The sequence below is a fragment of the Uloborus diversus genome, chromosome 1 (assembly GCF_026930045.1).
Source record: "Uloborus diversus isolate 005 chromosome 1, Udiv.v.3.1, whole genome shotgun sequence".
Taxonomy (NCBI): domain Eukaryota; kingdom Metazoa; phylum Arthropoda; class Arachnida; order Araneae; family Uloboridae; genus Uloborus; species Uloborus diversus.
Window position 1 is genome coordinate 239,393,771 of NC_072731.1, and position 72,089 is coordinate 239,465,859.

Below are 72,089 nucleotides of genomic sequence, written 5' to 3' on the forward strand. Positions count from 1 at the left end.
TCACACGGCAATTTTATAGTCCAGCAGCAAATCTAAACTGAAACTTTCGAAAGCACGCAATGAAAACAAGTGCTGACTCATGTATGCGAAGTAACACTCATCAAGGGGATTAGTAGAAGTTTTGTTTCTCGCATGAATTCACTGAAGATAATTTTAAAGTCTTATATTTTCTTGCATATGTATCGTCATGAGATTGAATTTGAAGCTATGTCACTTATTTTTAAGTACGAAGTGCAAATTCTCGACGCATGCTCGCAGAAGGAATACAAACTGAAATTAAAAACCAAATAACTGCCGAGAGGACGCCATGTAATTTCATTGCGTCGCATAACTTGTGTAGGTAATTTACTTTTTTCTTGGATACTTTTCTTCTTTCTACCAAATGGGTAATTTTTGTTGGCAGAATTTTATTCTGTCATAAAAATCACCTTTTTGGTGACCAAAGCCTGCAAAAGACCACCACCGATGAATAGGTAAGTCGCTTTGCAACTCTATTACTTTAAAGAGATTTAGTTCATATAAATCTCGTCAAAAAAAACTATTTTCTTCAGTATCATTTTTTCGTTGTGAACTATTGCAATTAGAAAATATTTTACATTACAAAGAACACATATTTAAAGTGCAAGTGTGTCTAGTTTTATTCTGTAAAATTTATGAATTGAAGATTATAAAAAAAATTAAATAAGTGTTATAGTGTACTTTGTTTTTATGTGTCAATCTCAGTTAATATTTGGCTGAACATTTATGTATCAAGCATTATGAATTAAATGTTATAATATGCAAATTGTCAGGTTTGATAGTTCGTCTTTAAGGTTGCATGTTTTCATTCTCTTGTAAACAGTGTAGCTAGATTGTATGAAGTAAAAAAAAAACTATCTCTTGTAATTAGGAACATAGTGCTTCAGTATTATCTAAATGACAATATCTCTTTAAATATTTGCATTAGCGAAACGCTTTAAATTAGTTAAATGTGTATTAATTTATTTAACAAATAGATGCATATATGTATTTAAAAGTGTCTTCATTTTTTTCGTTTTACGAGCCTCAATTTTACCAAAAGCAAAAAAAAAAAAAAAAAAACTTAATAAAATAATTTTGTATTTTTACACCATATTAAAGTATTTGACTTATAATTTATATGATACTTTGATTTATAATGTATATGATACTTTGATTTATAATGTATATGATGTTGCTTTTTCAAGGGGGGGGGGGGGGGCGCTTCATAGCATTTTATGGGTGCACCATCACTCTTATGGTGGGGGGGGGGGGGTATTCTTGTATATATGAAATGGAATAATCATGTAATAGAGTTCAATGTTTTAATAAATAAAATATATAATGCATTTTGCGCACACTGTAAAAATAAAATCAGTAACCTATTTTGAATAAGTATTTATATTTGTGATGAGCTGGAAAAGGGCAAGAACAGAAGAATCAACCCGAATGGTTCCAGCAGGGGGACTTGGTGTCATATTTAAATTCATCAATTTCTCTGTTGGTACTTTTCGGTACACTTTATTCGTCAGAGAAATTGACTTGAAGTGAACGAATTCCGGAACGCGAAGGGTAGGTAAGTCCTGTCAAATTTTATCCGAAGATAAAAGCTATCAAGTTTGATACAAGATATGTTTTTAAGTTCTGCATTAAAAATACAATATGTTGATAGTTTTGTCTTGAAAATATTGAGAGAAAAACTGAAGTTTAAGATTGTTTAACAAACAATCCCCACTTTTCAGAAGGTACCCCCACTCCAATTCCCCGACGATTTTGTGATTAGGAATGAAACTACTAGATTATTTCATAATTTTTCAAAAATTTATAACTGTGCATATGTTATGCTGTTAACCATGCTATTTGTCATTAGAAATTCCAAAAAAAAAAAAAAAAATCCACGAATAATTCTAAAATTGCTTGTATTATTGCTCTTAGATATGAAAGAATTGAAACTGATATGGTATGCAATACTATAATAAAGAATTATATTTTAGAAAAAAATCACGGAAAAAGGATTCCGAAATTCTCGGAAACGTTTTTGAAAATTGTTTCTGGAAATTACGGAGAGAAGATTCCGAAATACTCAGAAACGTTTCGGAAAATTACAGAAAGAGGATTCCGAAATACTCAGACACGTTTCTGGACATTACAGAAAGAGGATTCCGAAATACTCAGAAACGTTTCTGAAAATTACAGAAAGAGTATTCCGAAATACTCAGACACTTTTCTGGACATTACAGAAAGAGGATTCCGAAATACTCAGAAACGTTTTTGAAACTTTCATGAACCACAGCTGCACGATATACTCAGAAACGTTTCCGGATTTTTTTTACAGTGTGGGTATGCTCGAATAGCGTAACCGGTTAACCAGTGACTAACCAGGCGCTTTCTAATAGAGTGGCCGGTTGAGGAAAACTCATCGTATGCTCGCTTGGAGCAACCGGTCGACCATGGTTAACAGGTGACTTACCAATAGAGCTACTGGTTAATGAAAACAAATGAGAATAGTTCTTATAAACATTCACCGCGATGTCATAAAATCTACTACTGACGCCAACAAACCAACCAACCGATGTAAACGGTTGCTCTATGTGAACATAAGGTAAGGAAAATATCCTATGGATACTCACCACATTAACCTTTGGTGTCATCAAATAAACTGACTGGTGCAACCGGTTGCTCTATGCTAACATACCCCATAAAAACATTGTATGTTTCCATTTTAAATTAAATGATATTTCTGTATTACTACTGACGCATCTTGAAAATAGTTCGAAATGCATATTTATACAATTAGAATACATTGACAAATTGCGGGGGAAAAAAAGTGACCGGAGAATCGCAACTCCAGAGCTCGAATACGCAACCTTGTAGTGATCAATGATACTAAAGAAAAAGGTAAAACATTCCATTCCAAGTGTTTTCTTTGGGGTAAATTACAGGCTTAGATAGTTTATGGTATAATGTAATTTCAGAAGAATAGATAAGAAAGCTTCCCCCAAATACGATGAAAATTTACTGCGATTCACTAAGCGTCAAAGCAAGTTACGGCATGCGTTTGTTTTACCTTTTTCAACCGCCATTAGACAGTGGCTGCAGCGCCCCCTATAGTTTATTGGAGAAGCGAATAAAAGAAAGTTTTAGGGAACAAGAGTTGAAACCAGGATTTTCGGTCTTCTTATCATAAACAGGATAATGCGACCCTAATAGAAAAAAAATATGCATCAAATGAGGCAAATATCAAACATTAAAAAATATCCCAGTCGTATCATAAATATTTATCTCAAGTATCAGCTAAATTCTTTTTGAGCGATGAGATTTAACAAAAAATACTTTAACTCCTTTCCTCTTCTCAGACGAGATTTGAAACTTTGTTTTTGTTTACTTATAATAAAATGTTCAATAAACAAGTTTAAACCATAGGATTTATAAAGATAATTAAATATTAAAAAAATGGTTAAAAGGAATAATAAAAGGTTTTTTTAAAAAAAGAAAGAAATTTATCGTTGCTAAACAAACACGTCGAAGTGAATCGACATTAACTGCGAATCGTCTGCTACTTTTGAATATAAAAGCAGCTTTTTTCCGAATTCGCGCCTTTCTGCTGTGTGAGCCGGTGAGTACAGACTGCTTTAACTGATTTTAATGTTTTATTCGTTTTTTATCTTAGAATTCTTTTGAATTTTTCAGGCATTCCCTTGCATTCATAGTTACTTAACTCATTTTATTTAACAAATAATTTTTATTGAATTGCTCAAATTTTATAGAGAAATTTTAAGCATTTTTTAAACTAATTTTTCAAATTCGAACAGTGCAATAAAAAATGATTTCAATGGAAATATAATTGCGGGAAAAAGAGTACTTAATCAACATTAAGTTAAATTAAAAATATTTAAAACTAATAACTATTTTTAAATATTTGAAAATTTAAACGTATATTTTGAATATATGGAATGGAATGTCTGGAATATTTTTTAAGTTGAATGAATTTTTTTTGTTTTTATGGGTTTTTATTCTTTGCAGTAGATGCTGTGTTTAATATAATGTTGTTAATTTATTTTAGCTGTGGACATAAATAAATAGTATAATTCTTTACTTTTTGCAGTTTAAAGCTCACATTTTGTAGTAGAAATTTTTAAGTAATTTTGAAATTAATTTTTCAAATTCTAAAATTATTTAAAATATAAAACTAAATATATAATATATTAAAAATATTAAATTAAAAATATTTAAAACTAATAAGTATTTTGAAATATTTGAAAATTGTAACGTATACTTTAAATGGAATGGAATGTCTGGAATATTTCTAAAATTGAATGATGAATATTTGTTCTTATTTTTTTATTATTTGCAGTTAATGCGGTAGTTTTTAGAATGTGATTTATCTACTTCGGTCATGCATTTAAAAAAGTATAATTCCTCAGTTTTTGTAGTTTAAAGCTTCAGTTTTGTACTGGAAATTTTAAACAATTTGACCATCAAATTTTTAAGTTCGAACAGGGTTTCTAATTTGACTATAGTAGGAATTGGTGGTGGGGGGGGGGTATATTTACTTTCATTGACAATAAGTTAAAAATACTTAAATAACTTCTGAAATAATTTGAATCTTATTTACAATAATTAATTATCATTTTGAAAACTTATTTTATGGATTAATAAAATGGAAAAAGGTATTCGAAATTACGTAATTTTTTAGACAAACTGAAATTTCTTAGAAATCTTATAAAAATTTTAATGCGAATAAGTGGGGATCGCTCTGGAAAACAAGATCATCAGGAAGTGTGAAATTTTCATTCCATTCAAACGGGGTTTATACCCATTTGTGAGCCTGCTTTAAATTAATGGGATATAACGAAAATGGCAAATCAAGTAATTTTTGGCTGACTTAAATTTTTTAACCGAATTTAATTTTTAAATCTCAAGCGGTTAAAACAAATGCTGAGGATCAACTAGTTGTTTTTAAACCTTTCTATTTTTTACAGACTGTAAACCATTGGAAAAACTTTTTGAAACTGTGTTTTGGTTTGTAAATTGTGTAACTGATTTATCTTGAAGAGTATTTTAAAACTTACTTTTTTAACTACTGGTAAACGGTATTCCAAAGATTAGATATTTATCTAATATTATAATGGTAATATCTGCATCCCCGAGTCAGACAGACGCAAGTCAAAAAATTCGATTTTCCGTTTATTAGTGCATTGTATGCAGGAAACTATTCCACATCGAGCCATGTGAACGCAATTCTTAAAAAAAAAAAAAAAAAATCTTTTCAATTGTTTACCAGGGACTCGGAGTTTTAGTGTAAATGATCCTTTTCTAACATTTTATTTTAAAAACAAAATGGAATCTTACGTAATAATAGGGGAGGAGGGGTGAAAAAGCGGACGTACCCCCAGGGGTACCCACAGGAGGGTATAATGGCGCAAGTTGCGCCATCAAAATTTTGGGGGAGGATTTTTTAATTTTTCTATTTAAATTTATTTATTGATTTATTTTTGATTCAAGTTATTTATTTTATTTTATTCTGTTTATATTTCATTTATTTATTTAGTTTGTATGTGTGTGTTTGTCATTGGCGTATCACAGAACTTTTCTAGAAAAATGATAATGATTAAAAGTAAATAAATAAACAAATAAATAAAAAATTGTTAAAAAAATAAATCAATTAATATATTTTTAAAAATTAAAAAAATAAAAAAGAGAGCTAGAAAATCAAAAAGGGATGGGGAGGTTGAGAAATTTTGGGGGGGGGGGGGGATTTGCGCCATTTAACTTGGGGGGGATGGCACCCCTGACGCACATTTACATGGGGGTAAGGGGGTGGGCGAAATTGCCAAAATCATCCTTGCATAATTACTGAATGGCTCCTAAGAGATTAATAAAGAAAACAGAATGCATCTGGCATATCTTGATTTTTCCAGGAGTAATAGCTAATGATGAATAGTTAAGAAAATGTTAATGTCATGCATGTTTGTCTGATGGATTTTTGCATAATGAGCTATCTTTATCGGGGGGGGGGGGGTATAGGTCCTCGAATCTTGAGAAATTTTCAAGTATGGCCTTTTTGCCAAAAAATTTGAAGACGTCTGATTTAAATTAATGGGACAATAAATTAGGTAGATTTTGCTGTATGAAAAATTAAATTGCATTTTAAATCTTCGACAAAACACTGAATACGGTGGAACGATAAAAAAATATATCACATTAAGCAACCGTTTACCCGCCAATGTTCCAAAAATGGAACATCATATTTAAGTGAAAATTTTCCCAAGAAATAACGTTAAAATAAACAAGTTTTTTTTAACACAGTTTAGTCTTATTTCAAAGTATTTTTTGATTTCCTGCTTGATTGTTTATATGTTTTAAATTATTTATTGCGATTTTTCAAAGATGAGTGTTTTTTTTAGCTTTTTGCAACTTTTTCTTATAAAATTTACCAAAAATTGGCTTTTTCAGAAAACGTGATGATATTTATTATAGTTGTGAAAAATACTTCAATGTATGATTTTAAAATTCTTATAGAAATGTACAATGATATTTCCGAAAGGTGTACCCCTTCAAAATAGCATGTTCCACTTTTGGAACACTAGCGTTTTAGGGAGTCAAATTTCCAAGAAGTAAATCGTTCGACTTCAAAGGGGAAATTTCATTTTTTGTAATCTGTTTCTTTTTTTTTTTTCTAATTTTGAATGTACTCTGATGTAGATGTTGGCAAAACCAAGTAAGTTTATATTTTGAAAGGATATGACGTTTCGTTAGCAAAGAAAATAATAACAGTCTTCTGTTTGACGGACTATATGGCGACGAATCCACACCTGCTCGGAAAGCTACATTGTTACGTGATAATAAAAAATATTAGTGAGCGTTTTGTTCTTCATATTTTAAATGCAGTTCAATAATTTGCTTGCTTTGTTTTCGAGCGAAACGAAATTCTGTTTGATGTATACCAACTGTTCATAAATGTTAAAAAGTGTCTACAAGATTTCTTACTGTAGAACAAGCTGTGGCTTATTTAGAGACATTGTCAGATTCGGATTTGCCAGATGTAGATATATGCCAATTACCTCCTGATGAACCAGGAAATATCGCTGAGGAAGAATAGATGTTGACAGAGATGAAATCCTACAATTTTTTGGTTTGCTGCTATTGAGTGGGTACCATTCTGTACCTTCTGAAGATATGTATTGGAGCAGTGCAGAAGATACATCTGTGCCAATTGTACCAACAGTTATGCCTCAAAATCGTTTTCAAAAAATAAAAAACAACTTTCATTTGATGGACAACCATGAATTAAAACAAAATGACAAACTAAGAAAAGTATACCCTATTTACGAAGAATTGTGTAAAAACCTTCAACAATTTGGTGTATTTCATAAAAAATTGAGCATAGATGAATCTACGGTTCCCTACTACGGTCGGCATTCATGTAAAATGTTTATTAGATGAAAAGCAATAAGATTCGGCTTCAAAATTTTTTATGTTGTGCTCTTCAAGTGGATACCCATATTCGATGGAGATTTATTCAGGCAAAAAAGAAGGATCCCCTGATGTGCAATTAGGATCCAGAGTTGTAAATGATCTATTATCAGTTTTGACTGACACGTCTAAGCATGAAGTATACTTTGATAACTTTTTTACATCATATGACTTAATTTCTCAGCTATCAAAAAAGGTGTACGAGCAACAGGAACAATTCGTGAAAACCGAACTGGCCATTGTCCACTGAAATCTAAAAAAGCCCTTTCTAAAGAAGATCGAGGAAATTTTGATTATCGATCTGATGGATCAGTGTACCTGTGCAGCTGGAATGATAATGCAGTGGTTACATTAGCATCTAATTTTTATACACATGAGCCACTTGCATCTGTAAAATGTTACTCAAATGTGCAGAAATGCAAGATAGATGTGCCACAACTTCATCTTATCAAGAGATACAATGAAGGAATGCAATTCTTCCTTTCATATCATGGGCACTAGATATTTCTGTATTGGATTTTCTGAATTCTGATATGTGCATAAATGCAATTTAAAATATTATTTTTAAAGTATTAATTTATTAGTTTAAAATATTAATTTATAAAGTATGCTAAGATAAAAACCGCATTCAAAACCTCTTAGTTTAAAAAAATTCTCTGAAAAAAAAAAAACTTCATGCAAAGCGCCAATGTTCCAAAAACGGAACACACTGAAAAACATAGTAAAAAATTTTTTTCTGGAAATTTTATTTTATTTCTGTATTTACTAGACATAAATAGATATAATTTCAAAAAATTACTCAAATTTGATCATCCGTCAATAGTTTGGCGGTTAAACGGTTAAGCAAAAGTCAACTTTTACAGACGTCAGTGGAAATTACATTCAACGTAAGCATTTCCACCTGGCTCGCTTAAAAAAACATTAGTCTCCGATCAAGTTAAAGAAATACTGCTATCAAATATGAGCAGATGTTTTAATCACTGCCAAAGACGAAACACTAATAAGGAAGAAAAGATTAACTGCATTACTCTTGCTGTTCGACGTACTTTGCTCATTTAGTTTGTTTAAGCAGCTCAAACGGAGACGCTTTTTGAAAAAATGGTATCCAAAAATAGTTTTGTTACTTCGTGATGAAATAATTCATCTTTACTATTAGTACTAGATAACGAATTTTGTGAACATGCTAGTTTAAAATTCTAAAGTGGTTGCTACTAAGTGTTTAGTTTTCAATCGTTAGATATAACGTTAAATTGTTTGAAAAGTGAAGAGTTCATAGAAGTACATTTAAATAATTCTTACATTTTATGAGACATTCCATTCTTTAAAAACTGAAGTCATAAATTGATAGGGAAAATTAATATGGTTGTCCCTTTTTTGTATTAACTTTATAGAGACTCATTTTTATCAATTGCAAAAAAAAAAAAAAAAAAAAAAAAGTTTAATACTGGTTCACAAAAAGTTCATTTAAACCTTTGGGCCGTTGAAATACTTCATTATTAGCGCGATAAAACATTTTTAAGGGAGTGGGAGGGGGGTGGTTTTTTTTTATAGGTTATGGCATGATTGGCGAATGTGTAAGGCCAAAAAAGCTTAGTTTACAATACTTATACCACCAAAAGTTGTCATTCATTTTTCTTAAAAGGTGGTTTCAAACTACATAACATTTAACTTTGTTTACAATGTTGGAAAGGCAGTCTGTACCTCAGAGCCAGACTGAAGCAAATCCATAAATTGCGATTTTCCATTGCATGTAGAATCCCATTGCGCATCGAGCTATCTGATCGTCATTCTTAAAAAAAATCCTTATCAATTTTTTACCAAGGTTACAAGAAATTTCGTCCCATCCTTTGCATGCACCAGGAAAAAGTTTTTTCCCCTCTCCTGTAAAATTATCATGTGACTTACGTCCTTCTGAGTCTGAGGTACAGAACTTCAAAGATAACTTCCGAACAGTTACTCCAGAATTGTTCAATGATGTTTTTGCTAAGTTGTTTACAATACCGTCAATGTTTTCGTTTCATATTACGGTGGTCGCCTGTTATATGAATTACATTTGTTCTAAACAGTTTTGATTCCATAAAGCGGCTAATTCAGTAAAGCTTGATTTTGTTCTGTTTTTTACGATTTGATTCATTAAAGCGGCTGATTCAATTAACCGGCGTCCACTGTATTACTTATCTTTTTATTGTTACTATTTTGTGTGATAAGAAGTTGAAAATGTGTTGCATAACATTTCCGGAAGAGTGCAGTACTTAGCCTTCTAGCTTTTTTCCTCCAAGTTAAATTTAATAAAGAATTTGATAGGGCGCGAAGTACAACGGTATGGTTTTAAGTTATCTTGAAAAACTGTATGTTATAGGTTTTAATGACAAAGTCCTCCTGAGGCATTTTGAAAATTCCATGACTAAATACCGCCGGTCCGCTAACACTTAGTTTCCAAGTAGAAAAAAAAAAAAAAAACACTTTTTGAGCGATCACGAATTTTTTATTATCCTCACTTAACCAAAGTTGATGTTGCTCTGATTTTTCGATTGCCATGATAAGAATAATGTAACTCGTTGTTTTTATATTTATTTAGAGAAAAAAATTTCGTCATCATGGTTACAAATAGCTTGCGCTCATTCAAGGCTTTCCTTAAACAGATTTTACTTTTAAAAGTGGGGCATGGGCGTGCACGGGGGGGGGGGGGGAGAAGGGACACTTGTTGGCCTTGTCCCGAGTCTCATGGGGTCCAATATTTTTAAAACTGGGGTGAAATACAAGGGTAAACAATACGGAGGGGGGGGGGGAACAATTTGTGACTGCCCTCCAAAATTTCTGTGCACGCCTTTGGGGGGGGGGGGGGGTTAAATTACGTCAACATAGATAAATTTAAAACAAAACGTCATCTAGATACAAAATTTCTGGATAACTAATTTCCGTTGTTTGATATTGATAAGAAATAATAATACATAACGTTAAACACTAAATCTTTATAAGTGTACCGGTTGCTATTGGCCATTAAATCTTTATTTATTTTACTGCATCCAAATCACCATTTCTTTTTTTATGTATATTCTTCTTATTACCTATTTAGTAAATCACCAATCATTATAGGTCGGCTGCAAATTTCTTAACCATTTCCCATTTTATTTCTAGAAACAAACTCAACGAGTAGGTTCTTATAGTTCATGATTGCGAAAAACAAGATTTAAATGCACGATGTCAAATTTCAAATGATTTTTTTTTTACATTGAATTTTGTTTTATTTATTTTTTTTTACAGGAACCCTGCGCTGTTATCGAATTGCCAGTAACCATTATGAAGATATGGGGTGCCATTGCCTGGAGAGTTGGACTTACTTATTGACATACTAGTGGTACCCGCACGGCTTTGCCCGTAGTAGAAAATTGAAAGGTCACCTGTATATTTACAAATGGTTCGCCTCCTATTTATTTACAAATAATGGATAATGAATATCTCGCTGATTTGCTAAATAGTAGTTTGCTCGTCCATGTTATGATAATTTGCTCGATAAAATTTTCTTAAAATTGGAAAAGAAAAAGAACAAAATGGAACATTCGAAAAATCGTTTCGAGGTGCTCACCGCTTGTGCTACGAACTAATTTTGTGCCAAATTTCATGAAAATCGGTCGAATGGTCAAGACGCCTTGCTCGTAACAGATTCAGAGACAGACTTTCAGCTTTGCTAGTATAGATGAGGCAACACAACAGACTTACTGTGCAAGGAATGGAAATAACCCCCGGGGCACCCCGATGGGAATCGAACCCACGACCTCCAGCTTTAAAGCGAAGCTTTAACCTCAGCGCCATGTAGGCCCCTACGGACTGACTCTATAGTACAATTGAGGCTTTTACGTATGGATTATATTTGCTAAGTCGTGTGGACTATCTGTGAACTCTGTTAGCTCCTTTGGATTACTTGAACTATGTACTTCAAAGACTTCCTTATGGACTCTTTATCGATGCGACTTCCTGGAAACCTTCATCGGGTGTCGTGAGTAGTTTTATTTTATGTAAAGGTCATGGTCTGAAAGGAAACAAATGTTTGAAATATCTTATTTTCAGTGTTTTCAAACGGAATCGAGAAACTATTATCGCAAAAGAAATCCCTAACTATCTTAATGATTTAGTGTACTTTGGGGTTGACTACCCCTGTTTGCCGTCACTCAGCAACCCGCCAGAATTGCAAACTGTTCCAATAGGAACGAGAATTTCCTGCCTTGCCAATCTTGCGAGATTAAAACGATAATTTTACAAAAGTTTTCGATTCTGGCAACATTTCAAGCATAAAAATTTGGCGCCTTCTTGAACTTCCAATTCTTTTGCAGGATAAATGCAAAAACATGCAGCAAATTAGTATGACAGTACTGCTGCAGTGTTTTAATTTATTGCAAACTACAGCATTTGACATATTTTAGTATTGCTTGAAATTTTAAGCACCGATAAATCAATTCTACGCTTCAAGGACTACGTTGGATGCTTCGACAGCATCATTAGATTTTAATAACATAGTAATATTTGGAGGCAATCTATTACAAAGAAAATATGCCAACCTTTCTTAATTACCTCTCCAAAATAAATATTTTTCAAAAATCAATGTTTTTTCCAAAACAGAATTTATTGGAATCTGTTAAATATGTGAAATCAATCTTCCAATTTTATATTCAACACTTTAAAGAATTTTTCCTCGGAGTTAGCTATTTCACCAATTGCTATTGCATGCGCTTACATTATTTTTAAGATGCAACTTGTCTCAGTTTTACACCATGATCTTTAGCCCACCTCTTGGGCACTTAATGAAGTCAAGGCTGTTACTGATGAATTGCATTAATGGTACTGATGAATTGAATTTGTATTGAACTGAAAAAATGTATTTAATGTCGGCTTGTAACAGCCTTAGTGAAATCTTTAGACATTGTTATTTATAGGACGTGTTATGGGATGTAATTTAAATCGTGGAAGTTTTAAAAAGCAGTTAGTGGAGTTCTATGCTAACAAAAGTTTAAAGATTTTACTTTTTGAGATTTGGTTTTCGGATACTAAATGTTATGTAATTGATATAGTAATGTGTGTTTTTATTTCACGTGTTGTATTATATAATTTTTAATTTCATGTGGTGTATAAAATGTAATGTTTTTATTTCATGCATTGTATTTATTCTAGGGCTGTGGTGAAGGTTTACAATCCCTAGTTTACTATATTTCATTGCTTTGCAAATGTTTATTCAGTAAATTGAATGATGCAAACATTTTTAAGTGTGTAATTTGAAAGCTATATTGAAATGCTATTTTTCGAGTTTTGGCATTTGATCTAAATTTGAAAAATTGTTTTTGATTTTGGTCATGGTTATATATGCAGTGAAGTCCGGTGACTCAGGGGTAGCACTTTGCGTATAAATGCTACAGGCCCAGGGTTCTATTCTCGGGTCAGACATGATTGACTCAGCTGTTCATCTCTTCAGTGGGTCGATAGAATGAGTACTAAGCGTAGTTGGGAACTAAACACTGGGGGTTCCGCGTTAGGCCGACCACCTAACCGGAACATCTGCCTTGCACCCCAGAGCCCCTGATCAGAAAAACGGAGTTGGGCACAGTAGGATTTTGCCTTCACGGTCTGTCGTGCCACATGGTTTGGTTTTATATGTGCAGTATTAAAATTAGCAAACCAATGAATATAAATTAAGCTTTTAAGAAAATAATTTGAATTTCTCAATATTAGATCTTCAGCGATACTAATTGTCATTTGTATAGTTTGAAAGATGTTTAAGTTATCAGAAACTTAATACGGTGAAGTTGGTTAATATTTAATACTAATATGATCGAATATAATGTAATGCGTTAAAGAAATTCGAAGTTTCATGATTTTAGATGATGATAAATTTTATGTCTTGAGAAACTTGTAGTAAACAGTTATGATAGGAGATAAATTTATGGTGTTGTGTTTTGTTCATAACGTGTTTTCAGGATTGAAGAGAAGCCACGTGAGCAGTCAAGACTGGAGCTCAGCGTCAAGGTATGAAAAAGGTTTAGGTCCACAACACTAGGAAACACACACTGATCTCACTCACACACAGATACATGCACAGACGCGTTGTATAGGTTTGTCTTACAGGTTGTATGGACTGGCGGTTGTGACCCGTGGCTTCAGTGGTGTAAGATCTTTCGTAGGTCGTGTTTGCTAGATGCATTTGAAGGAAAAATAAGCAGATCTTCATAATTCAAAGAATTCTTATCTTACAACAAATGTTTCGCGTTTTATTTCCTAGATTCTTTTTGCCTTAAGCTAAAATCTAGCAAACACCTCCTTCTGTTGTACAAAGCAATGAAATGTTAGATCAATTTTTAAAAATGATTTTAAGATATTTGAAGGGATTTTAAGCCATCCCATAACCCGACAAGTTAATGGACTGGCGCGAAATGTCGCGAAGACAAAAGAAAATTGTCTTATTTCAAATTTCTGTCTTGGGGGATCTTAAGTTTTACAAAATCTTGAAGGGGCGCTAATGTCCCTGTCGAATTATGGTTGATTTAGCCTGTCCACTAACTTGACCTATGTTTTTATCTTTCAGGAAATTTTAAAGTTAGTGCCACACACTTAGGTACACACACTTAACACACATGCATAAAAAACATGCACAGTTTGTAGTAATTCTTCCGAGCACGCTTTTTACTGCAGTAGACGCTACTTTGAGTACTAGCTCACTTCGTCTTGACGATATTGGGGCTTTGTGAGTCTTGGTGGGGAACCAAGCACTGTATTAGTTCGCTAAAAGAACTTGCTCTTTCTTGTATCAGATTTTAGTTGATTAACGCAGGGGTGCCTACCCTCCTAAGAGCAAGGGCCCATACCCCCTAAATATCGCGAAGACCCACCCAAAAGCAAGAGCTCCCACCCCCCAAAATGAGAAATAACCCTTAAAACACCCCTTCCCCCCAAAATGTCAATGGCGCAGTTTGCGCCATGACCGCCCCCCTCCTAGGTGGGCACCCCTAATTAATGCGCTGTTCTTTTAAAAGTGATATTCCGTCCGTAGCTGGGATTGAAGTATTGGGGGATTTTAACCTATTATTGGTTCAGTTTAATTTTAAACTAAATCCTTCTCGGTCTGATATTTCGATATGGTTTTGGTTTCTGGAGTTTCAAATGTGTAATTTGGTTCCTTATTACCAAAATGTGAATAAAAGGAGTATAACTTTAGATATATTTTTTAATATTTTGCATACGTCCAGTATTAATTGCTTGTGGGGGCAACGTTTTTCCGGTTAATTTTCCGCTTTTGTAAGCTAATCGTCTTAGTTTCGTGTTCCAGTTTTCCCAGGAGTACTCCGCGAGAGGTCGCTTTATGTATCCAGTTTTAGAGTAAGTAATTATGTTATTATTTTTTTAATGACAGACTCCACGAAAAATAACAAATAAATCAGCATTTCTTTTTGTAGGATTCTGATGCTTCAATCAACGAAGAGAAGAACCAGAACGGGACATTGGATGAAAGAGTTTGGAAGATTAGAGTTCAAATGATTCGGTCTATTTGAAGTCCCTATTTTATTTGAGGCAGTGAGAAGTAAAGGGATGGAAGTGGACATTTTCAAGTTTTAAGTAAAATGCGGGGAGGTAAAATGCCCAGGGTGGACAAGTACGGTTTGATCGTCTATTTAGACTTTGAGTTGTTGAGTTGATTCCCTTGATTGTGCGCTATGAGTTGCTTCAGTAACGGTAATATCTTTTCTTGTGTACTGCTTTACGAGTAGGTCTTTTATCTTTTTTACGACTCCCCCGTCTAATGAAGGAATTTCCTTTTTATAGATAACAATTCTTTTGCAGTTCTTTTATAAATCGACGTTTGAAGAATTATGATACCAGATTTAATCTGTAGTTATAGAAATCGTGGCTTCCATGCAACTCGGGAATAATTTTGAAGGGTGATAAAAATAAAACAGGGATAAAATACAGTGAATATTACTGTTTAATGTCGAAATATATGTAGTGCTAAATTCAATTAATTTTATAAAGCTTTGTTAAAAAAAATTTTTTTAAAATCTGATTGAATTTTTATTGGAAAATAACGACCCTTTAATTTTTTCTTCCCAAATAAGTAAGCTTTTTTCTTGAGCGAATTTTCTACAATTGTGTACTTTTGCAGATGAACACCTTTACAGTTCGTAAATTACGGAACGTGTTGTAACGCTTATCTATTGATTAGTTGAACTAATTTATGTGCATTGACATGTTGATCATACAGTTCCGGTCTTATCCGTTTTTATGCAATTTTCGTAAAAGGGAAAATTTCGTTTCTTCGATTAAAGTCATTACGGGAAACGAAGAAAAACTTGGTGTTAGATATCAAGTTTTATAAAATAGTTTCTGAAACGTCTAGTTAGGGTACTCTACAATTTTTGAGTAGTCAAACAATAAATGTTTTAGAAATATTGCATTGGATAAGAAAAAAAACGGTAATGATGAAAGCTTAATGTGGCTTAAGTACGTTATAATGTCTAGCTTACGAATACTTTTCATGATTCTGGCTTTTTTTTTTGAAAGAGGCAAGATTTTTTTCCTGTTAAATTATCCGTTGATCGCGCGAAAAAAAAAAACTATGTACACGTGAATATAACAAATTTACACTATCGTAGCGAAATGTTTAATTTTTATGAATTAGTTTTCAGATATTTCCATGCTTACAAGGAGCTTTCCCAAATGAAGGATTATTTCTCCCTCGTACATCAAAGTTTCTGTTTGGATTGAAAAAGGAAATATGAAGAGGAAAACCGACTTGTTGGTGGAAAATATTGAGCTTACCAACATTGGCTAATATACCTTTATGTTTGAGGCATTTTGGAAGACAGAATACGAAATTTTTAGCCTCCGAAGCAGAAAGATAATAAAGAGAAGGTTCGAGAAATGCTTCCTTTCTGAAAGTTCGGCAAGAATGTAGACCTCCTTCTGCACAGTCATTAACTGAATGGAGTCAAGTTTATTGTTTTATGTAATAAGTGCATTATATTATGATGCCATGCACTAAGCATTAGAAACTACTTCTTTTTCTGCTTGTTTTACTTAGGACATTATCTGAGGCGCAGAATACAAACTACAAAAGCTTAGAAGGATGTCTGATTTTCAGTGGGTATGTGCGAGTCTCTTGGACAGGATGATTTCGTTTCAGTCCAAACGAGGGCACGTTCGATGACAGGTTCCTTCTGGAAGTTCGACAAGGATGTGTACCTGCTTTTCCTATGCACTGGCATCAACTGAGAGGAGTCAAGTTTATTGTTTTTGCGTAATATGAGCATTATTTCATGATGCCATGCACTATGTATTACTACTTTTTTGTTTTTTAGGACATTCCAACCTATAAAAGGTTGGAAGGATGGCTGAAGGTGGGCTTCTTCGACAGAATGCCTTTTGTTCCAGTGCAAACGAGGGCACGTTCAATGAGATGTTTCTTTTTGGAAGTTCAGCAACGATGTGGGCCCTCCTTTTCTCTGCACAGTCATCAACTGAAAGGAGTCAAGCTTATTGTTTTTGTGTAATAAGTGCATTATTTCATGATGTCATGCGCCATGCATTAATAACTACTTATTTTTCTTTTATTTTACTTAGGACATTTCAAACTCCAAAAGGTTGGAAGGATGTCTGATTTTCCGTGGGTATGCGAGTCTCTTGGACAGGATGGTTTTCGTTTCAGTCCAAACGAGGGCACGTTCGATGACAGGTCCCTTTCTGGAAATTCGGCAAGGATGTGCACCTGCTTTTCCTATGCATTGGCATCAACTGAGAGGAGTCAAGTTTATTGTTTTTGCGTAATATGAGAATTATTTCATGATGCCATGCACTTTGTATTACAAACTACTTTTTTGTTTTATTTAGGACATTCCAACCTATAAAAGATTGGAAGGATGACCGATGTTTAGTGGGCTTCTTCGACAGAATGGCTTTTGTTCCAGTGTAAACGAGGGCAAGTTCAATGAGATGTTTCTTTTTGGAAGTTCAGCAACGATGTGGGCCCTCCTTTTCTCTGCACAGTCATCAACTGAAAGGAGTCAAGCTTATTGTTTTTGTGTAATTAATACATTATTTCATGATGGAATGCGCCATGCACTAATAACTACTTCTTTTTGTTTTATTTAGGTTGGAAGGATGTCTGATTTTCAGTGGGTATGTGAAAGTCTTTGACAGGCTGGTTTTCGTTTCAGTCCAAACGAGGAGACGTTCGATGACAGCTTCCTTTCTGGTAGTTCGGCAACGATGTGCCCCCCTCCCCCTTCCTCTGCACAATCATCAACTGAAAGGAGTCCAGCTTATTGTTTCTGTGAAATAAGTGCATTAGTTCATGATGCCATGCATTAGTAACTGCTTTTTGTTTCTTTTTTCTGTTTTTTCTTTTTTTCTGCACAATGCATTAGTATTTTTTTCTACTTTAATTTAGGTGTGTGATCGACGCTAAAAATAAACGTTCCTCAACCAGTAGAATTTTGGTGGACGGACCGATGCCAAGAGTGTATACAAAAGCGTTTCTCGTGAACAGGAACCGTACTTAAATACGCTTTCTAACCAGCTAATTGAAATCAACCCGAGAATGTTCTAAATTTTACTGAAGAACAGTGTCGGCTGAAAATGGGATGATTTTTTAAAAATTCCATGTCTTCAAGCAAGGATGAGTTCTTAACAGATCACGTGAATAGGTTGTTTTTTTTTTCTTCTATAGTATAATTCAATAAAGAGATGGATACTTGATAACTAAGAAGAGTTTGATATTTAGTATATCTCAGTTTCTGGATGAATCGAGTTTTCGAAATTTGTCAGGGTAATAATGATTGTAGCGTGATATCATGTTTTAAGAATAAGTGGATCAATGCCTTCGTTTATTTTCAGAACTTTTTCAAGCTAAAAGACATGTTTTCTGAGAAACGTATCCGCGAAAATACGTTTTGAGTTGTACCTATTTCCAGTGGGAGAATGAAAATAATCTAAGAGTAGGCCCTATTTTATTTTGACTGATGCTGATGTGCCACAATCAAGGCTATATTTATTTGTTCTACGAGTATTTGTCCTATTATGCTAAAATATTATTTAAGAAACCTTCCTATTTCAGGATTAAAGGATGCAAATTAACACTTCTTTAACTCGTGGTTTTTTAATGTAAAATATGAAAAACTGGATGCTTTTATCTTTGTAGGATTTGCTGGTCATTGAAATTCGTTCCCTGAAAGTTGTTCTTCGAACCACTTGAAGATTCAATGACAGTTTTTGTTTTTGGCTTGTGTTTTTGGAGAATAAACGAATTCGTCGAAAATTGAGGCAGGTGAAATCTGTCTTTTTACATGCTAACTATCGACTTCATTTATATACATCTGGTGATTTCATCTATTTATTTTTGATGCTTCATTATTATCATGTTTCGCTAGTAAAATATCATTTTATAAACATTTTTGCGATTTATATGTATGCTGACTGTCATTATTTCAAGCTCGTGCTATTCTCAAGAATTTGTTCCTTCGGGTTCTTTGGAAGGAACATTTGCGAATTCCCTATGGTGAAATTGGATGTAAAGTATTTATATCGTAATGTACAATTTGTACATTTAAATGTACAAATATTAAAATAATTGAGATTAATGATTTTATTAATTTACAACATTCGTGTTATAAACGCCCAAATGGTATGCACTGTATAATAACTGGTGTAACAGTTTCTTACAGGTCTCTGTTTTTTTAGAATGTTTTTGAGTCGGAGAAAACTTAATCTTTGGTGAGATGCGGTCATTTTTTGAATCAAACTTTGACTATTTCAGAGTTGTTTAACGCTATTTTACCTTACCTAAGACAAGACGCGAGTGTGTCTTAAATTAAGGTTTAAAATGTTTATGCGTGTTTTTACCATTCAGTTATGGAAGGAAGTTGTAAAAAGATACCGCCTGTATTGATGAATTTATGCTCAATCTTTCAAAAATAAGTGTTTTTCAGAATACTTTTCCTCTGACGATGCAGGGAGTCGGACTCTGCGTTCAAGAAACGTGAGGAACAAAACTGTAAGCTTTCGTTTTCTGTGTTTTCTGATTTAGTCATAAAACATGAATGTTATGGTTTGATCATCAAAATATTGTTCAATTCTGTAACTAACATTTTCATTGTGATAGTTTGTTTCCAGATTGTAGAAATTAAATTATTACAAAATATAGGATTTTATTCCATTTTTAAACAAATGTTTGGTTCAATTTTGTATGCATAAAGCTTTTCATCTGTTGATATAACTATGATTCATAATTTGAGTTTCATTGCAATATGTTTATTTGTAATTTAATCATTTCTATAACTTTTCTTCACAGAATTCTTGAGCATTTGGTATTAAATTTTTATTAAGTGTTTAAGAGCTGGTTATGTCTTAACGTTCATTCCATCCAAAAATAAGTGAATGTTCGATCGTATTTCTTTCTGTAAATTTACATGAGCATCGATTAAAATACTGCCAATTTTATAAATGTTGTAATATTTATCTGAAACTATATTAAAGGAAATATGTCCACCATTTTTCTAGTTCAACATAAATATGTATTTTCTCGTTGTGGTCATGTGTAAAGGTAATTGACTTATTAGTGTAATTATTGATTATAATGTAATGACTTGAATATTTCTGTTTATTTTACGTTTTAGAAACTCTTGCATAAAACGCAAGAATACTCCGTAGTAAGTAATTATGCATAAGCTCCGAACATTTAAAGGAAAAAATGTAGTTTTCAGTATGAACTCGATGTGTTTTGTGTTATAATTAATTTTTAATTTATGTCAGTCTTGCCTGAAATCGTGAAAATGTATTGGATTCTCAAGTTCTTCCAGGTACACATTGATTTTGTGCTACTGGTAACTAGCTTGCAGCTTAAAGTAGTTTAGATGATTTAGATTGTCAGCTGGTGTGTACTATTGCCTCCCCCCATAGTTCTATTCCAGGGAGCGCCTTTTTTACAGTTGTGCAATTTAATTTTGTGTGAGTTAAAAGGCTTGATTTCCGAGAAATGTGACCTTTTTAAGTTGTCATCAGTCTTGAGCCTGACTGACGTTCAATTAGAATATGAATATAACTAAAGTTCTCATGTGTGACATTGAGATTTTTTTTATTCAAACAGGATTTTTGGAGATTTTCGACATTCAGAGCTGGTTCGCACTTGTTTCTTTCCGTAATACTTGCTGAGGACCACTATGGAGATTCTTTGGAGATACTTTTGAAAGTTGAATTCATCTGGAAGGTTCAGTTTTTCCTGTCAAGTTCATTCTTGAAGCATTGAGATTAAGAGTAAAATCTTATTCAGTTACATTATTCAATAAACTGCTCTCTTCAATCAAAATATAATTAAGTACCGTTTATTATTCTAAGCATTTTTAGTTGTGAAACTGATTAGTTTTGTTTTGCTTTTAAAAATATTACTTTTTGAAATTTCATGGTTAAATAATGTATACCAGCTTTCTATTTAGTTAAAAGCTCTGTGCTGTTGTACATTTTGTTTCTTCAAAATAGGGCTCAAAGGAGGCATTTGGGAGTTTTTGAGAATATTAGTAATCTAATTTTGTTTACGATTGCATTCGTTTGCAGCATCTGATTCAGTTTTCAGAAAACACAACGAAACAAAAGGTACATTTTTGGTCTCTATGTGTTTTGAATTCTTCTAAACGGGAGGCTTGAGCATGGGTTTAATTTCTAAAAAGCTTTGCTATTTTATACTTGTCGTTGTTACTAATGACATTTTCATTATTTAATTTATAGCTTTTCTCTTGTTTCGTAAATCACTCAATGTAATGACTTATCAGATTCTATCCTATTCCAGAGAAATGTTCATTAAAACTTTATTGCAGGTAACTTTTTGTATTGAAATGTAAATTTGTTACTTAAGTTATTTTATCACTGTATGTTTTTATTTGTAATGCATTTTATCACCATACATTTTATAAGTAATATGTATCGTATCACTATACATTTTATATGAATTTTATCACTTTACGGTTTTGTTTGTAATCTGCATTATTTCTGCAATTTTGTTTCCAGAAATATTACCTATTTTAACGGCAGTTTAAAAAGTGGATAGGTTTTGCATAGTATTGTTTATTCCATTCCAGGTGACAGTGAATTTTCGAGAATTTTGAAGTTAAACAGTTTTTCTCGATTTTTGCATGTTTTTGTTTCAGAAATGCTGTAATATTTATGTGAAGCAAAGTTAAAATTAATGTACCTCTAACTTTTTTTTCAGTTCCATGTAGTTATGTAAGATACGTATGTAGTTACGCTTCTTGTTGTGGTTGTTTTATGTATTGGTTTTTTAATGCTAAATTTTGCGGTTAAATCATCTTTTCAGAAACTCAAAACATAAGAGCAAAGTGCTCTTTTGTTCTACCGTTTGAAGCTCCAAAGAATCGTGAAATAAGCATTATGTTGTGTTATGTATTTGAATGTAATTCAATCGTCTATAATTGGCCCGTTCATTTTATTTCACATAATCCTTGTCAGAAATACTGGCGTCAAACGGTGTTTATAATTAAACCACGGATTTGTTTAGATGCCCATCAATTTCATTAAATTGACAGCTTCTTTTACTTGTAACAATTTTTTACGCTTGTAAAACTTAATATGCGTGTTGAATGTGCAAATTGTTTATATAAGTGGTAGACGTGATTTACATTACCCAACATATGTTTCTGTGCGCAATTTCTTTAAGTGTAAACGTTATTCTGGTTAAAGTGGTACTTGGGTATGATTTTTAAAACTTCTTTGTTACCACAACAGGCTTTGACTGTACCGCCTATCAAAAACAATTCTCCAACATTAATTTTTTAGAATGTTTAAGTTAATGTCAATTTCCTCCAGCCATCTAGTTTGTGGTCTTCCTTTAGCAAAATGTGGTGTCTCTAAAAGTTCTCTAATCGTAATCTAGTTATTGTAATGTAGTGCTACTACAGATGGCTTGCGTTTATTTGTGGTTTCATGTAAAGCCTTAACAGTTCAAAGTGTAGTGTTTGTCCAATGTCTTAAAGCCTGGACCGGGGCAAAGATTGCTCCGACGTTTCCTTCGCTAATATTTTTTTAGAAACTGTACTTCTCCCTTGAGGTTTATGAAGACTAAATGAAGTTACATACAAATTCAAACAGCCAAACGTCGTAACGAATGAAGTTACGGTTGTTGGCACCCTGATGAGTGATAATTGATTAAAAAAAAGTTTTTTTTAAATGGTAATCACTGACCCAGTGAAAGGGGCTTTCGGGGGTAAAAACACCCTCAGAGACCTTGGTTTTAACATTGTTACCAATCCTAATACAGTAGCTTATGCACAAGTAGGACAGTTTCAGTCCAAAAATCCATCAGTCTATCTACGCTGTTAATGGTAATATTCCTGTGTTTGAAATCGTAGAATAGATTTTGTGCAAAAAATCCCTTACGTTACTTTAATGTTTCCTTTTCAGATGCACTTATGCTTTTAACTTACGTATAAAGGCAGCATGAGATATAAATTCTATTTTTATAGAGGTGTTTGTAATTTTTTAAATTTAATTAAGGAGTTTTATGTGTGAACTCCTGTTTGAAATTTATTTTGTGAGTTTGGAATGATACTATATTAAGTTGGTAAACTTTTTAAAATCTCGAAACTCTGAATTTGTTATTCATCCAATTATTGAAGTGAATTTTAAAAACTGGTTAAGAGTTGTCGTTTGCCTACTAATGTAATTAATTTTCCATCGTACATTTTTGTGAGACATATAAGAGGTATATTTTTTTAAATTTTTTGTTTTGATGGAAAAAGTAGGTAAGATGATGAAATAATTAGATGAAAATAATGTTCATTTTTACGTAGCACTGACAATTCGACATAGAAGGTTACTTTTGTAGCATTATTTATGCATGTGTTTAAATTTGATGCGGACATTTTTATCGCCAATGAGTATCGAAGTTTTACTCATTTTTACAATTGAAGAAATGTTTTTATTTTTTTTACTGTGTATGAATAAAACAGCAAATTTGTGTAAGCGAAAGAATTACACGGATGGTTGTATAACTTTAAATGAAACTCAATCGAGGGAAGTCATTTTTTGCACTTTGATTTACTTGTTTAAAAGTAATGAAATTTGTTTAAAGTTGTTCAATTTACATGTATAAGGTTTTGATATGAACGAGTTCGGCGAAACTTTTCGATGTTTTATTCATAATGTAGTTTTATTTCAGAGTTTATCCTATTTCACAACTTATGAGTAGTTTGCTCCTTGTCTCACGTCAATGGCTTGTAATTAAATGGTGGTCGAAAATATACTCAGTGGTAACGCTGACGTTTTTTCTACTCTATAATCTGAACCACTGTTGCCTAAAATGTAATTTTAGTGTTTTTGAGTCGTTTGCTAAAAGGTAGTTTGTGATGCCTTTGCCTGTGTAATCAAATTTTGATATGTGCATAACGAGAGGAAATCCCCCCCCCCCCCGCCTTCCCCATTCGGTTTATAAATTGAATTTATTTTTCAGATTTCAAATGCGGTTTTGTTTTTTAAATTAAACATTAAATGATTAACTCTTTCACTGTGCATACGTATTTGTAATCCAAGATTTTACATTACCCTTTCTGGTATTACTCATTTCGATAATATGCTGGCACTTAATTCGAACTGGATTGCGAAAACCTTTTTTTTTTCCATTTCGTAGAGGATAAAGATTTATATAAGAGATATACAAGAGATTTATATAAAGATTTATATATAAGTATTTCTCATAAACTAACATCTTACAAACGCGGAAGTAACCCTAGAATGCGTTTATAATGGTGATATTTGATGATGCGATAAAAAAAAGTGACTGTGCGAAAAAAGTACAGGTTTTTGATGGTGTGCCAATTTTTGTATAATAGCAATTTGACTTGTATGATGTAAAAAACTATTCAATCCAAACGTAAATTTATTTTGCGCCTCTTTATACGTGTGGTAACTTTTGGTCTATTGGGATTTTTAATACATTCAAAAATTAAAACTAAGGTTTGAGATGTTACAATTGATTTTTTGACTTTCCGCTTACTAATTTGTTCAGTATTTAGGTTTTGATGCTTGTTGTGGTTGTTACAATCCTCATGAGTTTAAGTTATACTTATTGATAAAAAATGTTCCAGTGGTGATATATTCCTGAACTTGATTTTTGGAATCGTAGAATAGATTGTGTACAAAAAAGTCTATTACGTTTTCGTAACATGTTTCCTTTTCAGATGTACTGCTATTATCTTGCACAAAAATGCAGCATGCGATGCAAATTATCCTTTTGTGTAATTCGCTTTATGGTTCTAAATTCCTTGATGTTGGAAGTGTGAACTCAAAGTTTTAGTTCAAATCCTGTGTTGCGTTTGAAATGATATATTAGTTCAGTTAGTATGCGTTTTAAAATCTTGAATCACTGAATTTATATTTTTGATCGGAAAAGTGGAAGGAGTTATAAAAACGGGTCGAAAGTTTTGATTCACGCAAATTAAATGGCAAGTCTGTCGTTTGTCAACTAATGTAATTAAGTTATAATCGTGCATTTTTCTTTCACGATGTGAGGCATAAAAGGGGTATATTTTAAAGTAACATTTTTAATGGAAATTATGTAAGTGTTTGATATTTAAGTAGAACTGATAATTCAACTTAAAATGTGTTATACATGTGTTTGAATTTGATGTGAACATTTTATCGACTATCAGTTAGCATTTTATTGATTTTCACAGTTGGAAGAAATGTTTTTTTGCTGTGTGTGAATAAAACGAAGTTTGTGTGAGCGAAAGGATTATAAATTTGTGAACCTTTTCATAAAATTAAATTGAAGGAAATCATGTCTCGTATTTTGATTTACATGCTTAAAAATGGAGAAATTTGTTTTAAGATGTTGTAAACCAACCAAACTAAATAAGGTTTTGATATGAAAGTGTTCGGTGAAACTTTTAGAATTATTGTTTTGTTTCAGAGTTTATTCTAATTCAGATTTTTGAGTATCGTTCTCATTGTCTAATGGGGGGGGGGGGGGGGCAATCGTTTGAAATTGGATGATGGTCAAATACATGCTCAGCGGTAAAACTGGTTTCTCTACTTTTTAGTTTGGACTCTCGCTTTAGATGCCTAAAATGTCATTTTAGTATTTTTAAATCGTTTGCTTATAAGGTAGTTTGTGTTGTATCTGTACCTTTGCCTAAATTCTGTGTACTCTACTTTTCGCACGTGCCCGACGAGAGGAAATCCCCCCTTCCCCTCCCCTACGACTATGGTTCATGGATTGCATTACGTTTTTGTATTTCGAATAAGGTTTTATTATTTTTCAAAATATAAAATGATTTGTTCTTTTATAGTGCATACTTATCTGTTATCTTATATTTTGCATTATTCATTTTGGTATTATGTTGGCCTTATTGGTACTTTAATTGGTTCAAACTGGAATTTGAATTTTTTTTTCGTTTTGTAGACGTTAAGAAGATTTATTTTGACAAGTATTTCTCGTAAGATTGTAACATTACCTAACAAGGAAAGAATTAATCCTTAAATGTGTCTTTAGATCGGTTATATTAGCGATTTTTGATGTTATAAAAAGTGGTTGTGCAAAAATGTTATAGAAGTACAGGTTTTGATTTTATGCCAATATTTGAAAAACTACTAATCGACTTGTTGATGTGGAAAACTACTTAATCAATATTTGAATTCCTTCAGTTCCTATTTTTGTTTATAGGGGTTTTCAAGATGCAATTTTAAAAATTTTAAAACTAAGGTTTGAGCTGTTTTACCCGATTTGTTTCACATGCCATTTTATATTGTTTTTCAGTATTAATGTTTTGATGATACTGCATGAAATGAATTTAGATTACGTGTAATAATATAAGATGTTTGTGTTTGGCGCTCTTCCCGAGAAAGCGATACGGCCTTAAACTATGAAATTTGATATACAAATGTAATTTTTGACGACGGTGTGTGCACCTTCGAGTCGTATTTTCGCTAAATTAATTTTTAAAAAAGTTAAATAATGTTTTATGGTGATATTTTTACCTCTTTTTATCCAATCGAACCCGAACTAACTATTATGTTAATGTGTTATAGCAAATTGTGAAACTCAATTTAACTGTCTTCTAATTTTAAGTACAAATAAAATGCTAAATAAGCTTTCTTCTGTTTTCAGATATTATATGGACATAATTTTGTGTAACTATGTCGTTCCTTTGTTTCTGCTGGATCTTTAAAATCGTATGTTGTTCTTTGTTTTGTATTGTAATCCGAATATACCAGTCATTTATATAATTTTTCCCCTTTCAGTAATAGGGATAAAGTATTTGTGCATTTGAAATACACGATTTCTATCAACAGCCGAGAACAGGGTTGAATTCGTTAGACATAGCAATGAATTTCAGTACTTTTGCATCTTACGATACTCTGTGGCGTGACTTGTATAAAGTTTTTTAAATGTTTTTAAGTTCTTCAGTAGCATAAATACTGAAGAAAAATAGATTTCGTTTTTATTGAAGTAGTCATACTAATGTTTCTTATATTTTTGTAAATTTTCTTTTATTGTACGATTCAAATAACTTATTGTTTTTAGCTATCTACAAAGAGGTAAGTAAAACTACTTAATTTTGAAGAACATTATTTTGAAGCGTTAAAACTTTTAAAATTCTGTATTCATTCCAATTTCAAAAACTATATTAAGTATTGCTCTTACTTTAAAAATTTGTTTTTGGTGTGCTGAATTTTTCCGATCATTATTTATTAGTTATATTATGTTTTTATTGTATATTTATCCTTTTCTTTCTTTATAACTGAAAAACCTAACATAACAATGACTGTTCCCCTTTTCAGGCAACATTAACAGGTAAGAAACCACTCTATTTTTTTTACAAAATAAGCATTTTCTTACGCTTGATAGATTATTTGCAAAATTTCTGAAGGGAAAAAACTTAGAAAGCTTTATTTTTTTTTTTTAATTTATATTTCTGCAAATTATATTATTATTGCATCTTCATTACCAGTTTTTATCAAGCACTAAATATTCCCTTTTTAGAGCGAGACTACAATAATCTTTTGTTTTCAGATAAAACTCATGTAAAGGAGTGTGAAACTCGTTGCTCCTTCAAGACTAATTTTGCGATACTAATGCAATACTTTTTTGCAATACTAATGTTCTCGACATTTCAATAAATTTTTGCAGTGTCAAACTTTGTTTCCAGACATCTTGCTCATTATTTTATGTTTTCCAGGATCATGGTTCGTCAACGGTTTCTTCAACGGTGTCGACTCAATTCTAAGCGTTTATCCTAAAACCCGGAACGGGTTGATCTTACGGGTGTCTCTGCGATCCACAGCTTGGATTATGGAATTGCAAAAGTTAAAGCAACTATATTTTTATTGACTTTTGAAAAAAGGAAACTTTATTGTATAAAACTAAACGGCTATTTGTAAAAAAAATTGAAGCAACTGTTTCTAGTTCGGCAAAATCTCATTTCCATTTGTAAACTAGCTTGAAATAAAAGCTCTAAAACTAACTTGCTTCGAAATAGTTTTGTCTTAGTTCTGACTTCAATAGTATCAATATCCTTTTTCTTACTACAGGAATAAGAAACAATAATATAGCCGAAAAAACTTTTCTAAAAAGCTTTTAAGGTAGGTAAAACCCTAATTTTAGAGAAAAATCGATGTTGAGAAATTTAGAGAACCTCAGTGTTCTTTCTAAATCCGCAATTTTTTTTTAATCTATGAAATATTGAGAAACCTAAAAGAAATTTACTTAACTGAAATGCACTGCTTATAATTGAAATTTACTTTTTCTTTTTTGATTGTCTCATAAACACGCTTTCAAAGTTTTTATTGTCGCCAACATCTTTAGCGAAAAAAGTATTAACTCTAAAAATATGAAACTTGGCAAAAATGGTAATGGAAGATATTACTGGGATATAAACCTCGAATAAATTATGCACATGCAATATGTGGTTTTGAAATAATGATAAATTATACTTAAAGGGCGAAAAGCACGTTTTTCCGGGGAATTTTTTAATTTACCTATAAAACCTGTTTTTAGTCACTTACTAGCAGTACCCGCACAGCGATGCCTGTGATAAAAATTTAAAGAAAATCCGTTGAATTATTGAAGACAAATTACGTCAAAATTACATTTGCAGTAGCTTTCAAATGTAAAAAACTCCATAATTTATCGCCAAATTCTCCAAGCGACTTCCTAATTAAAAAGAAAATCAATTAACATACGCACAATGAATTTAAAATAACGTAATAACACTGAAATATTCATAAGCAACAAAGGCAAATTCCTCTAAAATGTTTAAAAAGAAAGTAATTGAAAAATTGTCTGGAAAATGGACCTAGTGTTACAGCAATTTCTCGAAAGAGAAGCCCTTCGCTTATATCTCCTGTTCTAATTAATTGAGAAAAATGGAACAAACATCCTCTTGTTTGGGAAGGAAAACCCTTTCCAACGATATATAATGTTTGGGGGTTGGGAATTTTTTACCCCATAATTAGTCGAAATTTAGCTTAATTCTAATTAGAAAAGAGAAATTCGAAATTTAGAACTCGGGCTTCGAGGTACACCGGCCCGGGGTACGTTCGAATTTTTGTGCCAAGTTTCAGGGCTGTAGGTGCTATGGGGTCTTCAGGACATCGGGTACAAACAAAGAAAAACCGTCACCTTTCAGGGTGGCGACAGGAATTGTGAAAAAAAGTTCCCTGACTTTTCCCTGATTAAGTTCACCAAATTTCCCTGATTTACGTTACCAATGATAATGGTTTTCTTTCTTTGCTCTACTTGAAATCCATTGTATATCTGTATAAAATGCAGTATTTTTAACGTTTTAAGCTGTGTAACGTTGTTGAACTAAAGATATATTTTCAAAAGATGTTACTTTTTTTTAATAAAATGGTTAAAAAAATATATCAAGTCAATCCTTGGGGGGGGGGGGACCTACAAAACAGTACATTAAATTTTTCTACAATGGAAAGATTATAGAAAATTAAAAAAAAAATACTTCACTTCCAGAAACCACTTAGCATGAGAATTTTAAGAAACTATTAAAATTACTCTTAAAAACATATGTGTATTTAAGATAGAACTAAAAAGTAATTAAAGTCATTTTGAACTAAGTTGTATAATAATTGTTGCAAGAATAACAAGTAATAGTGAAAGAATAGAATATTTATGCAAAACAGATGAAACCATTTGACATCCATTCATAGGGAGCTTTTCCCTAATCAAGAACATAGGTTTTAATGAATGAATACAGAATTTTAACAATAAAAAAAAAATTACTTAAGTACACAAGTTAACTCTATTTAAAATCATTTCAGTATGTAATGAAAAAAAAAAATCTTGGATTGCTTTTGTAACAAAAAACTTTGAAATGCAAGGAAAAAAAAAGAAAACAAAAGCAATTAGTTAATTTCAAAACATATAAAAGAATACAACTTGGTTATAAAATTAAAGAATCACTTAAGTCTGAAGAAAAGAAAACCTTCATAATCTGCGGTGGCAACAAATAGTATAACGGCAAAAAACAAAGTTTTTTTAATTGAAAGTTCAGGTTTAGCAATTAAATTGAAAATGCAAAGAAGTGATAACTTTTAAGCTTTTATAGTATTAATTCAAAAACCAAAGATTTCTTCTTGAGATCGTGATTACAATACGCTAATCACTTCAAGACAATGGAATAAAGGCAAAGAAGCTAAGGCATTAATGAAGGCTTCCTCTTTGCCTGTATGGTTGTTTATTTTGAGTAGCATTGAAAGCGTAAAAGGAAATTTCAAGCTAGGTAAAATAAACAACCTAACAGACACAGAAGCAATCTTAGGAAGTTCATCCTTTGGTTAATAAGTAAGATTCAATACTTTGACGTTGAGGAAAAAAGATGCACAAATATGCGGCAGTGTATAATCACATCTCATTAATTTTACTTTTTTTTTAACAGATCATTGGCAGAAAATGCGTAAGGAATTAGAGTACTTAATTTTGTAAAGGAAAAAAAAATTTTTTTTTCTTCATAAAATAAATTTACCCTGATTTTTTGTTATTCTTTCAAAATTCCCTGATATTTCCCTGACTTTTCCCCGATTTCCCTGATCTGTCGCCACCCTGCCTTTATATATTTAGATGTACAAATTGGAGGGTCATATTACTCTCTAGTATCTAGCGGAGAGATATACACAATTTTTTAAGAATTAAAAGGGGGGGGGGGCAGTAGAAGTGTTAAGGAAATAGTAGGTATTTTTGCTAAAAATATGGCTTTTTTATTGGAAAAACACTGTAGAAATTTTTTTTCAACAAAGTAGTCAAAATGTGTTAATGCCAATATTAAATATGATATAAATAAGTTTCAGAAAGGTGCAATGAATATTGAAGAAAAAAAAAATAGGGTGTTCGTCTACCATAAATTGTTGACTATAATTAATGAGGGCCTCGTCAATCTTTATTTGAAAACTTTCAAAGGCTCAAAAGAATTTTATGCTCATTTTAATGCAGCCTTGAAATTAATTTTTTAACTTCACTGAGAATTAATTAACTTCGTAATTATTGAGTCGATGAGTTCGAAAACCGTTTATCTCCGTAGAAACTAATTTTACAGGAGTGTCAAAAAACTAAAGTATTTAGCATTAATCTGACATACATTCGGCTGGAAAATGGTTGCTTACTCCAGATTTCATCACTTTTATAGGATTACTAGTGGTACCCGTACGGCTTTGCCAGTAATAGAAAATTAAAAGGCCTTTTGGTTCGCCTGCATATTTACAAATGTATGGTGAATTTTCTCGCCAACTGGCTTGTATTTATGTTACGGTTCAACGATATGATAATTTCGTAATTTACTCGTTCATGTTATGATAGTTTTGTTCTTAAAATTAGATTGGAAAAAGAACCACATCGAAAATCACTTCAAGGTGCACACCCCCATGGTACAAACTAACTTTGTGCCAAATTTCATGAAAATCGGCCGAACGGTCTAGGCGTTATGCGCGTCACAGAGATCCTGACAGACAGAGATCCGGACAGACAGAGGGACATTCAGCTTTATTTTTAGTAAAGATAAAGAAGATAACATTTCTTGTTAAATTTCAAAAATAAAAATTGGAAATGACATATTTTTGGACAAAAACGTCAAAAAATACTTTTCATTACGTTAATAAGGGAAAATGATGATAGTTCTTAATTGAAAACATGAAATGAAATTTACTTGATATACTGCACAACTTAAACGGACATACAGTGGCTCCCAAAAGTGTTCGTATACCTACGACTTTCAATGAAATAAGACTCCATCCATTGGTTAGAATTAATATTTCGGAATTGGTATTTAATTATAAGATCTATGATCAGTTTTCAACAAAACTGCATGAAATTTTTTAAAAATATTAAAACTTGATTTTTTAAAAATCAAAAACCAAAAAGTACCGGAAATTTTATCTCGCAAGTCTACGTACACTTTATTCAATAATGTATAGACATTTTTTAATCTAACTTCTTATTAAGTAATTATTTAGTTGAACACTGTTAAAAATGTTCCGGAAAATTTACGGTAATTGTTACTGGCATTCATGTTGCCAGTAACTATTACCGTAAAAGTCAAATGTTACTGTAAAATTTTAAGGTTTCCTCGGTATTCCACAGCAACCAATTGGAGCTGGGATCGCTTATTTTTAACCGACTTCAAAAAGGAGGCGGTTATCAATTCATACCGTATGTATGTTTTTTTTTTTGTTTGTCCACTCATAGCGTCTCACCTAGTGAACCGATTTTGATGATTATTTTTTTAGTGGATAGGGGATGGCTCAACTTAGGTCCCATTACTTTGTTTGGCCATATTTGTTCTTTAGAAAAAAAGTTATGGACAAAAAAACAGTAAATTTCATGCAATTTCCCTATTAAATGATTTTGTAGCGAAGTTCGCACTTTTCATCCGTGGATAACGGTGGCTCAGTGGTAGAATTCTCGCCTCCCACACGAGCGACCCGGGTTCAAATCCCGTCTAGGACAAAGTGAATTTTACTAAAATTTCGTTTCTACTGTTTCCCGTATTTTCTCGAATCTTCTATTAATTTCTGTATCTTTCCAAGTCTGGAAAGTTCCAGCACTTTCTCAAGTTGTATATAAGGAGATGTAACGTTCATTCGTGGCTCTGAATAAAGATCTCGAGTTGAGACTAACGAGTATTCGCTTCATTTGGCTTTCACATTGTCTTCGCTATCTTCATCTACGCGACAATAGGAAACTCATTGTTATAAAAGTTTGGTGCCATATAACAGTAACATTAATAGTAATTGTAATGATAATTTTGAATGAAGGCTTCTCTGAAACAAGAATCAAATTTCTTCAAAGGATATTTCGATAATGGGGAATCTGGCGCTGTCGTCTCATTTTTGGCGTAAATAATTTTATTTTAGTAACCCTATGTGAATTATCAAAATCTTCCTTTCTTCAGTGCTATTGCTCCATAGTAGGGTTAAACCTAACCTGGAAGCGAGGTGATGCAGTGATTAGGATCTGCTTATCCTTCACAATGCTACCATTAGGTTTGACTCAACTACTCTGTAGTATTTTTATCGTTATCATCTATGCCGATAACAGATGATCGGGACTGAGTAAGAAAATACAGGATTGCATCATGAACAACTTAGATGCTGTGGAACGTAAATTAGTTAGGAAAAACGTAATACTTAAATGGTTATAATTAAATTAACTACGCATGATTTCCAGAGAGGAACAAAGATAAGTTTTTAGTGCCAATCGCTTAAAGTTTAACGCGTGTCAATAGTTTTTTTTTTTTAGTATGGAGCATTTTTAAGAAAAAAATGTGTAGTTTCGTGATGGTAACGTCTTATTATTTCTGAAATACATACATTTACACTAAAAAGAATGAAATAAAAAAATTTTGAAAAAAAAAATAGAACCGACTTCAAAATTGCTCTAAAAAGTAAAAAATAATTTTATTCTTTAAACACCATCGATAATGCTTTTAAACATATTTTTTGAAGTTGGCGCAAAAACGATAGATAAAATCATTCACAGCCATAACTCAAATACAACTATAAATTTAACCAGGACCAGTTTCTTCACTATCACATACGTTATGCATTGATGACAGCATATTTGAATAGCGATATAAATGTTTCGTTCGTAACTTTCGATGCTTTTCTGAAAAAAAAATATGAACGAAGCATGGTTACACTGGATTTTACGTTTTCTTTTTGCGCCAACTTCAAAAATTATGTTTAAAAGCATTATCGATGGTGTTTAAAGAATAAAATTATTTTTTACTTTTTAGAGCAATTTTGAAGTCGGTTCTATTTTTTTTTTCAAAATTTTTTCCGGTATAAATTACCGTAAAAATCAGCGATGCGTTAAGTCCGCCATTTTACAGTAACAATTACCAAAAAATCTTTCTGAATTTTTAACAGTGAATATCATGCAGTATCAACAACACCTTTTAAACGTCTGGGAATAAATTTCATTTTTTTTTTTTTTTGCGTAATTTCTGAGGAAGTGTTCATCAACACTCCGAGTCTTAATGTTTCTAGCTCTATTTTCGTTTCAAAGCCGTATTTTTGTAAGCTAGCCTCCAAATATCTCTAAATATGTTACATTAAATTCAAATCTGGAGATTGAAGGGTTATTTTCTAAACTTTAGGACAACTTTTAAAGCACTAGATGCAAACGTTGAAAACCGAGTGCTTCTTATCGTTATCTTGATAAAAAACAAAGTTGTTTCCGATAACCAATTTTTTAGCTAAGAGTTTAAAATTAGTTTTTAAAATATTTAAAGGAACAGCATGATTCATTATTTCATCAAAATATTCCCGATGCTGATATGCACCCTCACACAAAAACACCTTCACCGTCCTGATTAACTGTTCCAACTAAGTTCTTAAGATTAAATTTTTAATTTTTTCTTCTATTTACAATTATACAACAATTTAAACAAATGTTGAATTCATTTTCATCTGTAAAACGTAATTTCAAAACGTTTTGAGATCATTTATCATTGATTTTGCGACGAAAAGCGTAAGCTTTCTGTTTAACACACGGCCAAGAAAATTTCTGCGAGAAGAGGTCCCATTTAATCCAGCTAATCAGAGAATTTGGTGAAAAATTGTCGGTGAAAATTAAATGTTAAAATCCTCATTTAACTCTGCAGAAACTTTTACAGCACTCAAATGTGTATTTTCCATACATTTTTTAACTGTAAATCTCCGATCACGCTTTATCAACTTTGCCGGTTGACCTTTTGAGCAATCACGATTGCTTATTGTTCTCACTTGACAGTCCTTGAAGTTCCGGTTCCTTTTTCAGCTTGGACCAGGGCTGCAGCACCACCGTCCACCGGCGGCGGAGCGGCTGGTCCTGAACACTGTCCCCCGGAATCCACTTTTGCTGGGCGGTGGCGTCCATGTCCTACACACGCATGCTCATATACACTCCCCTAGGTGCGCACGCCTTTACACACATACACACGCCTACGTGCACACACGTAAGCCTACACACACAACTATACACACGTAACCACCCAGGAGCAGGGACATGCTTGGGGGGGGGGGGAGCCGTTTCTAGAAACAATAACTCTAATCAGTAGGGTCTTGTCGCAACTCGTGATTGCGAAAAACATAATTTGAATTCAAAGTTTCGGAATTCAAATTAGAATTAATTGGGGGAAGTAGGTCACAGATTTTACTTTTTTTTTCTTACCTTGTTTTCTGTCCGATTCTTTTCTTTAAATCATATTATCAAGCATTTTACCATAGAATAGAATAAATTAACTGATTTAGAGACGTTTCAAATCAGTTTACCGCTACTGTGAGGAAAAAAATTCAAATTTCGAATGGTTTTAGTGGTTTTTTTCGAATACCAGCCATTTTAAAGTAATACGCACAATATTAAGGAATGAATAAACAAAAAATTCAAGCCTCTCAAGACTTTTAAGGACCAACACAATGCAAAAATAATAAAAAAACGAAATATGATAATTTTAATCATGAATTTATTCGAAAATATTTGAGTGTACGATGACGTTTGTGGTGTATTATTTCTGTCTCTTTGTTTTTTGACCCATTTGAAAAAGATCCGACAATATTTTGAAAAAACTACAGGGTTTTATTTAGAATGACATAGGAATGATGTGAAAAAATATTGGACTTCATGTTCGAATTCAGTTTCGTGTTATTTTGGTTTTACTAAAAAAATCTAAGTGTACGAACACTTTTTGGGAGCTACTGTATATATTTCTGCCCCAGGAATAATATTAACAGTTTACGAAGGTCATTTAATAGCTGAACTGAATCTTTAAATCCAGAAATCCTTTTCTGGATTATTAAAATGTGTGCCGGGAACAGATTTTTTCATAAAAAGGAAAAAATGTACTTAATGTATTTTAACACTTAATGTCTAATAATTTAGCGACTTACCGCAACTTTACCAAAACATGCTTCCTTTACTGGTAATGGAACCACATTTAAAGAACTTTTTTTTAAAACAGTCAACCGTCAGTTTTGCTTCGATCACCGATGCATTGAAATACTTTAACTTCATCAGGTGTCCTGTGCGTTTATAAGTAAAGCTGTAGAAATTAGATATTGTCCTTTTTTCACGAGAAGACACTTCGTTCTGCCTCCTTGAACGTGCAGGGCTGCCACTGCAGACTAAAAAAGCGACTATTTTGAAGAGTTGCAGACTTTGACGACTATTTTAGCCTAAAATAAGACAAAAACGACTTTTTTGTAAGAAAAACTGATACTATTTCAGTTAAAAAGTGACTAAAATGTAAAAAATGTCACGGATGTAAAAGAGAATTTAAAAAAAAAATGTAAAAAAAAAAACACTTCAACTTCAAATATAATCGGTCGAACTTTTAAATCACTCTGGTCTGCCGAAATTCGCGAAAAGTCCCTTTGTTTATCGCTGAACATAAATATATAACAGCCCTTCCACCTTTTTTTTTCTCCTAGCGAAGCAAAGTTTAAAGGGGTCAAAGGCGACTTTTTAAAATATTTTAGTTACTCTGGATCATTCTGGAAACCCTGCCATTTTTCTTTGCAGCTGCAATTATCGGATGATGTTATTTAATGAACACAGAGTATTCAGCTTTTTTTGAGCAATCACGATTGCTTATTTGACCGTCTTTGAGGTCCGGTTCCTTTTTTTCAGCTTGGACCAGGGGCCTCTGCAGCACCGCCATCCACCGTCCTTTGCACGTGCGCCTTCTCCGGTCTTGAGCACTGTCCCCCAGAACCCGCTGCTCCTGGTCGGTAGCGTCCATGTCCTACACACACGCACGCTCGCACACTCACACACGCCTTCAAACATGCCTTCACACACACAGGTCTACGCATACACACAACTATACACATGTAACAGCTTAGGAGGAGGGGCAGGCTTGGGTTACAGGAGCCGTTTCTAGAAATAGTAACTCCTATGAGTAGGGTCTTGTCGCAACTTGTGATTGAGAAAAACATAATTAGAATTCAAAATTTCAGAATTCAGTTTAATTTTTTTTTTAATTATTATTTTCATTTTTCTGCAAATGTAAAAATAAAAGCTTTACCTGAAAAAAGTAAAACGGAATTTAAGAGCAGTGTTCAGCATTTTTCCTTTGACTGAAAAAGCAAAAAATAAATAAATAAATAAAAATTTGAATTTTGACATCTGAAATTCAAATTATGTTTTTCGCAATCACGAGGATGTGTGTGTATGTAGTCGTGTGCTTTCGCGTCTGTGTGCAGGCATGAGTGTGTGGGGGCACGTGTGTGTGTGTGTCACATCAGTTATTTGTGGCTGCTCTACAGCAAAAACTACCGCATGAAATCGAACGAAATTCGGTACAGATATGTGCCCCTATGTGAACTTGTGCCTATTGGTTTTTGGCGCGAATTCCTCCAAAGGGGGTAGAGCAATGGGACGTTTTTTTGAGCTATGTGTGCCTGCTATTCCTCAGGAAGTAACTGGTGGAGTCAAACAAAATTTGGTGAACACGTTACACTTAGCAGGTTTTGAAGCTGGTTAAATTTTGGTGTCAATAGCTGAAACGGGGGTTGAGCTATAGAACGTTTTTTGTCGTCAATCTTGACTGCTGTATCTCAAGAAATAATGAACGGAATCGAACAAAAATTTATCGACAAGTAGCTCTTAGAGGGTATAAGAGCTGATTCTATTTTGGCGTCAACAGCTGAAAAGTGGGTGGCGCAATCGAACGTTCTTTTTTTTTTCCATTGTGAGTGCAATATCTCAAGAAGTAATGCTACGTTCTGGATGAAATTTGGAATAAATGTGAATCCATATGTAAATAGGCGTTGGTTCAATTTTGGGGCCAATCACTCCTAGGGGGGGGGCTGATTTTTTTGAGAATAAAAATAGCTTTATAATATCAACAATAAGAAAGATAAATCGTAATAGACTGTCGTCTGCGTATTTCGCGTGATTTTAATTGTCGGAAAATAATCAGAAAATCGCGATGATTTAAACTTTTTAACTGTTGTCATCTTGTGTTTGTTAACAAATAGATGTTTGTAATTATTTTAATCAAGGTTTTTAAAATGATTTTCAATTCTCATTCTTTGCTTTCTTTTGAGATAAATCAGGAATTTGGATGGTTTTCAAGTTTTGGCGTGTGTAATTTTGTTTTTGTTGGGATATTGTTTCCTCGTCAAGCATGGCGAGGGATCAGAAATATAAGAAAGATATAAAAGAAATTTTCGTGATAGCCACAATATAGTGTGTATTGTAGTGTTATTGTTGACTTGATACAACTAATTGTATCAAGAACCCATTGGCGAGTATACCACAAACTTAAAATTATCGTTATTACCACTTAGGTGATAGAAAGTTAGAAAGAATTCAACGATAATGCGTTATGCTTCCGAAAAAGGCTCGAATTTTACCGAGAGTGGTTTTATACAAGCACTTAGGACCTTTAGTGCAGCAGAATTTACCTTCTGGTTGAAAAAGTGGGAGGGGGGTGCGATGACTTTTTTTTTATATTAATAAACTACCGTATCAGAACTTCCAATATGTGTTAAAACCAAGGGTGCTGGGATTAGGGGGGGGGGGGTTCTATTCCCATCCCTCGCTTTGGATCAGTCGGAATACGTCAAGATGTGTTATCAATGATATCTAAAAAAAACTGGGGGAGTCGAAAACAAGAAGTTAAGATATGAAGTAAATCATTTCTATCTAAAAGATTACTATATAAATCTGACAGAAAACATTTACCTTTACTAAAAAAACTGATCTCATTTTTGTAAAAATCGTGCACATTATTACATGAAATGCAAAAATAAGTGCAAAACTAACTCATCGAATATGGAATGTTAAACTATTTTTGCCTCCTAAATGAAAATTTCAAACATTTAAACTAACTAAATATGACAAATCAGAACATGTAACTCATAAAAATGCAGGCATGACCTTCTTATTTCTACTTATCCTTAATCAACAGCAATATAAATGTATTGTCAAAACTCTAATCTCACGAAATCCCTGAAGTCTTTCGGTGACGAGAAGATTAAGAAGTGTCTGCTTTCCGTGATAATATATTCCCGTATAGAAATCTTTCTCAGCTTTGCTTATCAGATGAAGGAATCGTTGATGTACTAAACGAATTAAGAGAAAAGTAAGCAATAGCAGATTGTAAAGTGTGTTTTCGAGTGATTTAACTTTTCTGCTACCTAACTTTTTGTGGGAACTTTAAAAAAAAGGGGGAATTAACCCGCAATCCTAATTTTCAGTTGGGCATCTCATTTAAGAAGTTAAATTCTTTTCATTCAGGTTTTCTTATCTATACTAATAATATAAAGCAGTAGAGTTTGTTTGAACGCGCTAATCTCAGGAGCTACTGGCTCGAATTGAAGAATTACTTTTGTGTTGAATAGTCCATTCATCGATTAAGGCTATAGGCTTTTTTTTTAAAATCAGATTGACCGAAATGTTTATAATTGCAAATAAAATGTTTAATTAATTGTTTAGTTCTATGAATTCCTAACAGATTGTGGGGTTAGTTAACTCTTCGAGAGGGCGCTGGCCGACAGAGTCGATAGCTGCGAGGATCCATGGCCATGCTTCGCTGTTGTGATCAACGAACAGATTTTTTAATGCGTTTTATTTTTGATTTTCAGGTACATAATTTGATTTTGTAGAATTTTTTCTATTGAGGTTTGTTTTTCTTATTTCTTCAACGTTTGTTTTTGTTCTTATAGTTGAAGATAGTTACTTATCTAAGTAAATCATTTGGTTTGTAAGATTATTCAATATGATTGTTCTTTATAACGTTTTTATTATAGCATTGTTTATGTTACGAAACACTTTAAATTGAAGGAAAAAACCGCTTCACTCGCTAAAGGGCAGGGTTACGGTAGCGGGGTTGCTTCGTGCATTAAGTGGTGAACTATGTAGTTGAAGGATTATTTTGAGTTTTAAAGCTACTGTTAATATTTTAATTTCGGCGACTAGTTTTAAATTCCAGAGACTTTAATTGGTCTTTTTAAAAGGTGTGTACGCATTTTAGTTGAAGAAAAATGATCATTTCGCATCGGAAGGGGCGGGGGCGTGGAGTTTTTTTTTTTTTTTTTCAACAGAATTTCTTTATTTTATTAGCTCGGGCATCGTCGTGCGGGTACTGCTAGTATCATATAAGACAAGAAAAATAAATCTACTTCCACTTAAATGCATATGAAATATTTTTCAACATGCATTTTTGAGTAATACTTTATAAAAAGTTATTATTGAAATATTCAAAGCAGCAACTGCTTTTTACTGTAAGAAGTAACCCGATTTTTAAATTACGAAAAACGGCTTTTTTTGAAAATAAACGAAATTTAAAAACACACACCATTTATTTTAATTTTCAAATGATGTAAATGCTCTTACCATATTGGTTGGAATAACAGCTGTAATTCTTTTTCTACGAGGTTGGTGGTGCTTCCACTGTCCTCAGTCAGACACCTGACTTTTGCCTAGTTGATTTTTATATAGTCACTTAATTTTATTTCCATTTTCAACAAGTAATCTCTACGCTTTTATTTCATTTTTCAAACTACCAAACAAGTCCAGTAAGCATCTAGTTTATTATATCAGCTCTTTGACACGAGGTAGGTCTACCAACTACATTTTCTCAGAAGTTCTTGCTGTTGACGGGGGCCACAGTTAAAAATCACTTCTTTATTAACATACTAGTGGTACCCGCACGGCTTTGCCCGTAATAGAAAAATTAAAAGGTCTTTTGGTTCGCCTGTATAATTACAAACAATGTATGGTGAATTTTCTCGCCAATTGGCTTGTGCCCATGTTACGGTTCCACGTTATGATAATTTGGTAATTTACTCGTCCATCTTACGATAATTTTGCTCGGGAAAATATTCTTAAAATTGGAATAGAAAAAGAACAAAATCGAATTTTCGAAAAATCACTTCGAGGTGCACACCCCCATGCTACAAACTAATTCTGTGCCAAATTTCATGAAAATCGGCCAAACGGTCTAGGTGCTATGCGCGTCACAGAGATCCTGACAGACAGAAAGAGATCCGGACAGAGAGACTTTCAGCTTTATTATTAGTAACTAGTGGTACCCGCACGGCTTTGCCCGTAGTAGACAATTAAAAGATTATTTCATTCGCCTGTATATTTACAAACAATGGATGATGAATCTCTCGTCAATTGGCTGCGTTCATTCGCTCTCCCATTCCACGTCATGATAATTCCGTAATTTACTCGTCCATCGCATGATAATTTTGCTCCGGAAAATGTTCTTAAAATTGATGTAGAAAAAGAACCACATCGAATTTTTGAAAAATCGCTTCGAGGTGCACACCCTTGCTACAAACTAACTTTGTGCCATATTTCATGAAAATCGGCCGAACGGTCTTGGCGCTATTCGAGTCACAAAGATCCAGACATCCTCCAGACAGAGAGACTTTCAGCTTCATTATTAGTAAAGAAGATTAGACAACACAAGGACGAATTACAGCACCCAGAGAGGAAATAACACCCCGGGCTCCGGCAGGAACTGAACCAGGACCGGAGGGGAAACAGAGGCATGCACAGAAGTTCTTACTTTTTAATTAATTAATTAATTTGATGTCATTTTGATCTTGCGTATAGTCTGATCCTCATTCATACGTCTACTAACTCGCAATGAACTATTTCACATATGAACTAATTTTCTGATAAACTCAAGTCCATTAATAATACTGTTTATGTAGACTCGAGTAAAAGTCGTTATGATTTCTCAGATTTCAGGACTAATATGAGCGCAAATTGTGCCACACAAATACTTGATTTAATAGCATATTACACTATTTAGTGATTTAAAATTGAATGTTTTTTCGTGAATCATTGTAAGCTATTTATATATTCTAAATTATTATCTGTTTTATCCTGTCCTAGACAGTGAACTGGCCTACCCAATTGCTGGGGCAGGTTGGTAAACTCTCGCGTACTTTCAAAAAATTAATTGCAGAAATTGATCTTCGTAATTAATGAAAATATCAAATATACCGTTGAAACTCAGCTGTCAATCATCTAGTAAGCTAAAATAAACTTTTCTTCGCAAAACATTGTAAGCGTTTTATATTCCCCAAAATATCATCTGTTTTAGACATCCCTAGACCGAGAGCCGACTTACTAAACTACTTGGGGAGGTCGGCAATTTCGACCGATTGTTTTAAAAATAAAATTTAAAAAACTGATCTCCGTAATTAAAGAAAATAAAAAATATACAATGAAGCTCAAACACCAAATAATGCATGCTATTATGATTTCAATTGTCAAAGTCTAGGTTTACTTTTTGAGGAAAGAAAAAACCACTGCTTACACGTTATCTTCGGTCTCCAACAACCATATCCATTGCCTTGTTGTCAAATGTTTGCCATAAACATCGTGACGAAGAAGTAAACAGGTAAATAAATTATATATATATATATATATATATATATATAAAGAAACTCTTAATCTTAATAAAATAATTTAAATATAGTAGGAATATCGTACCAATATTTCATTCTAGTGGATTATTAGTTTTTATGCACAATTTTGTAGGAATTCATCAACATATGTACAAATAGGTTAGCATTTCAACAAGAACACTAAACTAGATAAATAGAGATAATGGATAACTATAAGATCCCGTAACAATAGGACAAAGTAACCCTAATGTTTATGCCTAGAATATTTGCATTTTGTCTGAAGCTTTAATTTGCTTTATGACGTTAAACGCAATAAGAAATTTACAAAATGGTATGAAATGTACTTAAAAATATTTGTGGTTCCCAGGAGTGAAGAATGTTTTGCATAAATGTGGTAGAAAAATATAGGATAATGTAAATTAAAATTCTTTAGGAGTAAACACATATGAGGCAGTGAGAAGCAAAGAGGGGTAAGTGCCAAAATTAAAAATTTGGAGATAATGGGTACGTATAGTAGGAGAAGCTCTCCTCTGTTTTAGGGCAAAATTTGTTTTTAGTAGCTCTGGTAAGTGCTGTTATACAGCATGATTTGGAAAAAAAAAATCAATGAAAGCCCACCTATTAGGACCGCAACTTTAAATTCGTTTTCAAAAGTCTACTTACACCCGTTTGCTTCTCACTGCTTTATATATGAAAATGGGGAATGTATCACAAAGTGTTAAATTTTGTTGCATATTTATGCATGTTTAGAACTTAGAATGATATTTCAAATTAAATTAATTTCTTCAAAATTCTATTACAAAATTATTTCTGCCGCAGAAATATCTCCTACGCCGATATTTCTATGCTGGATTTTATAATGCAAACCTTTTTCCCTTTTTTTTGTGAACGGTTTAATATGGTTTTATTACAAAATAAAAAATAAAGAAACGAGTTTGTAATGTGAAGCTTTCCTTAAGTCTATACCTTGAATGAGCTTCATCGACGAAATATATAATGTTTTTGCTAAACTAATAAGATTAAAGACCCCCTTAGCTGCGATTGCATGTCATTATTTTGTAAAATGAAATATTTGCGAAAATTATACAAAATCCTATGTTTCCTACAATTAAATTGTATGTATAAAAACATGAAAATTTTATTTATTTCTACACTGTAAAAAAAATGTTAAACGTAAAACGTAAATACGAAGGCAGCATTTTGCACTTTGTGTAAACGTATTCCGGCGGCTAGCTTCATTTATCATTTAAGTTGCTCCATATCAATGGAGTAATTTAACTGATAAAACTGGTGTAACGTATTAGCGTTACACCAGTTTTATCAGTTTAGTTACTTCATTGCCATGAAGACACCTAAGCTGCCACCGCTTTTACAATTACACTTTTTTTTTACAGTGTACAGATTTTATATAAAAAAAGAAGAGCTAGAGACCCGAGAACAATGTTTTTTTACTTTCAAGTTTTTCAAAAAAAAAAAAAAAAAAGAAAAAAGAAATAGATCAGTTCATTATATCAAAGGTCTTTAACTTGGGTTTTGCGGAACCCTAAGGCACCCTGGAACTTTTTCAGAGGCTTAGCAAGAGAAACCTATTTGCTCAATGCTGAACTAATTGTAAAATTTTTAATTTTATAAAAGGTCGATGCCTGTATAAAACTCTTTATAAGGCTGCTTTCTCGTGAAAGTAAATAAAGACAAATGTTTTATTTGGTACTTCTGCTAATAATTGAATATATTTCAGAAAATTAAAGAAAGTTCATTAGCTGCTTCACTGTTTATTATTTTATTAAGATGTTTGTATTGTGATAACATAAGGATGGAAAAATAATTTCGCAATTTTGAGTAGGGTAAAGGTTTGGTATCTAGTTTTTCTGCTCTAAGTGTAAGAGGTTCAATAATTTTACTTTAACTTGCATCACTTTTTATAAGATTTTGCAGATTTTGATTTTGTGTTTCTCATTCAAAAAACCATGAAAGAATACAAGAGCAAAAATATTTCATAGCTAGAATGAGAATAATTAAACTGAACCCATCCAGAACCACCTCCAAATCAAAAACTAATGTGAGATAAATGGTAAACTATGAACCCAACAAAAATAAGTCCAAACGTACGACTAAATTCGAGTCAAGTGCATAAACGTGCGACAATATATTTTACTTTTATTTTAAGAAAAGAGACAAAGACCCAAAAACATTTTTTTTAAGTTAAATGCTTTTCCAACAAACATTAGGATCACTAGCTTATGCGATTTTTACTTTTATTTATTTATTTTTTTTTTGAGAAACGACGTTCGATCGCCTGTTTAAATTTGAAAATTTTGTATTTTTTATTTTAAAAAATCATGAAAGAAATAAGAGGAAAATATTTCACTGCTAGAATGAAAAGAATTAAACTAAACCGATCTAGAACCGTTTCCTAATTAAGCACTAATGTCAAATTAACGGAAATTTGTGAGCCGAACGAAAAGAAGAGTAAAACGATTGATTGGTTTTCTTAATGAGAATTCTCTGTATGGAGACACATCGCGAACAGAGAGGGCAAGAGGAAAAATCTTTACACGATGTCGTCTGGATTCGCTTATCTGTGGCATTTTAAATTAGTTTCGTTAGCGTGTATAATTTTTCATTTGGAGTTGTTAACCATGGCGAGAAAAGTGTTGTTTCAACAAACGAGCAAGTTTCAAAAAACCCTAAACACATTCAGCACTATTGATTTTTAGAACATTGATTTCGCTTTTTTTTGTATTTTGTGATTAGTTGTTCCGGATTGAGAGTTAGTTTTGAGAACCGAATTCAATTCCCATGGCTGAATTATGGAGTTATATTTGTTTATTTACTAGGTTTAATATAAGCAGCAGCATTGTGGCAAACAGCTACTCTAATAATAGGCTTTTCAACAAAATAAGTTGATGTGATGACACGACTCTAAGTTCTTATGCTAAGTATTTAAGTAGCACAATAAAATAGCTGTAATGGAATAATCTATGCTTTGTTTGTACCGTCATGTTTATTACCTCAATAACTAATATTAATGTAATAGTTAATTTTGCAGTTTCCTATTCCTTTGTTGTTCCTCCAAAACATATTTTCGGATGGTTTGAACACGTTGGTTTTAAAATAATGCTTCTTTCTTCACCAGTTTTGCTATCGCTGGTATTATTATGACAAAGCTTTATCCTTTAAGAAATATTTCAAAGTCTTTACTTGCTAGTTTCAAAAACTACTGTTGTTGTTGTTGTCGTGTCCAAAGAAGTGCAGAGTGCGAAAGGTTTAAATGGCTCCAAAAGTCTTAAAAACAAGATCCGATAATTCTGGAGCCCGATGACTGTACAGAATTTCATGTGGTGGTGCTCCAAGTTGGAGGAGGGAGCGAATAATTGCCTGGCAATTAAAGACATGGTCCGGGGTTAGTTGTGAATAGGGACAGTGCTTGCAGATGGGATAGGATTTAATATTATTTGGTAGAATCTTCGTGCCCTTGAAATGTCCAGTACGTAACCTAGTTATTGTAGAAGAGAGGTTTCTTGGGCAGTGGAGGTTAGGAATTGTTGCCTTACTGAAAAGCTGATTATAGATCCTTCGCCTGGCTACAGCATTAACGTCTTTGAAGGTGGCTGTTAGTGGTTGGTCTTGGTCACGTGCCTCCTTTGCAAGGGCATCTGCACACTCATTTCCCTCGATTCCGACATGAGCTGGGATCCACTGGAGAATGCAGGTTGTCTTGAGTGAGTGGAGAAAAAAATTAATTTCTTGTGTCAGTCTTGTCATACCGTTACGTATGGCTTCAAGTGCTGATTTTGAGTCGGAAAAAATCACGATTTCTTCTATTAGGTCTTCAGGAGTAGGGGAAGAAAGACAATGAGCAAGAGCCTCTTTAATAGCAACAAGTTCGCTAGTAAAGTTTGAGGCGATTTGGCCAGTGGGTATTTTAAGCTTGACATTATTTCCTGAGGGATAAATGATGGAGATTCCTGCGCCACCTCTATTACAGTCAATGTCAGAAGAACCATCTGTGTAGATTAATACACTGTTTCCTTTTGCAAGTGAACGAATAGTGTCTTCGCCTTTCTGTTATAACAGTTGATTTGGTTCCTTCTTAGAGCATGGTTCAAGTAGGTAGGTATTGATTTTAGTACTCTTAGGAGGTCTAAAAGTAGAGAGTGGTTCTTGAGTTATGTCCAGGGAGGAATGGGCAAGACCAATGGCTCTTCTGATATCCCTGTCGAACTGCAGCGTTGATGATCTCTGAAGCCTTGATGTGCCTGTCCAAGCGTTGAAGGCTCTGTGGGCAATGTGGTCTTTATTGTGGCTTCTGATTTTATTTGTGAACATAACAGTAGCAAGATTCCGTCTGTTCTCGAGGGAAACAAGACCACTTTCGATCAAGAACTACTGCAGTGGAACAAGTCAATGAAGTCTCCTAAAGTTAGCTTCGGTAAAGGTCGCTGAAAAGTAAAAGCACAAGTGAGAGGTAGGTCACTGGGTTTAACACACGTACGCGTGCCATATCTTTTTCTAAAATTGGATCTGGATTCGTCGCTGAAGAGAATCTAGTAGTTACCGTCGAACGATCTGGCATACGGTAACTGGTTCCATTCATTAACAGTAACCGTGTCCGTGAAGCGAGATGACGTCGTAGGACGTCGTACGAGATTGCTATGCTTCAATTCTCGACTGTATCGCCTCGTACATTCACGCTAGAAGTGGCAAAAAGGGGTACTCAAAGTATCATACTTTTGGGATTTTCCTATAATGAATGATCTTTTTGTTTCCGTTTTGTCATCAATTTCCTATACTAATGTTGACCTTAAATATAAAATTTCGTTTCATTCTGACACCTCTTCCTTGGCACGCAACTTTTTATGTTATGACGACAAATGAAAACAATTTTAGTGATTCTAGTATAGACGAGCTGCAGTCTGAATTGATGATTCTTCCTTTTAAAGTCATTAAAAAAAGTCTCGTTTTAAGCACTATCACGTATTTGAGATTTAAATTGGCTTATGATTTTTTTTCTTATGTAGTTTTATTGTTTGGCACATACTAAGATGGCTTAGTGGTTAGGACATCTCCATTGAGATCTAGAGGTCGCGGGTTGAATGTATGAGGCTATAAAGACTCACCTAGTGAATACGGGGAATGTATTCGCCAAATCTGGTAGCCCGAGAGTGCTGCGATTGATCGTTAAGCAGTTTACCAGGAGTACAGTAGACTAGAGAAAAATTCCTTTCCTCGTATCTCACATCCAAACTGCGGAAGTGGATATCTCCAGATTCGCCATCTCTTGATTCTCAAACCATCTATTCTACATCTATGACAGTGACGGCCGAGTTACCTAAATACCATTTAATAAAACGTCGTCAAATTTTAGTACATATTGAAAGGGCGCGCGTGACAAACCCAAAAAACCCTCTACATTTGAAAAAAAAAATGGATGCAATGCATGTTTATTGTTGTTCCTTGAAATACGATCACTACCGTCCTGAAGTACGAGGTTAATAAGCGAGAAATCAGTGATATATAAAATTTACTTTCATAGAAAGTGTTCAATGAATGAAAATTTACTATAAATGCTGCCAATAGAAATGTCAAAGTTCTTAAATATTACTCATTTAAGCATCCACAAAATGTTCTAAAGGAGTTCCGAAGCGAGGGAAAAACTGTCTGAAAAATCTCTTTCCTTATCTGCCACTATCTTTGAAACAATGGCACTCCCTATTTCCTCCCTTTTTCTTCCCTGCTGCCATCGCGAATTCAACAACTTTTTATCAGCGAGGCATTGCTCTTTCCGGTGATTCTTTCTTTTCTTTTGCCTTCCGATAAGGTAAATCCAATAAATAAAGTTGTCTGGTATCCGATTTAAGCTTTAACCAGGTTTGTTGGAAAGATCTGTAACGGGGAAAGAAGTGAGGTTAAAAGGTGTCAAATGGATGTTATCTCACTCTTTTTCCCCCTTGAAGTGTAAAAGAAGGAAAAAGATATTGTTCAAGTATTCATTTTTGTATCAATTTAGCATTAGAAATAAAGATCAAACCACATCCGCAGCTATTTTGATACAGTAACTTCCGTAGAGTTGAAAAATATTTATTAGTGTACTAGTTCATACTTACATTCAGTATTTGTATCGTTCAAAATATATATATATATATATATATATAACTAGCTGTGTCGCACAGCTTTGCACGGTCTTCCTCTAAAATAAAAGTTCTGTCAAGTGACGCGTGTTCAACAATCAGGCTTGGGGGAAAAATCAGTAAAATTTTGCGGCAGATCGCGGAAAAATAACCAAAAAAGAAACATTTTAAATCCCCTAATTACAGGAAAAGCCTCAAAACAAAAACCAGAATGTTATTTATTCATATTTGAGATTTTCTCAAATCAGGTTTTTAACAAAAAAAAAAAAAAAAACAGTAAAATTTTTCCGCAGATTAAAATAGGGATTTTTTGTCGCAATCTAAGTATTATAATTAATAGTTTTTAATTGATATCTTCGCTAATTATTATCAGCAGATTATGTTTAATAGCCAATCATAAAGACGGGAAAAATACGAATCTCTCGATACCTGGTTCGATGGTCAGTTCACTGGCGTTCGGGAGAAGTATCTTGGACATAAATGACTACATAGATACGTAGGTACATACATAGATACATACGATCAGTTTTTAATTATATAAGGTATTTTCAAATATCGTAGTAAAATGAGTGACATAAGTCTTTCAAACGTAGTTTGAAGGAAATGATGACTTTGTAATAGCATTAAAAAAGTCTGAACTGCGCAAAGTTTAATTTCAAGAATAAAATTTGTATTTAATGGACCTTTTTCATTATTAAGTGACACTTCTGTCATTCTAAAATTTACAATGAGTTTACTGAAAGAAAGTTAAGTAAATACAAGAACTATTGAGTGAATGCTGCTACTATGTATTAGCATAAAAATCTGGTTGCTAGTCCTATCCGCAGTCAGAGGAGTCCGGATTTAGCTTGGAAACCAGAAATACTAGCTTAGTAAAACGTTAAGTCTATGGGATGATCTAGAGTCACTCTAGTACGGTGATGAGCTGACCCGGTCACGCGTTGCTGTGGCAAAGGTTTTTGTTGTATTTCATTGTAGTAATTATTTAAGGGGCAGCGATAGGAGAACACCGGTAATGGGTACTCTTTTTTTTTTCTTTTTAACATAGATGCTAGTTGTAAAAGAACATGATGACTCCCTCCATGACTGAAGTTATACTTCTGTAACCCCTTATTACAATGAAATTATTATTCACGAACGAAGATGGGAACATTTAAGCGGATATTCTGTAATGAACGCGATACAGTAAAATTATTCCTGCTTTTCAATTTTTAGTGCTTCATTGTTCAAAATTCTTTAATTAAAAGAAATACATGTAAGTATTATTATATCATGTGACATAATTACATTATTAAGGGTTTTTAAAGGAGATGCAGTCCTGTTGGCACAGTAATCCAATGATACCGTCAGAATCTACGATACCCTTAAGAAGGTTACAGTTTCCAATTAGTTTAGCTTTCGCCATAACTATGAAAGTAGTCTCAAGTCCAAACAATGTCCATTAAATGTTTAGATTTGAAAAATTCTTGTTTTTCTCGTGCGCAACTATATGTTGCGTATTCACGTGTAGGAAAACCGTCGAATGTATTTGTGTTAGCTAAAGACGTTTGTAAGACGACGTATTTTGGCTCTCCTCGCCATGGACAAATATTTCATAAGCTGAGATTTTCCTCTTTTACGCACAGTTACAAAATAAGCACACAAATGTTGCCAAATTACAAAAAAAAAAAAAAAAAAAAAAAAAAAAAACGTAGGCTAATAATAAAAGTAATTATTAGTCTCTGGTTTTAAACAAACCTTTAATGTGTTGTCCTTCAGAAAAATAAATACAATTGTTACCAAACAACTATTTAAAATTAAAACAAATTCCAAAATTAAACCCATGAGAAAATGCAAAATAAAAGTTTTTCAAAATTTCATAAAAAATACAAAAATCGCTCTATCTGCAAAATTGTTTTTTTCATCATAGTTAAAACAAAATTTCATACATTTTAGTACAAAATTTTTTTATCTGGCGTAATCAGTAGGAGTCTGTTGGGTAAAAAGCACTAAAAATCACATAAAACATTATATAACTTTTTTAAACTAATTGTTTTTGAAATAAATTATACCCTATTATAATTCCTGATAATGTAGCTTTCTAATGGTGAAAAAATGGTTAAAATCGGTTCAGTAGTTTTAGAGCCTATACGATACAAACACACAAACAAATCTTTCCTCTTTATAATAGTAGTATAGATTTATTTATTTATTTTTTCATTTTTTTTTTTTTAAAGTCAAGCGCACTAAAACAATCTGAAGTGACTTCAAGTTACACACGTAACCTTAAATGAGGGTGAAAATTACGTAAAATTACTCTGCGGTCTTCATCGTCTTTAACCTGTGATTCTTGGAAATCCATTCAAATTTAAAATAAAAAAATAAGTGTCTTCCATAGTTAATAATAAAGCTTTTATTCATTTTGTGACTTCATTGTAAACTTTTTGCAATTTATTGTCCGACTTTTTTCCTAATAGATAAATCTTCGTATTCAAAATAGTTGTTTTTGTTCCCCAGTTTGGCAAGTTTTGTCTTCAATTTTATTAACTAAGAAAAATGAAAATATACATCAATTTTCAAGAAAAAAAATCCATGCTGCATAAAAATATTTTTTGCATATATTATTTACGTATATTGTACTAAATATACGTTAGACATACTTAGATTTATGCATTATTCATTTGTAATAACGGAAGTCCACTGTGTTGCAGTATATATCTAAGACCTTCTAATAAAATGTCATCTTTGAAGTTAGTGCGTGGTTGTTTCATTAATTTCCAGTTGAGTTTGAGAATTTATTACGTCTCTTCCGACCGCTAAGACTGAATGATAGGGCTATTTACTATTTAGAAGAATTATTTATGGAACTCGTCCTTTGTATCACAGCATTTAAGAAAGATTCGAGTGAGAATAAACAAGAGAAGGCTTTCTAGAGGCAGAATAAGCCAAAGGCAGATTTCAGATGTCTTGCCCGAGGACGGAAGACATAATAAATAGTGCGTGTGGTTTTCTCAAAAGGAGAGATGGAATAAGCCTTTTATACTTTAATCCAAAGTGACGAAATGGTATTATGTGAGTGACAAAGGAAAATGCCCACAACAATGAAGCGTAGTCTTATCTTCATAAAAGTTTGTTGGTTCAGGATGTTTTCAACATCGATATTTTAGTAATGCTGGAATTTGCAAAAAGAAAAAAAAATCTGAAATTTTGAATTCAAATTATGTTTTTCGCAATCACGAGTTGCGACAGGGCCCTACTCATTGGGGGCTATTTTTTCTAGAAACAGCTCCTGTCCCCCCAAGCCTACCCCTCCTCCTGGGCAGTTACATGTGTATAGTTGTGTGTGTATGTGTAGGCGCGTGCGTGCATGTGTAGGCTTGTGTGTGTGTATGCACGTAGGCGTGTGTGTTTGTGTGAAAAGGCTTGTGTGTGTGTGTGTGTGTGTGCGTGTGTGTGTGTGTGCGCGTGTATGAACGCGAGTGTTTGTAGGATATGGACGCCATCGACCAGGAGAAACGGATTCCAGGAGGCAGTGCAAGGCCGCGCCTGCAGAGGACGGTGGGCGGTGGTGCTGGTATGCCTGGTCCAAGCTGAAAAAGGAACCACAACATCAAGGACGGTCAAATGAAAGCAATAAGCAATCGTGATAGCTCAAAAAAAAAAAAAAAAAAAAAACAAGGATAGAAAAAAAAAAAAAAAAAAGAAATTTCAACTAGGAATTAACCTGATATTTCTGATGGTTGCAATTTAGTAAGTCAACATTAATAGTTTTTTCTTTCTTTGCTTCGTACTAAATTAAAGAAGAGGAGAGTGAAAGATATCTTTTGAAGCATGCCGTGTCGTAGATGTGCAGAAAGAAAAAAAAAATCAATCTTATTATTTTTTGTGTTTCAATTTTAATCACATGTTTCACACAAATTTCCTATTGGAAGGGAGGGGGGGGGGTCCACTCCTACCTTTTTAAGTCTAATTTTTATGCACGAAGAACTTTTTTCGAACTTTAAACAACGACCAGAATTAACGTTTGGAGAATAAAAACAAAAGATTATAGTACAAGACCTACGGTAGACTACAAGACTATTAAGTGACAGACCTACGTCATAGTACAAGTGCCCTAATTTTTTTTTTGCGTAAGCACATTACAGCAGGTAAGTAAGAACGGTTCGCTGTTATTTTAGCTGAGTCGAGCAGTCTTTGACCAGAAACAGGTAGCAAAGGTACTTAAAATTGCTGCCAAAACGAAACAACATAGATTCATTCCATGTCACGTGACTTGGTGGTCCCCATTCAACCTTCTCCGATTTGAGGGACGTTTTAGTGGCGTGTAGACGTGCCTTTGAAACTAACCTTTGCAAAGTTTTCAGCTTTCAAATCAAGACAGAGATCATGAGGATCTAGGCTATACCTCAAAAAGAGAGAAAAAAAAAAAAGTGACTGCAGAATGGCTTTCAAAAACGGATCAGTCTAACTATGGTTATTCGTTTCCAAAAGCTGATCCGCCATTTCGGAGCCTTTTTTATTACTTTTTTCTATATCTAATATATAGAAGAAATGGATTCGTGCAAATTTTCGAATTTCGAATTTTGACGGATTTGAACGTTTTGAGGTGTGCTGAGTCCATTTCGACCGCTTTTGGAAAATGTCTGTCTGTCTCTCTCTGTGTGTGTGTGTGTGTGTGTGTATCCGTGTGTCACGTCTGTGTGTGACCAGTTTTTTGTGGCCGCTCTACAGCAAAAACTACCGCATGAAATCGAACGAAATTTGGTACACATATGTGCCCCTATGTGAACTTTTGCCCATTGGTTTTTGGCGCGAATTCCTCCAAGGGGGTGGAGCAATAGGACGTTTTTTGAGTTACGCGTGCTTGCTATTCCTCAGGAAGTAACTGGCGAAATCAAATTAAATTTGGTCCATATATTGCCATTAACAGGAACAAGTGCTGATTCAATTTTGGTGTCAATAACTCAAACGGGGGTTGAGCTATAGAACGTTTTTTTGTCGTTAATTGTGATTGCTGTATCTCAAGAAATAATGAACGGAATGAAAGAAAAATTTATCGGCAAGTAGCCCTTAGTGGGTATAAGAGTTGATTTCATTTTGGTGTCAACAGGTAAAAAGGGAGTAGCGCAATCGCCCGTTCTTTTTTTCCCATTGTGAGTGCCCTATCTCAAGAAGTAATGCTACGTTCTGGTTGAAATTTGGAATATATGTGAATCCATATGTAAACAGGCTTTGGTTCACTTTTGACGCCAATCACTCCAAGAGGTCTTTGATTTTTTTTTGAGCAATCAGGATTGCTTATTGTTCTCATTTGACTGTTTTTGACGTTCCTTTGATTTTTCGCAGCATCACCGTCGACGAGCTCCTCACGATGCTGCACCTCTAGCGAAAGCAGTCTCCAGGTTGCATCCATGTCCTACACACACGTGCATACATACACAACTGCACAAACACACTGCACAACACAAACACGCTGCACAACACAAACACATACACACGCATACACATACACCTACACACACAGACACATACACCTACACACAACTACACAAACACTTATACACATACAAACACATACACACACGCATACATACACAACTACACACACACAAACACATACACATACGTACACCTACACACACACCTACACGCACATACACCTACACACAAACACATACACACACGCATACATACAGACACCCACACATACACACACAAAAACATATACACACACGCATACATACAGACACCCACACATACACACAACTACCCACACATTCATGCCTGCACACAGACACAAACACATATGCCTACACACACATAACCCGTACACGCAAACACATACCCCCACATACAGACACGCACGCCTACATACACACACTCGTGATTGCGAAAAACATAATTTGAATTCAAGATGTCAAAATTCAAATTAATTTTTTTTATTTTATTTATTTATTTATTTTTTTTTGCGAACAAAAATAGCTTTATTAATGCAACAATAAGAAAGATAAATCGTAATGGATTGTCGTCTGCGTATTTCTCGTGATTTTAATTGTATGGAAATGATAGGAAATATTATCTCAATGATTTAAAATTTTTAACTGTTGCCATCTTATGTTTTTTAACAAATAAAATATTTGTAATTAATTCAAGCAAGGCTTTTAAAATAACTTTCAATTTTCGCTCTTTGCTTTGCTTTTGCAATAATTCAGACATTGGGATGGTCGTCAAGTTTTTGCATGTTTAATTTTGTTTTTGTTGGGAATATTGCTTCCTCGTCAAGCATGGGGAGGGATCAGAAAAAAAAGAAAATTATGGAAGAAAGTTTCGTGATGACCACAACAAAACTAGTTTTAAATGAATCCTAGATCATCGGAATTTGGGTCTTGGAAGCAAAAAATTTGAAAAGATTAGTTTCAAAGGCAGGTCTGCACTTCTATAAAATTTGTTCAAATCGGAGATGTTCGGGGGGAGACAACGAGGTCACTTGAGAGGGAAGGACTCAATGGTGTTTAGTTTTTGACGAATATTTAGCTAATTGTTTCCTGCCAAAGTCAGAGTGACTCAGCTTAAATAATACCTAGCTAAACTTTCTTACCTGCTGAGATGTGCTTACGCAGACAAATTTTGGGCTTTTTTACTAACTACTACACAGGCCTGACGTTCACGAGCTATTGCTCTATCAGGATAAGCGGCTTTTTTTCTTTTTTGCGGCCATTTTGCGTGCGTTGTCTGTTTTTTATGTCCTCCTCCCAATTTTTGAGGAAAAGGCGTGGTATTTTCAAGTTTCAGATTTTGTAATTTCTAACTGAAAATTCAGCAAAATCGGATTAGTAGTTTTCGAATTTGCCCCGAATTCTGGAGTGTAATTTGTGTTTAAATAAAAGTTTTAAAATGTGAAAGTAATTTTTTACCCCTTATTGGGGAATTTGTGTGAAATATTGGGTGTGAGCTACTTATCGATTTATTTTGAAACAGTTTATGTTTACAAACTGTCCTAGAAAAAACAAAAACAACTAGAATTGCAGCGAAATCAGTCCGGTAGTTTCTGAGCGCACGGCACACAAACATTTGGATGGTTGGTTAGATCAGAGTTCTCAAAGTGAGTGCCAATCCGAGGATGACTCAGAAGGGGCGAGGGGTACTGCGAAGTGCCAATGATTTAAATATGTATAATTACTCGTAATAGAGATAGGATAGGATGCCGTAAAAAATTCTTATTCTTGAATAGGTGAAGCGAATCAGACACGTTTGGGAGCCCCAGGGTTAGATTATTAACAGTTAACCTTTTACAGAACATGCAAGACGAAATTTCTTTTTGGATGCTTGAAAAAATAGTTTGTAAACTGTAGAAAATGCTCTATTTTTCACGAATAAATGAATAAACAAGTAAACGAATACGAATTTGTATAGAAAAAATAACCGTTTGAAAAACAAATACAATAAATGAAAATATATTAAAAAAGAATAAAAATTAGAAACAAAAATAACACTAACATTTTCTGACGCATATTTCCAAAATCTTATGTATGAAAAGCTATCCGAAAAAAAAACCAAAACGACAAAAAAAAAAAAAAAGCTCATAGATGATTAACCAAGACCTATAAATTTTAACAATTCACGTCAAGTATTATAATTCTTAACCATCTATGAATTTCAGTTTCCAATGATTTAATAACTACTTAAAAATCATTGTATAAAGTGCATGAATACCATATTAGGCAAAATATGCTTATATCTACTTGGCGCTGCGGCCTCATTTAAATGTTTATTATTCATCAGTGTAAAGTGCAGATAATCTCAAAAACTTTACACATCAGTGACACCTAATTTGCACTCTAAAGTCAAAACTAAATCACTTGCCGCCCGTCATAAATTATAATGCATTTATGTGTCATTTTCTTCATTAAAATTCATCTAATATGGATGGTAATATTGGCTTTCGAATGAAATTTAATTAGGCAAAATGAGTGCGTTAATGTATGCTAATTTTTAGTTTTCTTTCGAAGCTGATTATTAACACGTGATTCCTTAATTGTTTGAAACGAATTATCTTACGGTTGTTGCATTTTGAGGTTCCTTTGAAATGAAAAGTGCTTCAAAGCGAAATCTTTTCCTGATTTTGTATAAAGTTACTAAAATATATTAATTACCATTTCATTATGATTAACTTAGTAATGATTATAAGAATCCAATAAAATGATAGGTGTGTCTGTAATTGTGAAAATGATTTAAGTCATTTTTTTAAATTCAGTTTGCCTCGTTGTGAGAAATATCGTTTACACACATATTCATACTGTTATGGAGAAAATTAAATGATTTTATGAGAGTTACGAGAAATATTTTGACATAATCTGTGTTAATTAATTGAAAATTATACTTTCGACTTCAGCGTTTCGATATAGTGTGAATTACGCTCAAAATTCAGTTCTTCTAAATTGGAAAATGACAAATACCGTTCGTCAGGTTGCTACGGGACTTAGAGTCACAGCACTGGAACCTAGAAAATAAATCATTCTGATACTCTGGCATATTTTACAACAGTAGATTCAACTTTACCATCAATTGTGAATTAGTTTCTCGCATACCTGTGATTTTCATTATTAGATTTAAATAATTAATATATTTTGTTTTATTTTCTGCTCCCTCTCCTTCAATAATTGCACTCGTTTTTTAGAATTTGATATCCAAACAACAAAGTCAATGAGAAATAATTTGATTTTTTTTTTGTTGATTTAAATAATAACTTCAAAAGATGTTAATGTATAACGAAATTAAGGGAAATAAATGGTAATGTGGGTACGATAAATAAGGCCGTGTACACCAACAAGCCCCCCCCCCCTTTTCTAAGTACTATAGAAAAAGTATCATAGCGTTTATCGTCATCAGAAAGCCTAACTAATGATGAAGTGTTATCAAGAAGCAGTTTATAGACAGGTAAAAGTGTAGACACTGTTATTCCAAAAGTGTCTTGTCGAAATTGCCCGATCTTACTTAACATTAAATTCCGTTTGATCATCGTTAACTGTAGTTTACAAGTAAAAAAAAGTTGTTAATTGTTCAAGAAAACCTTAATTATGTAATTGACAGATTCAAAAAGAAGAATCGCTGTGTACATTCATTTTTCCCCCGTTAATTTAATTACCCTAGAAAAGCACATTGTAGCCCGATAAGGCCCTGATTGGCTTTATCGGAAATCCGGTTTCTTTATTACAACACCGAAGCATCAGGTGGGGGATGTGAAGAAATGACAAAAAACATGAAATAACTTATCAGTGCGACGACATACTTCTCTCCTTTCTGTTGAAGTTCATGTGGAATTTTCGATACTGTTTGAGTTTATCAACTGTGGTTTAATATAAATAAAATATTATGGTTTGGTGTTACCATATTATTTTATGTATATTAAACCATGGTTTTAATATACATGAAATAACATGGTAAATCATATAATGGTTTAATATGTTTTGTTTTGACAATAAATAATTTTTGAGTTATTTAAAATTTGACACTCCTTTTTGGAGTTTTTTAAGAGTTGGACTTATAACCTCTCTTCGTAACAAGTCGAATTCGTCAGTTTCTGTTCGAATTCGTCAAACTGGTGCCAAACATAATTTATCCCACGAAATGTTTTTTTTTTCTTAATTTTTTATGGAGTCGTTTGATGAATGTACAAAAATTGCAAATTTGTGCCAATTGAATCATAAATGAGCAAGGCCCTGAACCTTAGGTTGATCTTATTTGGTGCACTTACATTATAGAAAGTGATAATATTATAGTGCAAAAATTGGAACTGAAAGACCTGGTGCATAATGTTTTCCCAATACCCATAAATTTACAGATAATTTGTAAACTCTGTTTTAAACCCTTTATCTTTGTAGAAGAATTAGAACGTCAATGAGTAATACTTTGCAGCCAGCCAAGTATGAAAAGGTTATTGGTGAGTCGTCATTTCTTTGTTTTTCAGTCCTTTGTAAGCAATGTTTAGGAGATCCATTAGCATCCAAAGACTTGAAATGTGGTACAAAATTTGACTCTGGCACGTGTTCTCCAAAGCTTTGTTTTCAAATTAATATTTAAAACTTAATTTTTACATAATTCGCCAAATAGAGTAAGAAATATATCGCTCTTCTCTATATTACTTACCATTTGAAAAAGCTTTTCTTTCTGCACAAGATGAAGTTTATTTTTAAGTCAATGACGAGAAAATCTATACACATTTTCAACTTAACGAAAATTCTAGCCTTAACTAAATCTACTAATTTATTATATTATAAATGGGCTGTCATTGGACACTCTGAAAAATCGCTATTTCAAACGCTACTTACGGCTGTTGGGCTCTAATTTGAACAGTACTGCTTCTGGGAGGTGAAAGGGTATTTAAGGGGTGGACTTTAAACAAATTCTGTTTGCTCGTAGGAGGAAAACCTTCCTTTACTGTAACGCATAGTTCAATTGCATTTTTTTCCTTCGGGAAAGGGGGGGGGGGGGTGAGGATTTTCATTATTTTCTAAATACACTAACTACCAATAAGTATTTGAACACCTATGCAAATGTCGATATCTGCGGTCCTAAGGTACGTCACGGCCTCCGCCGGTATATATCGTGTAGGAAACAGCATCGGCTTTAGTCGCATGCAAGATGCCTCGCAGTTCGGAGCTCTCTGATTTCGAGAAAGGTATAACTATCGGGTATCACAAATGTGGCCTATCCTTAAGGGATAGTACTTGCGATCTGAAGTACCCAAAATCAACAGTGGCCTATGTGATTAAGAAGTGGAGGGTGAGCTGTCATTGTCGGAATGTGCCCCGAGTAGGCAGACCAACGAAACTGGGAGATAGAGACCGACGCGAGTGCTGTCCTGAGAAATTCGGAAGAACAGCACCCAAACGATGGCCCTCATCTGCGAGAAGTTTCAACAGGCATCCGGGAGTATTGTTTCATATAATACCATCCGTAAGGAAGTACATCTGCTTGGTTTTCATGGTCGTGCTGCTGCCCATAAGTCTTTGATCACAAAGTCTAACCGCGCTGCTCGGTTAATGTGGTGAAAAGTACATCGAAATTGGACCGGAAACCCAGTGGAAACAGGTTCTTTGGAGTAACGAATCAAGGTTTACCCTTTACCGTTCGAATGGCAGGGTCTGGGTCTGGCGTCTACCTGTAGAACGTCTCCTGCCAGAATGCATTGTGCCAACAGTCAAGTTCGGCGGAGGTGGAATTATGGTCTGGGGGTGTTTCTTTTGGTATGGGCTGGGACCCTTGGTCCCCATTCATGGTAAGCTGCACTATTTTTGATGACATTGTGCTTCCTACGTTGTGGCAGTTTTACGGGTTGGACCCCTGTTACTTTCAGGACGACAATGCCAGTTGTCATGTTTCGACGTTAACCAAAGCTTGGTATGGTGCCAACGGAGTTCATCGAATGGACTGGCCTGCCCAGAGCTCAGACCTGAACTCTATCGAGAACCTCTGAGACGAGTTGCATCGCCGAATTCAGGGGTGCGCTCCCCGTGCAAAATCGGTGAAGGAACTTCTATGTCTTCTCCAAGCTGAGTGGAAGAAAATACCACTAGCTGTCATACAAAGACTTGTGGAAAGTATTCCCCTGAGGGTTAACTCTGTAATTTCCTCTCGTGGAAGCTCTACCAACTATTAATTTTGAATAAAGTAAGTTTTTCTTTTCTATCACAGGTGTTTAAATACTCATTGGTAGTCAGAATGCGTACTGTGATTAAATTCTTTTAACTTTGGGTTTGCACGATACTTTAAATTCTGTTCTAAACAGAATGTGTATTTTGATAAAATTATTTTTGAAGGATAGGGGGATTTTAACTTCGTTCTTACTACACTCATGTTTGTGAAAATTGCAACACCAAGAAGGAATTATGCAAATGAACTGAAATTCACAGGAAATGTATTGCAGGATAAGATATGCAAAAATGATTAGAATTACAGAGTCGTCGCTCATGCGTGAACCGAGTTACGCCCTCTGACTTTGTGTTGCGTAGACTTTGTATATAAAGGGCTGTAAAAGTATTTTGGAATCATTGTATGATTCGTATGATTCGCGCCAGCCCACGCAACCGAACGACGCCACGAGATTATCACCCGCCTAGCTGTGAGGGACGTTGGAGTATGGCTATAGGTGTCACACTTGCTGCATCCTCGGTTCGTCGACGTCTGCTGAACCAGGACCTGCATGCAAGGATTTCCGTATGCAGGATTCCATTTACCCTTAACCATTGTTACTTCCGGCTTCAATGGGCCCACCAACACATCCAATTGCGTGCGAACTAGAAATAGGTCGTCTTCTCGGATGAGTCCAGATTTAATCTGCACTATAACAATGGACGTATACGAGTCAGACGTTACACATGGGAATGTCACCTCCCAGAGTGTGTAATCCGACGTCATACCGGTATAACGCCAGGAGCCATGGTCCGGAGCGCTATTGAATATCAAGGAGCAGTCCGAATGTAGTCCCATGTAGTCCGAATGACAGGTAACCTCAATAGCGAGCGTTGCGTCAGGGACGCTGTGACGCCGCAGTTACTACCCTTTCTTTTGAACATTCCTGGTGCAATGTTTCAGCAGGACAATGCACGTCCACATGTCGGACGTACGTACAAGTGTTCTTCGGTGCACGACAGGTTACGCTACTTCCTTGGTCTGCCCGTTCTCCGGATATGACGCCCGTCAAGCATGTCTCGGATTGCGTTGGTCGGAGACTGGCCCTTGTGTCTCGTCTGGCAGTTGGTACGGAAGAACTTTTGGTTTCAGGTTAAAGCCAAATGGGATGCTATTCTCAATCTTGACATTCAGAACCTCTATGATTCGATAATAAACGTGTACAGGCTCGCATATCTGCGCGTGGTAGCTACATTTGATATTAGTTTACGTCAGTTATTTTCATTTCAATGATCTGTAATTTTGATCGTTTATTTGTAACACTGTGAGTAATATGTGCAATAAATTTTATCCCTTTCCAATGATACGTATAATACGTATTTTAATAAAGTTATATTTTCTTTGAGGGGAAAGACAGGGACAGAATTTAATTTCTTTCTTTCTTTTTTTTTTTTTTTTTGCATTTTTTTCGCCTGTTTTAATGTCGGAGGAGAAGATTTTCTCCAAAAACGTAACACGGCATCATCGTCCGTGAGTACATTCCATACACATAAAGGAAAATATAAATACCATTTTATTTTTTAAAATTTTTTTTCACATCAGACAACGCTTGCTGAAACAAAACTTTCAAACTAGCTACCTGCACACAAAGTTTTTGCATGAAGAAACGGTGAAAGAAATATCAATTTCCTACGAAATTGCCTTTTCACGCCATAACCGATTAAACGGCTGGGCTGAAACCGGAATCGCCATTCCGTCTTCAACTTAATTTGTCCCAACAGTGTCCACTGCTGAATTAATGAAATAAAATGAATACCAGCAACTTTACGGAAGGTCGGTTGTAATAGGAGCTGGAAGGTTATTGAAGCTAAAAGCTATATATTAGCCCGAAAAGTAGCGGAGCTTTTCCCAATATATTCTTAGGTTATTCAATTCAGCCGTTGCTATGGCTACAAAGGTGTTCGGCCTTGGTGTTTTCCACTGATGGGGCACTTTGCAGCAGCAAGATTCTTGTCTTTAGAGGGTCATATACATGGTAAAAGGAAGTTAGGCTCTTTTTCACAAGTTAATAATAGAGAATGTTTCGAACCATGAATATACTATTTGTAATGGAAATAGTTTAAATGCCATTGTTTCGTAACTAAAGTGAAACTATTATTTGGGAGCTATAAAATACGCGTTTTTGAAAGGATGACTCGTTCTTGATGGAAGAATGTTTCAAGGAAGGAAATTAAGGCATGTTTTGTTTCATTTTTAGTAATATTAAAAATCAATCAAAAATCATCTTTTCTAATTTAAGCACGGTTTATAATGCGCTTGCTTTTATTCGCAACATAAGGTCTTACATGTTTGAGCATAAATTATTGTAGATTTCTGAGACATGACTTTCTCCAATTTTCATTAACTGCAACTTCATTAACTGCAAGCGAAGTTATTCATTCACTAAAAGTATTTATTGTAATTTATATAATTGTTATTTAGTATTAGGTATAGTAAAAATATTTCTAAACTTTTACTGGCAGAAAGTTCGAGATTTTATCTCTGAAGTGATGTTCCCATTTTGCTAGTTTTCTCTTTGTCATAAATGACGGAACTTCGAGTTAATCTAGAATAGCCAAGTGCAAATGTTCAAAATATTCTCTCGCTTGGGATTAAGCTGCAACTAAAGTAGCAAAATATAAAAGATGTTTGCAGAATTATATATACTAAATACATATGAAAAGACGATGTTTCTTTCCCTTTTTGTTTAGATGATTCCATTGCAAGGTGATGACAGAGAGCACGAAGGTAAACTTCTTTCGCCTAATTGCTGACTTCATCAAAGATTGAAGCAAAACTTGTACAATAAAACCTAAGCTCTCATTTATTCTAAGATATCTTCATCATCAATGACGATGATAAGAATAAAATTCTCACCAGGGAACCACACGAAGAGTGAAATAATGAAAAGGAAAAAAAAGGAAGCAATCGGAAAGAGCATAATGAGTTTTTTTTAGAAAAAACTATTTGCCCTCATCACCCAATTATCGAGATTGGAAATTAAAGAAAAGGAAAATTAAGGTATCATGCAATTTTACCGTCTATTTATGGCAGGACATCCAATGTGGCAGGTCGTACGTAAACATGTCATCCATTAAGCAGTATTAAGCGGTACGTAGAGAGAGAAAGTTTTGTTAGGCATCGTGTCACACGAAATTGCTTTTAGAATTTGTTTGTGAATTTTGTAGATCGCAGGTTTTGATGTTCTTTTCGTTGAGAAATAAGATGACTGGTAGTATCTTGCACGCACGGGGATGTCAATTGTTTCAAACATTATTGAACAAGCGTCGCATAAGTCAGAGATCTGAAAGTGTCTTCCTAGGCTTGTCAACGATTCAGCTGTAAGAACGTCTGTGTTTCAAGTAACAAGACAGCTGTTCCATGACAAAAATTGAAAATTGAACTTACTTTCTTGATTACCGCCTAAAGTGGCAGCCGCTTATATGAATCACGTTTGTTTAAAACAGTTTTGATTTAACCAAGCGGCTGATTTAATAAAGCGGCTAGTTCAAAAAAGCTGGATTTTGTTCTGCTTTCGACGACTTGATTCAATAAATCGGTTGAGTCAAGTAACACCTGATTCAATTAACCAGCGTCCAATGTATTTTATTTTCTTTGTTTCCTGTTAACTACAGTGGTGGTAAAAAAATTGCACCACCCTCGCATTTTCACAACAATGGAATTATGTGAGAAGTTTTGGTCGACCGATTAACGAATGTATGTGAAATTCTTCAAAACTTATGAAATAAACATTTAACAGCAAGAATCCGATAATTGTTTACGTATATCGGGGCTGTTTCCGGGCCAAGGCAAACCGCTGACCCCATGCTCATTTTTTCATTTCTGAATCTGCGTGTGAGTTTAGAGAACATAAAAAAACTTAACCCCATGTCAATTTAAGTCTAATGGGAGGATAAATGTTTTTAAATTGTTACTTACCCGTTTTGCCCTATGGCACGGAGCAGAATCATCCTGGAAAATGACGTTTGGAACTGAAATAAAGTGATCCCGGATAGTATATAGGAAGCAATTTCTCTTCCAAAATGCCAATATACACCTGAGCGTTTACTGTTCCTTGCACAAAGTGGAGCCCACCAACTCCTTGATCAGAAATGCATCCCCAAATCGTCGGGGATACGGGATGCTTAACTGTGTGTTGAATGCAGTCGGGATGATATTCCTCTCCGTTGCGGCGTGGGTGATGCAATTTTTTTTACCACCACTGTATTTTACACAGTAAGTGCTTAATTTCTGTGTTTAAATGTATTGTAATTTTCATAGTTATTCACTCCTGAATGGAAAAACAAAGTTCACAGAAATACCGTCTTAACCAATGAAACCTTCTGAAACTGTACAGCCAATATCCTACAGATTTTTCTATGCCTAATAAAACAACATTTTTTTTTCTTTCGTTCTACGTGAGAAATAAAGCTATAAATCGGATTTATGGTGTAAACATCCGACTGAAAACCAACTAACTCCAACGGATATTGTCTTCCTTCGTTGAATCTTTAAACATTCTTCCCACAACATATTAACTGTGTGGCTTCCGTTCCCTTTTCCCTTTGATAGGGTGATTTGGGATGACACTGCTGTTTGTTTAGTCCTTTGGTCCACACAGATATAAATGACAGCTACTAAATTTTTCTCTAACGTAGCAATACTACGAAAATGAAAACAATTTACATTCAAAATTGTTTTCAGGAACAATAGAAAAGTGAATTTCTTTGCAAGAACTTTGGCTCATTTTTCTCACCTTGCAGTTTAATGAAAAGTCTCGCAAAAAAAAAAAAAAAAAAGTGGAACAAGTTTTTGTTTTATCAGCGAAAAAAATTGTTTCATTGAAATAAACCTAGAAGCACCTATTGTTGCCCCGATATATTTAAAAATGTGACTTTCTGAAAAAAAATATAAAATTTGTCTTCTACTATTGGTTAAGCAGCATTGACCTTAATAGATCTCGGACGTATAAGGTAAACGATTTAAACTAGAAATGAAAACATTAGAGCAGTTAATATATTTAATTGGAACTGAACTGTAGAATACAGCTTGTATACTTTAAAAAACAACTTTAATATTGAAACATTAAACTATTGTCATGGTGTAAAAAATACCATGATTCATTAAATTTGAAGGTGAATTGTCAGTTAATAAGATGAAAATGTTAAGAACACCACTCACATACTCTGTTTCACATGGCAGCAATTTCAGTAATAATAAAAGTTTTCTACGACGTCCGTTCAACTAGAAATTTATTTAATTAACTGCTAACTATTGAGGTGATTTTTTTGTAACGTATGCGGATATAGGGTGTATTTGTAGCTCTAATATAATGTTTTTATATTTATTGTGAAATTTACAAAACTTAGCAAATTAATGGAATCAATTTAAAATGTTTTTTTTTATTATTTATTTATTTATTTAAGCGCAACTGAAACAGTACAATAAGTAGTGACGTAGAAATACATATAAATCCTCAAGTGTTCAAATGTTTTAATGCACAAGTCTAATTGTTTGTGGGATCTAAAATGCCTGACCATGACAAAGGCTTGAAAACGGTAGATCGTTTGTTTTTATTATATTCACTTGATTATTTTCTTTGTTCTTAGAGAGAAAAAATGGAACTAGTGAATAAATAATTAATTAAGACGGAGACAAATTTAATGCAGGGACTACTACTTCAACTACTTAATTGTAATAAAATTATAAATCCCATAGGTTGAAACTTTGGAACAAAGCAAAATGTATGAGTTGTTTTCCTACTAATATTTTTTTCACTAAACGTCGCTAAATCTAAATCAAACACCAAAAAAATCAAAATAATAGGAAGCAGAAAGCAAATGAAACCCGTTGCGTTTTCGTATTTTCACATGCCTAATGAAACAAAACGAAGATTTAGGGAAATTGTGGAAATAAGAATGCAATAAGTCGAATTTATATAGGAAAATGGTCCGACTGAAATGGCAAAACCCCCAAGTCAATATCATGTGCTTCAGGTTATTTCCTATAACAAGTTTCCATGGCTACGTTGACGTTGCAGGTAGTTTTTCGAATTCCTTACATGTTGCAGAGATTGGAAATGGATCGGATGAATTCTGTATGTGATAGAAAATAGTGTCTCTTACATGTTGTGAAACGTAACATTTCTTCCAGAACAGCATGCAAAGGACAAAGGAATTTTAGTCCGAAATTCAAAATTTACGTCCTTGAGTTCGTCGTTTAATTGTTCTTTCAAGTATTCACGAAAGAAAAGAAAGATGCATTTAACATATAGAGTTACAGTAAACCCTCGTTTTACGTGGGGGTTACGTTCCACGGAAATGCCGCGTAAATCGAAACCGCGAAATCGGTACCTAATACTAGTGTTAAAATAGGGGTTTGGTTCCGCAGATAACAAAACACTTCACTCTAGGGATGACTAATTGTATAATAGGTTTAATGTCAACTTATATCAACTTTTATGCACAACATGCATAAAGAAAACATAAATGAATTTCATGTCCTGTTTATAAAGAAGAGCTGGTTATGATAGTCTTTTGGTAGTCATTAAGAATTTTTCTCTGTAATTCTTTGCCGAGCATCAACGCATCAATGATCACTTGCGTCACTTCCATGATAGAATCTTCTTTCACTAACAAATCAGAAAGATCATTTCTATTGTCTAGGAATAGCTCAAAATTTTCAATGTGAACGTTTTTGGTTATGTGTCACCTTTGTCGGTATTCTCGTTTGTTTTGCTATCTTTTGCTACTTCTAAAATCTCTTCTTCCAGTGAGTTCGGAGCCAATCGCATAAAATGTCTCCAGTGGCCTAAAATTTTAAAAGTATTTTTTTCTGAAAGAGCATGCTTAAAAGCATAGGATCTAACCATTTTTTGTTAAATTTGTTTACGTTTAATATTAAAAAAAAAAAACTTAAATCGGAGCGCTTTCATTGTTTACGGCTTCTGCCGAAGACATCACAAATGAAGAAATGCCATTCAGTGTTGCCATTCACAGTGCAAAATATTTAATTTGCATCTTTACTCACGTGTATTGGCAACGATATGGTTGATAGCAAACGTAGAGCGCAATATTTAATTCGCTGCTTGATTATCATGACGTGGAAACGTAGTAGAAAGATGCGGCAAAGTGCATCATCTGTGACGTCATCAAGATCACGCCTTGTTCGAAAAATCGAACATTTAAAAAAAAAAAAAAATTATTAAAAAAAAAGTTGGGAAAATTAAAGTATTTTCTGGATCTATGTTTTTTTTTTTTTGTTCATTCTATCCATTTTAATGACAAAAATTAGTACTTTTGACTGAAGTCTGAAGGAAAGCACTCCATTCACTGAAAATAATTAAATTCATTCCGCTAAACGTGTGATACCGACGAAGCGCTGCCGAACTACTCCGAAGCATTCTTAGCAAAAGGAAGACAATGTACAACTATTTAACGTAATTTTAGTCCGAAACTGTTCGTGAAAGAACTATTCCAGTCGAAACTTAAAATAACTAACACCTTCACATTTGGAAAGTTCTTTTAGTCATACTATGGTGTTGATTTTAGCTGGAAGTTCAATTTTATATAATTGAAGTAACTGCTAAAGTTTTGTAGTAAAATTAATAATTTACTTTTATCGTTCGGCAGAGATTGGCGAAAAATGTATGCATGAAATACCTTAATGCATCACTATCGCAGTGCGGGTAGATAAAGTTTATGATATCGTTTCCAAAAAGATAAAGGGGAGTCCCCTGGTGGAATACAGATTTCAAAACGCTTATTTTTTACTATGCAAACGCGACTATTGTTTGTTTATATTTTAGGGCTGCGAAATACAGCTATATTTCATGGAACTTACTTTTGAGATCTAAACTGTTAAGTAGTTTTAGGTAGATGATGAAACCACATAGAAGATTTAAAAGTGAAATCCCGTAACTGGCATTATAAGATGCAAATAGATAAATAATTATAATAAGTTTCACTGAAAATCTTTTTAAGGAAAAGTAATCCTTGCACGAACTTAAACATATTTTCACACAACTATTAAAAGTGTTCAAAAATTAAACTAATTAAAATATTTTTGAACCAATTTTTAAGCTTTTGTCACAAGTATTCAAATTGAATGAAAACTTTCGTTAGTAACCAAGGACAATCAAAGAAGAACATTTATCTGTAGTGGAAGGAATAAGTGTTTTCCAGTCAAAGTGTTTCCCGAGGAGTTTATGGAGAGGTAGATACTTTCCCCTAATATTTTTTTCGAGTTTTTAAATTGTTTCAATTTTTTTAAAAAAAGTCAAATCTCAATTTATTATTAGCAAGCTGCTGAGGTTCCTATTTGTTTCTCGAAAAAGTAAATAAATAAATGACAAAAACATAACAAGCTAATATAAGTAAATAAATGAAATAAGCAGTAGGGGAGACTGGGGATACTTGATCCCTAGGGATACATGATCCCATAACCAAAAATGTACCAAAATCATTAAGAAGAGATTTGAAACCTGACAATTGCATTAAAGTTATACTTGTATATGAAAACTAGCAACATTTTGTTTTTTTTTTCAGCCATTTTGTTTTAGCTCAAGAAATGATTATCTGAATTTATCAAGGGGAACTTTTATTTTTAGGAAAGCATTCCAAAGTTTACATTATCCGTTAAATACTACTTTAAAAAAGTACCGAAGTGACATGTTAAAGTATAGACAGTCTTTAACAATTGAGACATATTTTCAGTAAATTGCCACTGGCTATTAATAATAGAACAAGTACGTTTCTAAAAATCGCATATTAGGGATACTTGATCCCTTCGTTTAGAGGCATATATGATCCCAGGAATCAAGTATCTCTATGACAATATAAACACATTGAAAACAATGTAACTGCTTTTTACTTAGTTGACATTAACTTTAAACATTCAAAATCATGCTAACATAATAAAATTCATTATAGTATGAGTGATAGATTTAAACAATCACTGCAGTAAATATGCTAAGCAATTGAAATATCAGTTCGCACTTGTAACCCATATAACACCTCAAACATTTAAACATAAACTAACTGTACTGATGAATTATGTTCTGATCAACCAAATGAGCTTGAACAAGTTAAAATAGATGTCAAATCTTCGTTTTGAATGACAAGAATGATTTTGCTATAGTTAGATTTACAACAAAAAAGTGAGTTGCCCATTATGTAGACCCATTAGCGGATAGAATACAAAGCTGGATTTCTAGAGTTTGAAATAAGCTTTCTGAAGCGAAAAGGTAATAAACTTAATCTATTTTTTCTGAAAAATTGACGAAATATGTTATATTTCGTCATGTCGTATATGTTATATTTCCGTTGTTTATAGTACGGGATGATATTCCTCTTCTTTGCGGCGCGGGTGATGCACTCTTTTTTTTATCAGCACTGTATTGTGATTTTCATTGAAACGGGATCCGTCTTAATTTAAACAGTGGACTTAATTTAAGCACAGGTGATTTTTACTGCCCAAAGCACTGCCAGGGCGGTCATTCCAAGCTCGTCCGCTTGCGAGATCGAGATTTTCGCTCACGTGATCGGTTGTGACGTAGAAATGTCGCAAAGTAGCATTTTAATTAGTGATGTGCCGGATCGTTAAAAAAGTAGATCCGCGGATCCGGATCCGGATCCGGATCATTAATGCCAAGATCCGCGGATACGGATCTCAATTTTTTTTAATACCCAAATCAACTACCCAAGTGTAAAATTTGCTAGAATGGGTCAGCTTTGCATTAATGCTTAGATAGAATGAAAAATTACTTTTAGCTTGCTCGTTAGATGTAGGATACAGGAGCAAGAGTGTAAAGCTGCTTTTGGACATGCTAGAGCCAGGAACACCTGTACAATCAGTAAATGAAGAAGTTATATTAGTATCGTTTTTTTGAAGGCTGCCGAGAAAAACAAAATGAAGAATAACACAAACCCCAAATACATAACAAAAACCAATATTAAATTATAAATTTAAAATTAAAAAAAAAAAAAAAAACATATCCCCGAGGGCCGACCTCATATGAAGAAGAATTTCGCGTATCAAAACACACATTGTTAACAAATATGAACTGACAGCAGATAGAAATTTTAAATCCTTGAGTTTTTTTGTCTTGTGAATCTTATGAAATCGCTACCAATCATGCGTATAAAGGCTTAGAATTGCATTTAGAATTTACAAGAGATAGTTACAAGGTATATTCTCTCCGGTAATTAAAGTTCTACAAAAACGAGGCTAATCCAAGCACACTTTCGATCAAGTCATCTTTTGAACGAAAAAAAGAACTATCAAAATTAGTTTATCTGCTTAGGAATTACGATGCCACAAATAGACACACATATACACATTTTAAAAACTTATTATCCTTTCCTTTTTACGACGGGGGGTACAAATCGGCCTCGGAAATGATACCTTATAGTTTAAATAGGGAATAAAACCTAATTGAAACGGAATTTAATAGTCTTTTATTCAAATATTTAAGAATTTTTAGAATAGAAAAGATCCGTTTAAGATCCGTTAAAAATAACGGATACAGATACGGATACAAATCTTTATTTTCTCTCGGATATCCGCGGATACGGATATCCGGAACATCACTAATTTTAATCTGCTCGAACTTAGCTTGCGGCAAGGTTCGAGTAGATTAGAATACTACTTTGCGACATTTCTACGTCACAACTGATCACGTGAGCGAGAATCTCGATCTCGCAAGCTGACGAGCTTGGAATGACCGCCCTGGTTAACTTGATTTCAAAACGTTTGCATAGTCTAAAATGACTAACAATTTGTTTTTCATAATGCTTTGGAATATGTGTTATAGCGGCTGAAAATTATTTTATGAAATAATTTTGGGTCAAAGATGTCTCAAAACTAATGTTACAAAACGACTGCTGATGTATGGAAAATAAGATTTTATTCTGCACGAACTTTGCGATTATTAAATGAAATTTCTTATAAACAGGTTTTTTGGGTGCATCAGCATCATTAATGACGGGGAATTAATCATCTCAGCGTATGAAGTATCTACCCATAAAGTAAAAATGAGTATTTTAGGAAAAAAATAAGGTAAGGAACTCATGAACGATGTCATTTTTTTCTAAAAACATTTTTTCTGAGCACAGTAGAAATCTGCAGCGAAGGCGAAAAGATGACTAGTGTGATTTAACTACGGCAGCCATTTTTTCCCTATCTCCGCCAATACTTAATAGAGCTATTAGTTTCATTTAAGCGTTAATAACGAAAGTTACGAGATAAGAAGAAACGAAGTAAAACTCATGTTTTCAGATATAAATGATTCTACACGGGGAATCCCCTGTGTTTGTAAAGATAACTTTTATCATTCTTTTTTCTGCTGTAAGTTTATCAGATAGCACGAACTGTTTGTAATATAAATAGCGAAACATAATAAAATCATTCAAAGTTTTAATTGAACAAATGGCTTGCAAAAAGGTTGAGACGATTGTAGAAAATGTTTACCTTAATCCGCAGCGAGAATATTTTGAAAGCCTTTCAGACAAGTTTTATTCGAATGTTCTTCCGAGAGTTTTTAACTTAAATTCACTGCAACTTGTTGAAACCACGAAGAAATACATGGAGCAAATATTGGAATCTGAAGGAAAGAAAAATAAAAAAGAACCTTTTTCAGTGAGCGACTACAAGGAAGAAGCATGTATGTGTGCTTATATGCATCAGTACTGCGTTTACAATTCTAGCATTGTTATGAGCCTCTTCACAAATATGTTGGACGAAAAAGCTGACATCAAAAAAGATCTACTGTCAAAAAATGAGATCAGAATTTGTTGCCTTGGTGGCGGATCTGCTACCGAAGCTGTTGGAATTGGGTTGGCTATCGAACATGAGCTAAGAGATGAAGACAACAAAGTAGTTTTTTGCGTGTCTGTTATTGATGAGTGTCCTTCTTGGAGGAGAGTTGTTCGAAAC

General features: G+C 33.6%; 1 protein-coding gene across 1 annotated transcript in view; it reads left to right on the forward strand.

Moving 5' to 3' along the window:
• The first annotated feature begins 71,583 nt into the window (after positions 1-71,583).
• The window catches only part of LOC129226001 (uncharacterized), a 7,903-nt gene continuing 7,397 nt past the window's right edge, over positions 71,584-72,089 (forward strand). Inside the window, exon 1 of the mRNA XM_054860578.1 lies at positions 71,584-72,089. This exon is cut by the window's right edge and continues 198 nt beyond it. Within this exon, the coding sequence (XP_054716553.1) occupies positions 71,739-72,089 (351 nt within the window). The 5' untranslated portion in view covers positions 71,584-71,738.